Source organism: Aulonocara stuartgranti, assembly GCF_965226115.1.
Source record: "Aulonocara stuartgranti genome assembly, chromosome: 17".
Classification (NCBI taxonomy): Eukaryota; Metazoa; Chordata; class Actinopteri; order Cichliformes; family Cichlidae; genus Aulonocara; species Aulonocara stuartgranti.
This window is the reverse complement of record NC_138953.1, coordinates 20,042,869-20,114,957: the sequence shown is the minus strand read 5'-3', so window position 1 is coordinate 20,114,957 and position 72,089 is coordinate 20,042,869. Positions and strand designations below refer to the sequence as shown.

The 72,089-nt window shown below is 41.9% G+C and overlaps 2 protein-coding genes and 1 long non-coding RNA gene across 5 annotated transcripts; 2 read left to right on the top strand and 1 right to left on the bottom strand.

The window, feature by feature from the left end:
• Positions 1–2,403: 2,403 nt before the first annotated feature.
• LOC309692769 lies at positions 2,404–4,896 on the top strand. 2 transcript variants are annotated; one of them, XR_014272443.1, is made up of 3 exons: positions 2,464–2,698; positions 2,781–3,103; positions 4,227–4,896. It is a non-coding gene; the product is annotated as an uncharacterized lncRNA (long non-coding RNA). The 2 variants fall into 2 exon arrangements; XR_014272444.1 differs by lacking the exon at positions 4,227–4,896 and having other exon boundaries at positions 2,404–2,698; positions 2,781–2,986.
• A 31,317-nt stretch (positions 4,897–36,213) lies between these two features.
• LOC309692894 (uncharacterized protein) lies at positions 36,214–38,539 on the bottom strand. Of its 2 annotated transcripts, XM_082511750.1 has the most exons (4): positions 37,847–38,538; positions 37,420–37,702; positions 37,110–37,292; positions 36,214–36,859 (listed from the first exon to the last, which is right to left on the bottom strand). In XM_082511750.1, exons 1-4 carry the CDS (start codon positions 38,128–38,130, stop codon positions 36,767–36,769), a joined length of 843 nt encoding a protein of 280 aa, XP_082367876.1. In that variant the 5' UTR covers positions 38,131–38,538; the 3' UTR covers positions 36,214–36,766. The 2 variants fall into 2 exon arrangements, with proteins under 2 accessions (XP_082367876.1, XP_082367875.1); XM_082511749.1 differs by having other exon boundaries at positions 36,214–37,292; positions 37,847–38,539.
• Positions 38,540–38,700: 161 nt separating this feature from the next.
• On the top strand, positions 38,701–49,326 carry LOC309692896 (tetraspanin-8-like). The gene is made up of 9 exons (XM_082511756.1): positions 38,701–38,875; positions 40,228–40,284; positions 42,401–42,520; positions 42,658–42,732; positions 43,276–43,371; positions 44,010–44,129; positions 45,263–45,295; positions 45,394–45,477; positions 46,397–49,326. Exons 1-9 carry the CDS (start codon positions 38,816–38,818, stop codon positions 46,481–46,483), a joined length of 732 nt encoding a protein of 243 aa, XP_082367882.1. The 5' UTR covers positions 38,701–38,815; the 3' UTR covers positions 46,484–49,326.
• Positions 49,327–72,089: the final 22,763 nt, after the last annotated feature.

The window sequence follows — 72,089 nt, the reverse complement described above, 5'->3', positions numbered from 1 at the left end:
TGCCTCTGTTCGGTGGTGTCGAGCCAAACGGACTTTAACGTGTGTTTGAACGAGCTGACAGTTCACTCGTTAAGCTGAAAGAAAGATGCTTTAATCACAGGAGTCACACATGTGTCCACTGTACCAACTGGGAACTCTTCTTGTTTAGCACTCGTAATAACACAAACACTAAATCCTCCTATTTGTAGCAGTGTATACACCTGAGACTGTCACCTGTCTGTCTGTCCTGCACTCTCTCTGTTTCTTTCTCTCTGATTGTGTAATAAAAGTATGAACATGTGTTTATAAGTTACACTTGTGTTTGAATCCTGCAGCTTATCACACATTTGATTTCCATGTGTGACAACTGCAAGTGTCCAGAGTGAGGACAGACTGAGGGACCCACTGCTGCACATCATCTGTGAGGCTTTGCACCCCTGATGATCCACCAGGACAAACTCAGCAGTGTGTGAGTAAGAGGAGGAGGAAGAGCCAGCAGCAGCTGACAGATGGAGAGAATAGACAGACTGTTCCCTGTTTGTGAAAGACTGCTAGAAAAGTTTAACATAACTAATTGTCTGTCCTGAATCAGTCTTATTAGGTAATGTTCAAATAATGTTATCATCCCAGTGTTTTCAGTGTGGGAGAAAGTACTCAGGGCCTTCAAGTTACACACTATGAAAGGCAGCAACAAGTTTAATGTTCAGAAACCTAAAGTATGTATCAGCAGCAGAATGGAGCTAAAAATAAATGTTTGTTCCAGTTCTATGAAGCTTTGAGTATTTTGGATTAGTAGCACTGCTGTTTTTGTTGCATCATATTGCTGTAATTGTTTATATGCTTTATATATTCTGAGGTAAGTTGATCTATAGTGTTACATCATATTCTATAAGGATGTTATGTGTTTGTATACTTTCTGCCCAGTTTGACCCACTTAGCAGAAGCCAGCCTGTTTAAGGCTCTGATATCTATTCTGTATGACTTAAAGCAATTATGACATGGTCTGATTTTCTCACCCAATAAAGGAATATTTCATATATCAGTCTACTCTTCATTTTATCAGACACAGTTATCACAGCTCGTACATTTTCTTTTTACACATATATGTAAGCATTGAGCCAAATGTAATAATGCCAACAAATTAAACAAACAATATTTGTCTCTTATATATAATACATCTATAGATACACTGTCACAGATACTTGTCTTTAAGTGAAGATTTAGGGTGAAAGGAAATATAAATAACTGTAACTTGAATCTTTACTGAAGCTCAGTGTTTGGCACAGAGTTCATGTTCACTGCTGTAATAACTAATAATGATTAATATAATATTGGCCATATTATATTTACATTACCAAAGTGAGATGACTTTAGTCTCATGAAAAACATTAGCTAATTGTTATTTACTAGCTAATCTTAAATGACTGTTCAGTACAGAAATGAAGCCCAAAAATCATGTTTTACAGTCCTGTGGTCTCAGCCTCAGATACCTATCAAATCACACAAAGCTCATGTAGAAACAAATGTACAAAATATGTTCTCCTTCATTTCTGTCAAACAAAGCTGTATGAAACGTTTCCAGCTGTTAGTATCATGGTTGCTAGGCAACCTGGGCAGCGTGACAGAGGCTAGACCAGGGGTGGGCAATCTCCGTCCACGAGGGCCGGTGTCCTGCAGGTTTTAGATGTGTCCTCGAACCAACACAGCTGATTTAAATGGCTAAATTATCTCCTCAACATGTCTTGTAGTTCTCCAGAGGCCTGGTAACGAACTAATCATGTGATTCAGGTGTGTTGACCCAAGGTGAGATCTAAAACCTGCAGAGACGCCGGCCCTCGTGGACTGAGATTGCCCACCCCTGAGTTATACCCTGGAGATAAATTGTTAAAAACTTCAGTTAGCGAACTCAGATCAATACTCACACTGGATGAATCAAAAATTACAGAATAAAATACAGGCCTACAAGCCTCACACTTCCGGCCTCAGCGGTCTTTGAGTGCGGCCCTTGAGGACCGTTAAGGCTGCGTACTTTAAGGCTGCAGACCCTGAATTGGGATAGAGCCATACATACATGTTTTGGTTCGTGCAACAGGACTGTCCGGTTATTGTCTCCCCAGAAACATTTCCGTTGTCTTTTTTCCTATTTCCGTTGTGTTGTGTGTGCTTTTGCAGCGTTTTTCTTTTTGCAGCGTTTTTTTCTTTTTGCAGCGTTTTTTTCTATTTGCAAGTGTTTTCTGAAGTTGCAGTCCGTTTGGTCTCTCAGGGCCACCGTACCCATCCCAGTTTTAACAAAACTCTAGTTCTATACATTCACACCCATCCAGACCACTCACAGTTCACAACACACCAACACAACATAGCATTGTCAAAACAGAGTGGGAGGGGAGGGCACATCTCTCTACACCCCTTGTTCCCCAGCCCGTTCACACATCTTGTCAGGCGGTTTGTGGAGTGCTTTTGTCACGGTTGGACGGTCCTCCCCGGACAACCTGCTTGTTTATTTGTGATGTGTGTGCGCCTTCCTCTCTTTCTCTCTTCCTCCCTATTCTGTGGGTCAGGCTATGCCTAGGGGCGGCGTCTCCGAGAGAGCGAGAAAGGCCGACCTCTGACCCGGAAGAGTAACCTTCAGCTCCAGCTGCTGCTAATCATTCCTCACTACACGGAGGTATTTAACGGTGTGTCCAGACGGCAGTCGACGCTGGATTGTACTCGGAGCTCGGTAGATAAGTGTGCTCGTGATCTTATAACCCGCATAGCAAGGCAAGCCTTCTTATCCGCTGTTGTGTTTGCTCGTCTCTCAGGTGGAGAAGTACGGGACGGAGGAGTGGAGAAAAGGGATTCACTGGTGTTTTCGGGAGGAGGAATTCACACGGAAGGAGTGCACACCGACCTCACGGGGAAACTCGCCTTCACCACTTTTGGGATTTAGAGAAAGGACATTGTTGGATATCTCACTGTTTGAAGACTGTATTTCAAGCACTGTAAATAAACGCACTGTCGGCTTCAACCCAGAGCTCCGCGCCTGAATCCATACCGCTCATTAGCCCTGACAGCTTTGGCTTCATCCCAGTTTGCTGCTCGTTCATAGTGGCATCTGCTGACCAACACCGCAGAGGAGCAGGGGGTGAATGTGTGCACATGTGTCTTTGTCTTTCTATGTGTCACTAGTGGGTTGGTGAGAGTGAGTAACTGGATGGTGTCTGTGTGTGCATGTGTACACTACCAGTCAAAAGTTTGGACAAACCTCCTCATTTACTGTTTTTTCTTTATTTTTACTACTACTGCTACATTGTAGATACAAACTGAAGACATCGAATATATGAAGCAATATGTGGAATCATGTAGCAAAGAAAAAATTATAAGTAACTCTAAATATGTTTTGTATTTTAGATTCCTGAAAGTAGCCACCCTTTGCTTTGTTGACAGTGCTACAAACACTTTGCCTTCTCCCAATGAGTTTCATGATGATGTCACCTGAAATGGTTTTGACTTCACAGGTGTCCCTTGACAAGGTTCATTTGTGAAACTTCTTACCTTCTTAATGGAGTTGCGACCGTCAGTTGGGTTGTGCAAAAGTTGGGTTGGTACACAGCTGACAGCCCTATTTGAAACTGTTAGAATTCATATTATGGCAAGAACCAATCAAGTAAAGAGAAATGACAGTCCATCATTACTTTAAGAACTGAAGCACTACAACTGGCTCACGCGAGAATCGTCCCAGGAAAGGAAGACAAAGAGTAACCTCCGCTAGCTGAGGATAAATACATCTGAGTCATCAGACTCAGAAATAGGAAGTTAACAGCTTCTCAGATTAGACCAGATAAATGCCACACAGAGCTCCAGTAGCAGACACATCTCTACATCAACTGTTCAGAGGAGACTGCATGAATCTGGCCTTTATGGTCAAATAGCTGCTAAGAAACCAATACTAAGGAAAATGTCTCTTACAGATCCAGCAGTTGGTGATACATCGTGCATTCCTATTTGTTTCTGTTCCCCCATTCAACTCCTGATGAAGGCACTCATATGGCCTTTACTGCTTTGTATTAACAAAATTGGCCAGCAAATATTTACATATTTCTCTTTATTTTCCAGGTCAGATAGTAAACACAGCTGTTCTCGCATAATGGGGAGAGTCTTGAACTAATCCAGTATTTTACAGGAGTTTTATACTTTCATTGGGACACCTGTTGTTTTTACTTATTTAAACTGTACTCCTCATTTCAAGAATTTAATTCCTGTTTCAGGATCCACACAGCCCAATACCTACAATCGTACTCAGCAGCAGTGACGGCAAGCCCTTGAATGATTCAACTGAGGTCAATGTCCAGATGGATGGACAAAAAATGATTCTGGACAATGGACATTTCATTGGCGATGGGTATTGTCTTCTCCCTGTACCATGTCTACAATGTTGCCTATCCAAGTGAACTAAAAAAGACATTTTGCTTTTTGGAGGCATTTGTTCTCAACTTGGGAACTCTGACTACACCTGTACGAGTAGCTGTGCAAAGAGTGGCAAATGCATTAAATATCTCCTAGATTGCCAGCATAGTGCAGGTGAGAGACCGATATTGTCCCAATATGGACTAACAAAGGACCATGAGTCCCACATTAAACTTAACTTACATAACTTAAGGCTGCAGTTCATTGATAATTTAAATAAAAAGATTGTTCTTGAAATAGTTTTACTGAAAATGCAAACATGCTGATGAAAATGTGTTGTTTAATTGTCTGTTATGAAAGTATTGCTATTTCTAATGTAATAATTGTTGTTTTATCTATAGTATAATATTTATATGTATTTATTTATAGTATAGTAAAGATATTTAGTTATTACTGTTTAAATGACTTATATGCTATTATTAGTAGTGGTGTTGTGCTTAGCGTTAAAATGCCTTTTTGTCTTTTTCTGTAATACAAAGTGCCAATAAACCATTAATATATGTCTATATGCTTGTATTTATTTTACCCTATTCTAGTTAATTCGATTTAAGATGCATTTTATTTTGAAAGATTTAAAATGGTTCTTTAAAGAACCACTCAGAAAAGGGTTCTTTAAAATGGGTCTTTAAAGAACCACTTGAAAGACCTTTTTAAAAATAGTTCTTCAAAGAACCATTTTTTTAAAAAGGGGGCAAAAAAGCCACAGGTATATTACTACTTTCTATGTAGCTATTCTTGTAAAAGCAAAATATGTTAGGCACCACAGTGCATTCAGATCACAATTCTGCTTGCAAAGCTGCCAGACAGTACAAAAAACAAACAAAAGAAAAAAACAAACAAGCAAACAAAAATGCTTCACTGATATATATAACAATCATTTATTTTCGTTGAAAACCAGACAGAGACCTGAGGCAGAGCTAACCAAATCCAACTCCACCTGAGAATATTAAAAGGAAAGAAAGAAAGATAAACACAAACAAAACCCCAAACCCACTCTCAGAGGGTTGAATGGCAGTTTGAGGTGCGGACCCAAAAGCAGACTCAATAGATGAAAGACTTTATTAAGCTCACAAATCTTAATCAAACAAGATGGGGCGCGAGCATCACGGCAGTCCGACTTTTTCTTTCTTTTTCAGTGATCTGGAGGGAAATGGCGAGCAAGAGGGCAGCCCGATGACATGTCTGAGCTAATGTTATTTTCAGAATACAGAAGAGAGGCATCGGGCAGAGAATGCAGGAGGGTAAGTGTTTAGCTATTGCATTATTAGGGGAGCAGACCCGCGTCAGTAAAACCAAAAGAACAACAGGTTAGTTTGAATGCTGATCCCAAACAATGTAAATTGGAGACACAAGGAGACGTGAGGTTAACACAAGGAGTAACAACGTAAGAGCTAAACATGAAGTCAGCATGGGGTAGCAGACGATGGCAGCGGGTGGAAATCTGAGCTGTTAATAACTACTGATGGATCACAGGTGAGAGGAGACAGAAGTAGAAGCATAACTCTGCTCTGGAGGGCAGAACCTAGACACAGGAACTGCAGTGGAAAAATGACCCCAAACATGTGACATTCAAGCCAGGTCATGACACCCATGCAGATCTGCAAACTCATAACACGGTGCTCGTGGGTCAGACCATGAACATCTTCAAAACTGACCTTCATTTTGATCCAATCTACACACTCCACACACTATGTCTATACTCAGATTTGATAGAAGAATCCAAAAATACAGAATAACACCTGCTAGGGCTGGTTTTTGTTGTATTTTTCTTCCTGTTAGAGTTTGTTTTAGCACCATCCCTACGGTGGCTTCATGACACACACATAAAAATCACACACAGTCACAGCTGGTGGAAACTTAAAAACAACTGAACTGTTCAGGTTGCAAATTTTAAAAAACAAAGAGAAGAAAAACAGTACAGCACACTTCTGCAAGGCTTCAGTTGTGGACCTAAAGGCAGTTTTATGGTTTCTGCTGGCGAAACCTACTACTGTTAGGTAAATCATTTTACACACATTAAAACAACTTTGAAATAAAGTTTAAAAAAAAAAAATGGACCAGATGACATGATCCAACTGGATTATGATTAATGTTATACCTGTTCAGATAACATCGGTATTCTTAGTTCATGTACAGTTCTACACTTATTACACTTGACTGTTCAGTGCAGGCGTCTGTAATTCTGAGTCAGTTCTCCCATTAGTAAAACGAAACTACTTTTTCTCATAGAAGTGAGAAACAAATCTTGTCAGCGCCACTCTCTCTGTCTCACTCTTCCCTCCTCATGTATGCAGAGCTGCAGTAATGCAATCCTAATGACATGTCTGTGCAACCGCACCATTAACAGTGAGAATTATGGTGTGTGGGCAGGGAAACATGAATCATGTGCAAAATGAAATTACAGTGACTCCCACCCTCATTAAAGACAGCAGTTGCCGGTTCCTAACAGCTTTACAGGTTGTCTTTCTTGTATAAGTTGCTCTCTCTGCGTTTCAGACATAGAGATGTTCAGTTGCAAATATTTAAGTGAGATATGATTCTTATATACTTGCTTTACTTAATTCTTGCTTTACTTTATTCTATATTCAATGTGTTCATTAAAGTGTAAAATTAGCATTTTTCATTTCATTAGCCTCACTGTGGTCTGCTCCATGCTGTCTCTTTGTCATTGGAATATAATGGTTCCTACTGTAAGCGGTCGAGAACAAATATTCTTAAAACGTTATGCTCTTCATGCACAGACCTGCATATTTCTGGAAAAACAGGTTAAAGCTTCCAGTCAGCACAAAATAATTGTGTAACCCAACGGTCCTCAGTTGTGTGACCTTCTAGGCAGGTAATGAATGTGTTCAGAGTATTATTATAGTGATGTCACATGTAATCTCTTTAAGTTTTCTGATGTGCAGCACTGTCAGAATTTGACTCTATGTCCTTATGGCATTAGACAACAAGCTTGCAACATTATATAATTTTAAAAGGAAATATAAGCCATGAGAAACGTTTTCTCTAGTGTCACAAGATATCTGGGCAGGTAAAACTGCTAGCTATCTAACTTGGCCACGTGTGATCACTGCAGCTTTATGTAAGATATTACATTTCGTCATTGGACAGTTGTGGTTTCTCTGTATTATTGTAGGTATATAAAGCACCTTGAGGTGACTGTTGTTGCAATTTGGCACTATATAAATAAAACTGAATTGAATTGAAAGTTATGCTGCTATTGGTTGCTGAGGAAGTTATACAGTTATAACTACTTCAAAATTCACTTACCGTTAGTGCCGAGATTATTTACTTTCCTTTGGGTTAATGCTGCTATGCAGAGGTTTTGAAAGGCATTTCTTGTGTAAAGACAAAAAGCCCTGCATTCCTATTGTTCAGAAATGGTAAATGGTAAATGGCCTGTATTTATATAGCGCTTTTACTAGTCCCTAAGGACCCCAAAGCGCTTTACATATCCAGTCATCCACCCATTCACACACACATTCACACACTGGTGATGGCAAGCTACATTGTAGCCACAGCCACCCTGGGGCGCACTGACAGAGGCGAGGCTGCCGGACACTGGCGCCACCGGGCCCTCTGACCACCACCAGTAGGCAACGGGTGAAGTGTCTTGCCCAAGGACACAACGACCGAGACTGTCCGAGCCGGGGCTCGAACCGGCAACCTTCCGATTACAAGGCGAACTCCTAACTCTTGAGCCACGATCGCCCCAGAAATGAACATCAAAGCTGATTTTTTAAAACTGGAACATGATGCTTAAAAAAAATGTAGACAAATTATGTCATTCTTCACTTTTATTTATGCTGCGACATTCTGTCCGTTAAAGTTATGAATCCACTGCCCAACATGGACGAGTGTTTCTAAATTTGATGACCTCATTATTACATGCTTTTAATGGATGATGTGGTCCTTCTGGCTTTACTGACATCCTGCTCACACTGGGGAAGTTCTGAGTGTGAAGAAAGGGGATGAAAATGAATATTTCTGAGTCTAATGTGATGGTTCTTAACAAAAGGGGGGTGGAGTACTGACTCCCAGTTTGGAGTGGTTTCTATCCAAGGTGGATGAGTTCAAATATCTCTGGCTCATTCTGTGGCTTTGCTACTGGTCAGTTTGTCTTTTTGTGTGCTGATGCTGCTTAAGAGAAACACCCAAGAAACAAAGTCATTGCCATCGGCCAGTCAGGAAATTGTTACATAGCTAATTTTAAATACAAAAAACAACTATTTACATTTCAACTTTTAACTATTTAAATTTTCAGCTTTTTCCTTTTAAACAAATTTAAAGTGAAACAACACAAAACACTGCAAACCACAACACAATTAAATATAAATTAAAATATGCAAAACAAAAAGAAGATGCACATTCTCTGTGGTCCACTTTTTTGGTCTTAGTGAGGACTCGAGCAGCAGAGTTCTGAATGAGCTGTAGTTGTCTGACTGATTTTTTAGGTCGACCTGTAAAGATGCTGTTACAGTAATCAAGCCTACTAAAGATGAATGCATGGACTAGTTTTTCCAGGTCCTGTTGAGACATCAGATCTTTTATCGTTGATATATTCTTGAGGTGATAGTAAGCTGATTTTGTTATTGTCTTAATGTGTTTTTCTAAGTTTAGGTCTGCATCCATTACTACACCCAAATTTCTTGCCTGGTTTGTGGTTTTTAGGTGTATTGATTGAAGTTCTCTGGTGACCTGTAATCGTTTTCCTTTGGCACCAAAGACTATTACTCAGAGGTGGGAAGAGTACTCAAAATTTGTACTCAAGTGCAAGTACTGTTACACTGGTTAAATTGTACTCAATTACAAGTAAAAGTACTGGTGTTAAAAAATACTTGAGTAAAAGTACAAAGTACTCTTCTCAAAAACTACTCAGTGTTAATTACTTTTTTTTAATGCCGTCAATAGCAGGCATTCAACTCGATTCACCAGTATAAATATTTATGTTCAAAGCACATTTCTCAGATGAACATGGTATAGAAAGGTAACTTTTGTAAATAAATGTAGATATAAAAGGAGGAATTTTGTTTGTTAAAACAATGACAAAAATGTTTCTGAACATGCGTAGAACCGTTTAAACTTTTCCCCATACACTGAACAACAGGCAGGTAAGTGTCTTAAACTCTTAGCATTTCTGTCACACTTTACCTTCTGAACCTTTTGTTCAGTTTCAGCAAGAGCTGGTTTTCTAAATTAACAGAGGCAATCCGACTTTGTTTGGCTGTGAAGAGTAGACCAGCACAGCTAAAAAGTCGTTCACACGCAGCAGAAGCAGGCAGAGCTGTGTTCAGTTTAAGAGAGAGGTTTTTGATGGCTGAGAAGGAGTGCAGCAGCTCCATGGTGTCTGTGGCACAAGCAAGGTAACCATTAAGCTCAACTGCACTTTGCAGCCTTCTGGAGATTGGTCTGGAGAACAGGGCCGTGCAGAGAGGTTTAAAGGGGCGGGTGCTCAAAGTTAAAAAGGGGCACATTGAAACAGGGTGAATAACAACAACACACATTCACCAAGAATCTAATATGGGCAACAAGGCAAAGCAAACGTAGCTGATGTTTTACCTGATGGGTACAATGTTGCTGTTGAGGGGTTGCTGTGGATAGTGCTGGAGGGCAGGGCTGTGTTGATCTGAGACTGTAGACAGTAAAAAGTCCATAGGAGAGATGGTAGCTGATTAAACAAGTGTCATGAGATAATAACAAAATGCAAAGATTGGTGACAGCGCTTGGAACCATAAGGCAGCAAAAAACTGTGAGAAATAATTTAGGCTCTGCCTGTGAATCACTCTTTGCTTCTCTTCTTCCTTCCATCCCATCATTTCATATATCACTCTCCACTTGCTGTCTATGTGAGAACAAGGCACAACTTGCTATTGCAATAAACTATAATCTAATTATCCACACCTAACAACTCTTGCACTTAATCTATAATAAAATTATGACAGAAAAATGTTATAGCCCTGCCTTTAGTAGCCTCACACAGCTCCTGCTGTTTCCTCCTCATGTCCTTACCAGGCATGTCTGGACAATGTTATATCATGAGTAATAATTTAAAAAAATCCATTTACATAAAACAAACACATGCACGCACACACAGTGACATTTTAAGACCTTCTTCAGAATACTGTACTATGGGCATCCATGGTGCTGATCCAGAATCCTTACATCATTATCATTACTAGAGCTACAATAATAAAGCAATGAGGAGGGGGAAGTAATAAATATGAAGTAATGTCATTATGATGATTCCATTTGTTTCACTATCCACTCTGTGCAGGGGCAAAGCTTATTACATTTTTAAACTGTAGAGATGCAATCATTTTACTGCTGTAAAATCCAAATTTTGTCTTATTTAAAATATAAATCTAATATAATCTGCTTCTCGGGGCGATCGTGGCTCAAGAGTTGGAAGTTTGCCTTATAATCGGAAGGTTGCCGGTTCGAGCCCCGGCTCGGACAGTCTTGGTCGTTGTGTCCTTGGGCAAGACACTTCACCCGTTGCCTACTGGTGGTGGTCAGAGGGCCCGGTGGCGCCAGTGTCCGGCAGCCTTGCCTCTGTCAGTGCGCCCCAGGGCGGCTGTGGCTATAATGTAGCTGCTACCACCAGTGTATGAATGGGTGGATGACTGGATGTGTAAAGCGCTTTAGTAAAATACAAATACAGGCCATTTACCACTTAATGTATGTTCTTTAAAATACAGCGTGTGTTTTTTAAAATATTATAATTATAATAATGCATAATTATGTGGATATGCATATTAGATCGTTTTTTAGTGAAATATAATCCCTCCAGAAAGGCAGGAAAAGCTCTGTAACTTACTTTAAAACTAAATATGTTCCCTAAAACGGTGACAGAGCAACAGGCCCATGACAGCCTTACACAGGTAGCCAGCAGCTATGACCAGCACTACTTGTGCAGTTAATACAAGGACAGGTAATGTTTGTCGCGCTGTTGCACACACAGCACGCTCGTTTGTTTCAGTTCGTCAGTTGCAACAAGACAGCTTACCAACGTGTACGTAATAAGCTGATACTCCTGGGTGCTACACACTACAGTGTGCGCTGTACACCTACTTACTGGTTTTGTCGCATCAGTCTGTGTCTCTGAGTTAATTTGTGTTTCTCCTACAGCTCCGGACCGCTAAAAATGCACGTGCTCTTTGTGAGCTCGTTCCCAGCTCGTAACCAGCGCGTTCTGCCGTCAAGGGCGATCATTGGTTAAATGTGATCATGTGACTGATGCAAGCCAGATCCTTTTATTTAGCAAAACTGTGATTAATAGTTAAATATTATTGTTGAGGGGCACAGACAGGACTCCGCACGCACGCACACATTAAAAATAATAATAATAATTTTTTTTAAAAAGTTGCCTCAACAAAAGGGCACTTTGGGCTCCCATCAGGAAAGGGGCGGGTGCTCAAGCCCCTCTAGCCCCCCCCCTCTGCACATGCCTGCTGGAGAAGAATTCATCTTCATCAGATGACTCTCTTTGCTGATCCTCACTCTCATGCTCTGTCATTTCAAGATGTTGTTTGATGTATGTCAAGGCTGTAATTGCAAGTAGATAACACAATTTTGTTATTTAAATTTCAGTGATTATTCCTGAACACAAATTTAAAATCAAATTCTCAAAAAGGATTGTTTAGTATTCAGGACAGACCATCAATAACTTACAATGTATTAGGTGAAATACTCACTTAAGCATGTGTTCAAATGTAAAAATACACAAAAATGGGATCACATGAATCCTCACCAGCCTCTATTACATCTGCTCTGTCAGTCCAGGAAGTCTTGAACTTGGGTAAGAGGACTGCAGCTGCAGCCAACTCTGGATCCTCCATCATCGATCCAAAACGCTTTTGAAGGCCATTTTGCAGGGCTCTGATGAGTGGCATGCATGTCTTGCTTGATGTCTCCAGCCTGCTAAGTTTGGACAGTAGTTGTTGGATTACTGGCAGGAGCCATCCCATAAAGGAAGTGGACTCAGACTGAAGGATGTTTGAAGCTTTCACCAGTGGCTTCATGGTGGTACAGTACTCCCTAAGGAATGCAACTTCTGCAGGACTCAACCTGTAAGACACAACAACAAAACCCACCATGACTATAATAGGGATCTTCTGATTTAATATTAAGAGTCTGCTCATGTTTTTAACCATCCATTAAGGAAAATTCACAAAATTTGCAACCATATTGGTAGGTGTCCAATTTTACTCACATTTTCACCTTGAACTCCTCACAAATGCTCCTTATGGCATCTTCCCCCTTCTCATCAATGATGCGTATTTTCCTTTCAATGGCAAGGTAGGTTGAATTCCACCGTGTTGCATTCGGACGAATGATCTGTAGCTCACACTTGTCCTTTACCACTTCATTAGCCAAATGAGACCGGCCAGTTTTGTTCCAAATGGCCTGGCATTTTGCAGCGGGAGTTGATACTCCAAACCAGAGTCTTCATCAAGAATTGCACTTGCCTCATGGTAGTCAATATGGTCAGTCAGGTCAAGAGTTTCTGGGTCTGCTTCATCTTCAGCTTCATCTGCATCATTTTGTGCCCCAAACACGTGGAAGGCCTTGACAAAGTTGGATCCACTATCAGTTGTGGTTCTTACAACTTTGCCTCTAATCTTGTATTGACAATGGATATCATCAAGCGCACCAGCAAGCATGCCAAATGTGTGAGACCCTCTCAATCTTTTGCATGCTAGTGCTGCAGATCTTCTTTCCAGGGACTCTTCCTCTATCCAATGGCATGTGACTCCAAGGTAACTTTTCTGATGAGCTGACCAACAATCAGTAGTGGTAGCAACAAATTTGACTTTATCCAATTCTGCAACCAAAGTCATCTTCATGTGATCAGCAGCTTCACAGATTCTGGCACAGACAGTGGGTCTGGAGATGGTTTTGGCGTGAGGTTGTAATGTGGTAACCAATTCTTTGAAAGATGGCTGTTCTACCACTGCAAATGGCTGTAGACACTCACATATGAAATTGATGACAAGCTTGTCAACAGTTGCTTGTGGAACATGTTTGTTTGCAGCTCTCAACATCAGGTCTGGTAACTTGGCTTGTGTATTTGCTGAGAGCTTGTTTGGTGTGGCTGTGGTCTTTCGCTGACGACATGTTGATGCCACAGTGATATTGCTCAATCTTCGATGGATGTTTCCTCTGTAGAGATAAATATTATCATACATCAGGTTCATACATTACTTCATAACATCACTGTGATTAACACTAAAGGAAAACACATTTTTAAAACATCATTCAACTAGACTTGAGCTAATCTTTGATTGTTTAGCATAGTATAAAAGAGTGGTGAATTTGGTCAAATCTTGCCAATTTTGAATGATCATTGCAAAAACATGAATTTCTGTATACATTCCAAGTTCTGTAATCTGTATACTATCTGTAAAAAGAGTATCGACCAATGTATCAGTATCTAAATTTTTAACTCCTTTTTACCAGTATCACCCTAAAGTTTTCAGTATTAGTCAGGTCCTAAAAATACTAAGAGAGCAAAATATGTGTATATAGCAAATCTAATTTAGGAAAGGGGATCACATACACAAAAATGCTGCCCATACAGCTAACAAATAAAAACAATCCACATTATGTTCTTTAAAAAAATATATCATATTGGGAAACATATAACCCTACTGATTAAGAGCCATGTGACTATGATAGACCTATATCAAGCCAATGATCAACTGATCCATCAATCGGGCTCTGGTACATGTCAGCTGAGAGCTGGAAGATTAATTTGAGATGCAGCTCAGCACTATGTTCATGTTTGTTTGTTTTTTTAAATATAGGGCAGCTGATTGTAGGCCTGTGAGTTTTAAATGACTACAAATTTAATTTATTGTAATGACGGTGGTTATCCATATAATAAGCTAAAACATTCCTACGAATTGTAGCTCAATTATGCATGCACACACACGCACATTAGCTAGCTCCATCTTATTTTAACCCTTGTGTGGTGTTCATATTTTTGTTACTCAGCCAGTGTTCATGGGTCTGGTGGACCCGCTAGAGTTTTGGCTTTCCAAATTAACACTATCAAACAATTTTATGTTAAATTACTCAACAGATGTTTACTTCATCCCAATTACAAGCCATATGAACAGCAAACATGGTTATTTTTTTCCCTTTACCTTTGTTAGATCACATTTATGAATTAATGTGCTTCTCGTTTTTTTATTTTTTTTTTTTATTTTTATAAAATGTTATAAAAACATAAATCAGTTATAATCAAGTGGAGTGAGTGGAAAGACAACACATTTACACGTGAAGCAATATGTTTCACAACTAAATGGGATCAGCTGCTCATCAATGGTGACATTAGGCCCAGGGTTGTAAAACAGGGGTAGGTGGTGCACACACTTATCCCACACTGTCCTGATGGCAGCTAGCTTGTCTCTCTGCCGTCGAGCTGGTCTGTCGTCTCGGCTATCAAAACGGATAATCCTGGAAATTTTGTGGAAGTTTTCCAGAGACATTGATGCACGGAAAGGTTCTTGCCGGTTTCTGCATCCCACAGGATTCTGTGGATTCCCCTTTGGACCTGAAAACTCCTGCAAGGATAAGAACCCCAAAGTAGGCCTGCAGATCAATTTGGTCCATCTCCTTCCACCTCTCTCCAAAAACACACCTTCCTTCTAGATTACTGCAATCCAGAATAATTTTCTGGATGTAATCTGGGATGAAAAGCTCAAATGAAGACTTGATGTCCTGCACATGAGTAACTGTCAGCCGTGTTGGCCCTGGCTTATCACAGTAACAGCTCTGCAGGGTGGCTCATTTCTTGGGCAAGAAGACCATTCAATTTCACCAGTTATTGACATCCATATTCCTTCACTTGCTGTCTGGTGGGCTTGTTCTGGTCCTGGAGCTGGCTGCAGATGGGGTGCTCGTCTTCGTTTTGTTACTAAATGGTGCTCAACCTCATCCTCTTCTTCAAAGTCACTGTCAGACTCTAAATTTTCAGAAATGTGAAATATTCTGAAACCTCTTTGTCAACATCATCATCCGAAGCCACTCTCTCTTCCAAAATCAATTGGATGGCCCTCGCAGCAGATAATCTTTTGCCATCTTGATCAGTTGTGATAAAGAACCACACTGGCAAAGTCTTATTTATAGTATTATGCCCCTAATTTGCAGGTGGGACAGGGAATGAGAAAATTTGGATCCCTCAAGAAAGAGGGTAAAATGTGTGGGAATGTAAGAGCAGACGGTGTTGATAGTTGAATTTTCAACAATGTTGCAACTTTGTGCAGGAGCAGGAGGGGAAGAAAACACCATCAGCAGCACCAGAAAGGAGGAAGACAGAGTGTGGGAACACAGGACCTGCACTTTCAACACTTTTATTAGGCCTGGGTCCAGTGGACCCGAACACCTTGTATGTAATGTAAATGCGTGGGGGGAGGTACAGTATGAGGTCATTGAAAATTAGTTCGGATTCATGTTCTTCACAGAAAATAAGCCAAAGCCAATGAATTTCAGGTTGAAAAAATAATTAATTGTTTAATTTTTCTTTTGAGAAAAACTGAAAACGGGTCTCACAGACCCGAACACCATACAAGGGTTAATATCAGGCTAACCAATGGCAGTGACAATATCTTAGCCAAACTAATAACCTTAACACACATGAAAAATAAGAAGGCAATATTGTACACATAGTTGTAAAACTTCTTACCTCAATGTGTTTTTTAGATTAGACGCTGAAGTCTTGTAAGTTGAAACGACTGTAGAGGTCAAACAAAGTTTGCACTGCATCTGGACGCTGTCTCCATTTCTTCCTCTGTACATGAAAATTCCTCCAGCTACGCGTCCTCCGTCTTTTCTACGTCGTTTTCATGGCTGACAGTGTTGTCCTCTGTCTCCATTTTGGCTTCTTTGTCTCCAAATCTTCTGTCTATAAAGTAGTTTGCACTCCACCATTTAGCAGCTCTAGACACCTGTGCCTGCTGCTGCAGCGGAGTTTATTCTTTGCTTACGTTTTAAATTGGTGAGGTCGCGATTGCACGGCCTTATTGGCTGCAAAAATGCAGACGAAAGGTTTGAATATTAATTCAAATTGTGGGCGTACTCAGTAGCGACTTTTGATTTTATAAGTAGCGAAGTAGATTACATAGTGTAAGTTGTACTCGAGTATGAGTAAAATTACACACTTGAAAAATTACTCATAAAAGTATAAGTACCCAAAAAATCTACCTAATTACAGTAACGTGAGTATTTGTAATTCATTACTTCCACCCCTGCTATTACTTCAGTTTTGTTTTTGTTTAGCTGGAGAAAATTGTGGCACAACCAGTCATTAATTTCCTCAATGCATTTACCAAGAGCCTGTACAGGGCCTCTGTCTCCTGGTGACATTGTGATATATATTTGTGTGTCATCTGCATAGCTATGATAGTTTATTTTGTTGTTCTTTATAATGTGCGCCAGTGGGAGCATGTAAATGTTAAACAGAAGGGGTCCCAAGATGGAACCTTGGGGAACTCCACATTTGATACTTGTCTGCTCAGATGTGAAGTTACCTATTGATACAAAATATTTCCTGTTTTCTAAGTATGTTTTGAACCAGTTTAGTACAGTTCCTGAAACACCTGCCCAGTTCTCCAGTTGTTTGAGTAATATGTTGTGGTCAACTGTATCAAATGCTGCACTGAGATCCAGTAAAACTAAGACTGACATTTTTCCACTGTCTGTATTCAGACAAATGTCATTAAACACTTTGGTCAGAGCGGTTTCAGTGCTGTGGTTCTGTCTAAAACCTGACTGGAAGGCATCATAGTTATTCTGTTTTAAGAAGTAATTGAGCTGTTGAGAAACCACTTTTTCAATGATCTTACTTAAAAATTGGAGATTTGAGATCGGCCTGTAGTTGTTCATTTGTGTCTTGTCAAGATTGTCCTTTTTCAGTATAGGTTTTATTACAGCAGTTTTTAGTGGTTCTGGAAACACACCTGACATTAAAGAAAAGCTGACGATCTGTAACAGGTCTGACTCCAAAGTCTTTGAGACCTTTTTGAAAAAACTTGTTGGCAGGACATCTAAACAGCAAGAGGAGTTCAGTTGACCTAAGATGTCCTCCAGGTCTTTGCTGCAAATAGGGTGAAACTGTTTGATTGTGTTTAAACAGTTTTTCAGTGGACACAGTACATATCCTGGATCTGCTGTTGATGTACCAATTGTTTGTCTAATCTTTTGGATTTTTTCTGTGAAGAATTTGGCAAAGTCATTGCAGGCCATGGTTGAGTGAAGTTCAGCCGCCACTGACACAGGAGGGTTTGTTAGCCTGTCAACTGTAGAAAATAAGACCCGAGAATTATGACTGTTTTAGGTGATGATGTCAGAGAAGTAGGACCTCCTTGCACTCCTCACTTGTAAATTATAATTGTGAAGTTTCTCTTTATAGATGTCATAATGAACCTGGAGGTTTGTTTTTCTCCATCTGCGCTCAGCTTTCCTACACTCTCTTTTTTCTTTTTTCACCAGTGTGGAGTTTCTCCATGGAGACTTTTTCCTTCCAGAGATAACCTTCACCTTAATGGGAGCAATAGTGTCCATTACATTTAACATTTTAGCATTGAAGCTATTGACGAGCTTATTGACTGAACCTCTGGACAGGTCAGGTGTTAATGGGAAGACCTGGTTAAAGATCTCACTACTGTATTCAGTTATATACCGGTTTGTGATCACTGCTGTTGATATATTTGTGTGTGCTGAAATTTTACCTTCAAAGAAAACACAGTAATTATCAGACAGTCCCACATCCAGTAGCGGTTTTAGATACGGGCGACACGGGCGGTTGCCCGGGGCGGCATCATGGTGGGGGGCAGCATCACGGGTATCGGCAAAAAAAAAAAATGCTCCCACCCCCATTCTCTGCGGCCTGCTGGAGCGGGAGGGCTAGAAGGAGGAGTTGGCCGTCCGACTGCGGTCTGGGGTGTGGGGCCTCCCTGCTGCTGCGGAGTCGGGGTGGTCTGCCTCTCCCCACCGCAGGGAAAAGGGTAACACCACCTGGGTCTGGGTGCAATTCCCCCCTCCAGGGGCAAGGGTACCTAGACCCGGTTTGTAGAGTACGCTTGGGGAGTGTGATTGTGTGTACAGCGTCTCTTTATGTCTGTCTCCACGTTGGTTGAGTGTGGAGTGAGTGCATATGAGAGCATGAGGGTGGGAATGGATGTTTGTGTCTGTGTGTGCCTGTATGTCTGTGTCTATATGTCAGGTTGGGTATCAGACGCCACCTCTCTGGGGACACCTCAGGCCCTCCAAGGTTTGGAGGCCTATCTCCACCCACCACCACTTCCCCTGCCGGTGGCGGACTCCCTCAGGTGTCGGTGTGTTGGTGGTTCTTTGTGTCTGGGGGTGGGCGTCCGGGTACACACCGGCTCACTCCTTGGCGGCCGCTTGTCGGGGCCTGGAGCCTGGGGCTCGCTCGGGCCCCTTTGGAGGTGGGGTGCCCCCGGCCTCTCGGCCTGGGGCTCGGTCACTCAGGCACAGCTGGGGGCCGGCGGAGCTCACGGGCGCGTCACTGCAACTCCCCCTGACTTCTGCTCCGCGGCTGCTGGGCGAGCCCTAATCTGGGACTCTCCTCAGCTCTTACTGGAACAGTGGCGCGGCTGCCCCTCTGTTGGTCTTCCATGGTCTCTTGTGTTCTGGGGGCCTCTGGATGTCTGGAGTTTTGATCTCCTCCATACCTGCTTCACACCCTGGAGGACGGGGCTGTGGCCCCCCCACACTCCCTAGCAGATCATTACATGGAGAAACCTTTGGAATGCAAGCATGCTGATCCACACAGGTATGCACACATGGGTATTCACAGACGCGGACTAAAGCTTTCTTGGCTGCTGCCTCAAAGCACACTGTGCGCTGTCTATCTTGCGTGCTGCACAATATCGTTTATTATTTAGTAAATATTGATATCTATGACTAGCTAGTTTATTGTGATGGTGCTTTGTTTTCTCTATTATTATGTTGCTCTTTGTTGTTTGCTGTCTCCTCTGTTTGTTTTTTTTGTTTGTTTGTTTTTTTTTCTCCATACAGGTGACCCAGGAGTTCTTTTTTTTCTCTCTCTCTCTTCCCCCCCCTTCTCACCGTCTCTTCTCCCCTTTGGTTTTCTTTCTTTCTCTCCCCCTCTTTCTCTCATTCATTCCCCCTGTCCTATTTATTAAAAAAAAAAAAAAAAAAAAAAAATGACAAAGGATGAACTGAAGCTCTGCCATCATGTAATGTCGCATACTGCTGTTTCTGATGTCATTTAAAAAAAAAAAAAAAAAAAATGCTCGTAATCATGCTGCCCCGACGTCATGCCAGCGCATATTGGGAATGGCATAGGCACCGATCGGTTTTCTATCACCCATTTGCTGGGTGTAAGGGCGCCCTCCGTTTGCGAGGTGCGCCTGCTGCTTGCGGCACAGGCAGGAGAGGGCGGGGCGGCGGGAGATTCACTGACCGGCTGGAGCGGCATCTAAAAACCAACTCGCAAAATAAAACAAAATAAAAACAAACCAACAAACACAAAAACACCAGACATTATGATACAGACTTATAATTTGCACCGATGTTTTTTCTCTCCGCTACATACAGTCCATCATATAGAGAGACAAGACGACGAGGCTCCAGTTACAGCATACAATATATATAAGAAGAGTAAGAAAATAAATATACACTTTAGGACTAGGGGTAAAGGGATCAATAACAATTTATAATTTACAGTTTGCTTTAAAGTCTCACACACAACCCGTCGAAAGGTGAGGGGGGCGGCTGCTTCCAAATAGAGCACATTTCATTCATAATGATGTAAATCCAAACCCATCATGTATTCATGATTTGAATCCTGGGTTGTGTGAAATCTCAGAAATAAACCCTAGACAAAGTGAGTCTGTGAACTAAGGTGTAGGTGTATTAGATTATGTTGTGGTGATCCTTGGGTTGAGGGATGGGTGTTCATACTGGAGTGCAAATAAAACCAGTGGAAGATGGACTCTGGCCTCACTGATAAAACTGTAGTTAGGAGGGGTCGTCTCGATGAGAACAGCTCCACTGTTACTTTGTTCCAACCAAGTTTCAGGTAAAAACATAAAATCAAGGCTGTGCTCAGTGATTAAATCACTTAATAAAGCCAACTTAAGCGTTTTAGAGGTATTATTTGCCCCCTCGTGTTTGGGAGCAGCCTGTGGCACACAAGGTATGTTTACTATATTTAAAGATCTTTTAGAGTGCAGCTCTCTGTGTTTTGACAAGGCCACATGTCTCCTTCTGTCACCTAAAAGTAATTTTAAAAAAGAAATTTTAAAACCTTCTTGTAAACAGGGTCCCAGCTTCTCCTGGGAAAAGTCACCACTGCCATAATCCTCGCAGCCCGGACCCTCCACACATCACACATCAGACTGCGGAGACAGAGCATGAAGGTGGTAAGGAGGAGCTAAAGGGGGCGGGGCCGGGCAATGGAACTCCGATTGCTCTGTTGGGGGCGGGGCTCGATGGTGAACCTTTGGCTGCTCTAGTGGGATTGGGCCGGGGGGTAGATCTGAGCCCAGCATTGACCCGCTCCATCATCTCCTCAGTGAATTTCAGGTGTGGGGAGGAGGGAGAAAGGGAGGGGGAGAAGGGTGATGGCCTGTCTAGCGACTTTTAGGAAAACCAATAGCGATTTTCCTTACTGAGGAGATGGCAACACTAAGCACAAGGCTCGCGTGCGGAGTGAAGCGGAAAAAAAGTGCGAGAGAGAGGGTGAGAGAAAGAAAAAAAAAAAACACCACCGCTCCTGTTGTGTGGTGTTAGTTAAGCAGGCATTACACACACACGCAGGTAGGAACAGAGGATTACCGGCGATAACTCCTTTCTTTATTTTTATTTTTCTTCTTCAAAAACAACAACCAGAACAACATACTCACTAGCGCCCTCTAGCGCTTCTGGTAAATGCATCTACAGAACAAATGCAATAGTATGTGTGGACACAACATCTCCCCCTTTGAACAAGGATTTCTTATATGAACCTGACTTCATCATTCTGATGTATGTCACCTAATACACGTTTAACATATTTCACATTACTCAGTAACATTCACTTTCCCATGACAAAGTCTTGGGTCCAGCAAGGTGGGTTCCTCATCCTGGTGGGCCTAAGCCTACTATCGGACTCAGAGTTAGATGCTAGATCAGTTCCTGGTTTATGACAGTCCATTCTTGTGTCAGAATCAGTACCTGTGTTCAGCTCTGACAGAGCCGATAAGTGTGAGGCGTTCCAGGTCCGTCCATCATCCAGCAAATAAGTGTTTGGTCCTTTCCTTGTCATGACAGTCCTTGGTTTGGAAAACTTTAACTCGCCTTTCTTTACCTTCCACGGCTTCCTAACCCGTACCTTGTCACCAGGCTGAAAGTTGAATGGTTTGGCGTGTCTGCGAGCATCAGTGTATTCTTTCATGTTCATTTGCTTATTCTTAACTCTTTCGCACATGGTATGCCTCTCTGTCTGAGGAACAGGCATATCCATTACCTGTAACTTTGTTCTCATTCGTAGTCCATGGAGCAGTTCTGAAGGGGAAACTCCAGTTGTTGAATGAGGGGTTGCTCTGTAGTCCATCAGGTAAGTTCTCAGGAACGATTTCCAGGGTTGTCCTTGAATCGAGGCAGTCTATAGGCAGTCTTTAACGCATCTATTGAATCTCTCAACTTCCCCATTAGCTCTTGGGTAATACACTGAGGATCTCAGGTGTTGGATTCCCCTGCTTTTCAGGAAGTCAGCGAACTCAGCAGAGAGAAATTGAGAGCCATTGTCACTTATCAATGTCTTTGGATTCCCTTCACGAGAGAAAACTACAAAAAAAGGAACTGAATGATAGTAGCTGCATCAGCTCGGGAAGCAAAAGCTTCTTCAGGCCACTTACTAAAGTAGTCTACCAATGTGATGGCAAATCTACAGTCAGAAGGGGCTATTTCAAAAGGGATGTCCACAGACACCTTTTCCCAAGCAGCAGCTGGTAAGGGAATGGGTTGGAGTGGAGCATCATGGGTGACAGTGGACTTGTTATTCTGTCTGCACGTTGCACAGTTCTCTATCAGTGTCTCTATGTGACAATCCATTTTGGGCCACCAGTACAATTTCCTCAGGCGTTGTTTGGTACGTACAATGCCTTGGTGAGTTTCATGAGCTATATCAGTGAGTTTTTTCTGCAACGACTCAGGCACTAGCAATCGATGTGTACCTCTGACAATGCACTCGTTCAAGACCGCGAGTTCATGGCGGATTGGGAAGTACGGCTGTAAGTCAGGTTCCAGTGACGTCTTCCTTGTAGGCCAGCCTTTCTGTATCTGCACACAGAGCTTTGTGAATACTGGACAGGCTTTGCACTCTGACTGGAAGTCATCCTCAGACACAGCACTCAGATCAGTGAGGATGGCTGCAACTGACTCCACATCCTCTGCACATGCCATGTCTGTCTCGGAAAGTGGGAGCCTAGAAAGACAATCAGCAACATGGTTCAATGACCCAGTTCTATATTCCACTTCATAGTCAAACTCCAACAGGCGAGCTGACCATCTGGCTATGCGTAGACCAGCTCTGTTATTGCCCTTAGTAGTCAGCAGTGTTGTAAGTGCTTGGTGATCTGTTCGTAGGAGAAATTTTCTGCCCCAGAGCCATGTGCGCCATTTTTCAGCAGCCCAGACGCAAGCTAGAGCTTCCTTCTCAACGATTGAGTATTTCCTCTCTGCATCAGACAAGCTGCGAGATGCAAATGCAACAGTATGTTCTGCATCATTACCGTCAAGTTGAGTCAAAACAGCACCTACACCGTAGTCTGAGGCATCTGTCGAGACTATGGTTGGCTTACTGGGGTCGAACATCACCAGGGCAGAGCTGTGCACGATTAACTGCTTGACTTGATCAAACTTGAGCTGCTTCGTTCCAGTGGAATGAACAGTCCTTACGCAGAAGAGCTCTCATAGGTTCAACAACAGTCACGTAATTTGGCACAAACTTGCTGTACCATGCACTCAAGCCAAGAAATGAGCGCAGAGTTGCAGGATCAGTAGGGGGCGGAGCCTGCAGGATAGCAGTGACATGAGAGTCATCTGGCAGCAGACCTTCTGGACCGATCTTTTGACCCAAAAAGCTCAGAGTAGTTTGATGGAGTTGACATTTGTCAACATTAAGTTTCAGTCCTGCATTGTTGATTCTGTGTAACACAGCACGCAGGTTGGCCTCATGTTCAGCTTCTGAAGTTCCATATATGATGACATCATCAAGATAGCATTGCACCCCTTTCTGGCCACGTAGGAGTTGTGTCATCATCTTTTGGAAGACTGCAGGTGCTGAACTCAACCCATAGGGAACTCTGCAGTACTGGTACAGTCCTTCATGTGTAATGAAAGTGTAACCAATATGTCTACTCACCAAAGAATGAGTGAAGCAATATGGATAACAGCAGAGGACAATTTATTTAGGGTCTGATGGCAATTTACCATCGGTGTCCAGCACTTTAAAGGATTGGATGGACTGGAGCACATCTGTCCTTAACTTCTTCCTCCTAGCGTTTTTCCCGCTCGGTTGCAGGGTCCGCTTTTCTGCAAAGTCGTCTCCACTTGGGTCGGTCAAGGGCGTCGGTCAGATCGGCTTCGATCTTCTTCACGTCGTCCTTGATTCGGTCCATCCATCTCCGCTTTGGTCTGCCTCTAGGTCGACGTCCTTGGGGGCTGAGCCGCAGTGCTGTTCTCACCACTGAGTTCTCATCGCTCCGTACCACATGTCCGTACCACCGCAGCCTCGCTTCTTGCATCTTATCTGTGATTGGCGCGATTCCCATCCTCTTTCTAATGTCGGTGTTCATGACGTGGTCCCATTGTGTTAGGCCTAGGCACCATCGCAGCATCCGCATTTCCATCGTGTGAAGGGCTTGTTCGTGCTTTGCGGTGGCTGGCCAGCACTCGGATCCATAGAGGGCGACGGGGCGCACTACACTCTTGTAGATCTTTGACTTGAGGCGATTGGGCATTCTTCGGTCACACAGGATGCCAGTGACTTGGCGCCATTTCATCCACGCTGCGTTGATCCTGGCTCGTACATCTAGTAGGATATCGCCGTCATTGCTGATCATCGATCCGAGGTATTTGAAATGAGGTACTTTCGCCAGATCTTCTCCATCGACGCTGATCGTGCCGTCGGTCTGGGGGCCAGCCTCTAAGTATTCGGTCTTGTTGGTGTTGAGCCTCAGGCCGAAGTCAGCTAGGCGAGTCTTCCACTGCTGCGTTTGGTATTGCAGTTCTATTCGCGATTCATCGGCCAGGAAGACATCGTCGGCGTAGAGAAGTGTCCAGGGATGGGGTGACTGGAGATCCGCCGTCGCAGTGTCCATGCAAAGGATGAAGAGCAGCGGGGAGAGTGCCGAGCCTTGGTGGACGCCCACATTGATGTTAAAGGGCGGCGATGTTCCCACTGGGCTTCTGACCACACTGGTGACTTGTCGGTAGAGGAGCTTTGTCCAGTTGACGTAGGCTTCAGGAACTCCATGTGATCGCAGGGAGTGCCAGATGAGGTCGTGTGGGACACGGTCAAACGCCTTTTCCAAGTTGAGGAAGGCCATGTGGATGGTCTTGGACTTCTCTCGGTGCTTCTCCAAAAGCAGGCGGGCAGCATGGATGGCGTCCGTCGTGCCACGCCCCCTGATGAAGCCACATTGGTTGGGCGTTAAGTTGACGATTTCTCGCATCCTGGCGTCGATGATCCGTTCGAAAACCTTCATGGTATGGCTTAGGAGTCGGATCGGGCGGTAGTTGGAGCATTCAGCCACATCGCCTTTCCCTTTCCAGATGGGCACCGTTATGCTGGTTGACCAGGCTGCTGGGACGGTCCCGTCTCTGATGATGCTATTGAACAGGCTGGCGAGGACTAAGGCGCCTTGGCGCCTGAGCAGCTTCCAGACTTCGGCTGGTATGTCGTCTGGTCCGGTCGCTTTACCATTCTTCATATTTTTAACGACTGTTTCCACTTCCTTGATGGTGATTGGCGGGACAGGTCCTGGGACGGGCGGGGCACTGTGGATTGGCTGGTGAGGGAACTCCATGTTGCAGATATCGGAGAAATACTCGCTCCAGCGATTGAGGATGGCGGGCGGGTCGCGGAGGGTTTGATGGTTGGCATCCTTGATGTGTTTGACCTGGCCAATATCCTGTGTTGCTCGATGGCGGCTGCTGGCAAGGCGGTAGATTTTGTTCGCTCCTCCGGGCGTGTCCAACTCTTCATACAGTTGGTCATAGTGCGATGCCTTTGCCGCTGCTACCGCCTTCTTTGCGGCCGATCGTAGGGCCCTGTATTGCTGGTAGTCGCCATCGCTGCGGGATTGAAGCCACACTTTGAGTGCCGACTTCTTTTCCTTGATGGTTTGCTGTACGCTATCATTCCACCACCATACTTGCTTGTCGATGAAGTGCTTCCCTGGCTTCGTCGCCCCAAGGGTGTTGCCTGCTGCGTCACGTATTTGACTGGCGATGTTCTCCCAAGCCTTGTCCACTGGCTCATTGGAGTCCACGTCGAGGTGTTCAAGGGCGTCCATAAGCTGCTGTTTGCACTCAGGGAGGCGCCACCACTTGATCTTCTCCACTGTCGTGGTTGGTGTTCTTCGTCGTCGTTGGCCAAGGTTGAGTCGGAGATCCATCACAAGTAGCCGATGTTGAGGGCCAATATTGGTTGATGGTATGACTTTTACGTTCGTGACTAGGCTGAGATGGGGTCTTCGGACTAGCCAGTAGTCGATTTGGGTGTCTCTGCCGCCGCTGGAGTACGTGATGAGGTGTGCCGGCTTCTTTTTGAAGAAGGTGTTGGTCACGGCAAGATCGTGGGCCTCTGCGTAGTCCAGTACCCGGCAACCGTCGTCGTTTCTGGTCCCAAATCCTTGGCCGCCATGGAATCGGTGATATCCGTCTCTCCCCTTGCCTACATGTCCATTTAGGTCGCCGCCTACCGCCACGTGTTCCTCAGGGCTAATCGTTTGCAGGTGGTCGTCGAGGGCGCGCCAGAATTCTGTCTTCTCCTCGTCGGGGCAGTTGGTCTGTGGTGCATAGCAGGAGATAATCCGTAGGACGGTCGGGTCGGCGTCGATCTTCACTGACATGATGCGATCCGATATGCGGGTAACTTCGACCACGTTGTCCCGGAGCTTTTGACTCACCACTATGCCCACTCCATTCTGGGCCCGGTTGCCATTGTAGAAAAGCTTGAAGCCTTCTCCAATGTCCCGTGCCTTCGCTCCCTTCCACTTGGTTTCTTGAATGCACGCGATGTCGATGCGGCGGGTCTTGAGGGCGTCAGCCAATTCTCGACTTCTTCCGGTCATTGTTCCGATGTTCAGGGTTCCAAGGCGGATTTGGGCTTGCTTCTTCAGCCCACTCCCTCCATGAGCAGGTAGCCTTTGTCCACTTCTCACGTCGTTCAGGCGGGGACGACGCGCGTCGCCTGCGGGGGACGCCCTAGCTTTTTGAGACGTCATTGCATGGGATGTGACTGTGGAATACATCGACCGGCGCGTCACTCCACCTGACGTCGAGGACCCTCACCGTTAGCCAACTTCCCGAGGGTCGTTGTTTCCAGCTGGCACCGCGAGGAGGTGGTGATGGGATTTTGCCAGCCTATCTGTCCTTAACATACCCTCTTAAACATCAGCTTGACAATAATACATCAAAGGAAACTTAACAGACTCTAAGTGCAAATGTTTCAACCTGAACAACTTAAAACTTCTCTGGGATACAATGTGAACAAAGACAAGAAGAAGAAAAATATTTCCATCAATAGTCACTTCTCCTAACCAGGAGACAAGTGAATATATTATGTAAAGAGTCCTTTTTCTCAGTCCTGGGGTTGTAACACCACAACCTCCTCAGTCCATAATCAGAGAGTGTCTATTTGACAATAACCAAAATGTCTTTGGATAGTCTTTGTGAATGCAAAAAGAAAAAAAACAATGATGTTAGCTGGCCAGCAAAATAAAGAGACTGTATGGCACTGAGTGCGGGCGTGTGTGTGAGTACTTCGGTCCAAATAATCGAAGTCCGGATGGATGAATGGATGGCAGCCGCTTGTCCTTTAATGGCACCAGCGAGGCAGCACAGCAGTAAGGCAGCACAGCAGTAAGGCAGCACAGCAGTAAGGCGTCTGGCAGGAGAACGAACAATAGTCCTTTTTAAGGCTACTGCAGAAGGAGATATTCCCCGCTAGCTCACCCAAGCTTGCTCTCTGGCACAGCTACAAGCCACGTGAGCTCATAGCCCCTACAGTGACATACGAACTTGGCTACCAACGTCCGCTTAGCATGGCGGCTAATTGTCGAGCTTGCAAGCTTAGCCTCGATTAGCGATTAGCACCTTAATAACCATTACTACACATCACATCATAGCAAACACATGATAACACATGGAATAGTATAATATACATACGAAACAGATTTTTACCTGGCAGGAGAACGAACAATAGTCTTTTTTTAAGGCTACTGCAGAAGGAGATATTCCCCGCTCGCTCACCCAAGCTTGCTCTCTGGCACAGCTACAAGCCACGTGAGCTCATAGCCCCTCCCGCTAGGATGTACTACCACAGTCGACTGTCGTAAAGCAGCCGCAAACCAATAGCAATAAAAAAAAACAACTCAAAATCATTGAAGAACATTTTATAACACCCAATATAGATATATACATATATACTGAATATCACACAATATCAGATAACCAAATTAACACTGGGTTACATCAGCAGTGAGCCCTCTACTCTCTTCATGTAGTTTCAGCTGATGGTAGGCGGATTTAAGATCCAGGGTGGAGAACATGACAGCCCCACGCAGCTCAGACAGTATGTCCTCTATCTGTCATGGTCGCTGTGTGGCAGGCAGGATGAGGACCCAAAATGCAAACTCACGGACTCAGGGGATAAACTCAAAATGCAGCTTTATTGCTGACAGGTGACAAACGAAAGCAGTGATACCAAAGCAATACAAAACTAAACTACACTGGGAAAAGCTAATTGTAACATATACCAGAAGACACGGGGAGAACCACACACAGCATGAGGGAGAACGCGACGCCGAACAGAGGGAGACGCAGACAGAAATACACAGAGGGTTAACGAGGAAAGTGGGAACACACGGGGAACACAGCTGACACAGATAACCATAACGAGACAGGGCAGGGTGAACATAACACTGACGGGAGACGGGCAGAGTCAAACAGGAAGTACACAGACATAACAGGCTGGGGAAAACATGGAATAAAACACGAAAGGGGACAAGGGCTCATGAATACATAGAGAGGCACACAGGGGGTGAGAGTCACAAAGGGAAAGCACACAGGAAACCACATAACAGGGCAACTCAGGAAACAGAACCTAAACAGGGAACTGAATACAAAAATACAAGAGAACTAAGAATACTGGGCCAACACGGCCCAGGACCATGACACTATCAGTGGCAAGGGATGACTGTCAACGACCACCGCTTTGTTAGGTTCTCTCAAATCAAATCATGCATATGCCACCAGTCTTCCTTCTAGTGACTACAATCGGGGAGACCCATTCAGATGTATCGATTTTCTCTATGATGCCATGTTCCTCAAGGTTCTTGAGTTCTGCGGAAACAGCATCACGGACTGACAGGGGTAAGCGTCGAAGTTTCTGCTGTATTGGCTTCACTTTATGTACGAAGTCCTTTGCACATCCAAATGCAACTGGAGACACACATTCCTGTTTACATTGAGTGGGCAGAGCAGAGGTTTGCTGAAGTGTAGCACAGACCTTGGGACTGTCAAGAACTAATTGTCCCCCTTTTATGTGTAGCTGGAGGGCAGTCACCAAGTCCATTCCCAGTATGGGTGTTCCTGTTCTCACAATGTAGAGATCTGTGGAGGCACTCCTGCCATTGTAAGTAATATCAGCTCTAAGACACCCTAATACATCCAGTTTCTCTTTTGAATATAAGCTGAACAGCTGGATTACTTAACTTAACTGAGCCAAAATTTGTGCTGTAAATATGTTCAGGCAGTATGGAAACACCAGACCCTGTGTCTACTAGTAGCTTAACAGTACATGCCTGTGCAGTATTTGGTACAGTGACAGTAACAGTGCACATCAGTTTAGCCGGATCACCACTGACACAATTGTCAACAGTTAAAACACACATTTCAGGCACAGTCACTTCATTAACAGGCTTATGAGAAGATTTACACACTCTCGAAAAATGTCCGATTTTCCCACACGTATTACATTTGCAGTCTTTTGCAACAGGCTTTGTTTCACCAACAGCAATGGCCTTTGCATCAGCTATTGCAGCCTCTGTACGCCTAGCAATTTCCAAAGCTCGATCGAGCATCAAATCCTCCTTCATTAGCAGTCTTTCACGTATACGAGCATTATTTGTCTTCTCTACAAGTTGATCCCGCAACATTTCATTCTCCATATCCCCGAACTTACATTGTTTCACGAGCTAACGCAGTGCTGCAACGTAGTGATCTGTAGACTCACCGACAGCTTGGGCTTGTTGCCTGAAACGGTATCTCTCGGCGACAACATTGACTTTAGGATGAGATATAGGAGAGGTGGAGGAAGATCTCAGCCTGGGCGTCTATTGTCTTGTGTAGTCTGGAAGATGAGTGGATGACGGGGTGGGTGCAGTTTTCTCTGTGGTGGGGTCGGGTGGGCTGTCCCGGGCTCTGTGGGGCCAGGCGGCGCTGCCGAACTGGGTCCCGGTCCGGATGGGCCTGGGCCCCCCTTACCTGGCGGGTTGCAGAGTATGGGGGTGCCTACTGGGGTCATCGGGGGAGCTGGCGCCAGGGAGGGGTCACTTGCCCCTTCCTTCCTTCCTTCCCTCCCCATCTCCAGCTGCCTCCCTCTTCCCGCTCCACCACAATCACCCACACATGCAGGGCCTTGGGGTAAAGGTGTGTCACCAGGGTGCAGGGGAGGCTACCCCCCCTCTGTCCCCTTCTGGCTGCCTGTGCCTCAATTTTATCCCACAACTTAGACATTCACATTACTCACACTCTCATAACACATACATATAGGACCTTGGGGGTGGGCACGCTACATGGAATCCAAAAGACCATCAGGGTGTACACCCCACCCCTGGCATCGTTGCCCACCTCTCAATTTTAAATACACGTAGACATTGAGGGCTAGCAGGAGGGACCATGCGCTTACCTGCTGCTGTCTGGCAGGTAGCTCCAAGCCCTCCTGGGTTTTAAATGCACCTTAGAACACACATGCATCAACACTACATATGAGCGGGCGGAGGGAGGTTTGGAGTCTTCATACACTCCCGTTCTCTGCAGCCTGTTGGAGCAGGGGGTCTGGGAGGAGGAGTCGGCCATCCGATTGGGGTCTGGAATGTGGGGCCTCCCTGCTGCTGCCGAGTTGGGGCAGTCTGCTTCTCTCCACCCCAGGGAAAAGGGTAACACTACCTGGGTCTGGGTGCAGTTTCCCCCTCCAGGGGCAAGGGTACCTAGACCTAGGGTATAGAGTACGCTTGGGGAGTGTGATTGTGTGTACAGTGTCTCTTTGTGTCTGTCTCCACGTTGGGTGAGTGATGAGTAATTGCATATGAGAGCATGAGGGTGGGAATGGATGTCTGTATCTGTGTGTGCCTGTATGTCTGTGTCTATATGTCAGGTTGGGTATCAGACGCCACCTCTCTAGGGACATCTCAGGCCCTCCAAGGTATGGAGGCCTATCTCCCCCACCACTTCCCCTGCCAGTGGCAGACGCCCTCAGACATCGGTGCGTTGGTGGTTCTTTGTGTCCGGGGATGGACGTCCAGGTACACACCGGCTCACTCCTTGGCGGCCGCTTATCGGGGCCTGGAGCCTGGGGCTCACTCGGGCCACTTCGGGGGTGGGGTGCCCTCAGCCTCTCGGCCTGGGGCTCGGTCACTCTGGCACAGCTGGCTGCCGGCGGAGCTCACGGGCACGTCACTGCAACTCCCCCTGGCTTCTGCTCCGCGGCTGCTGAGTGAGCCCTCATCTGGGACTCTCCTCAGCTCTTTCTGGGACAGTGGCGCGGCTGCCCCTCTGTTGGTCTTCCTTGGTCTGTTGTGTTCTGGGGGCCTCTGGATGTCTGGAGTTTTGATCTCCTCCATACCTGCTTCATGCCCTGGAGGACGGGGCTGTGGCTCCCCCACCCTCTAGCAGATTATTACATGAAGGGACCTTTTAAATTAAAGCGCGCTCATGCTCACAGGTGTACACACGGGTGCTCACACACACAAACTACACCCTTTTTGGCTCCTACCTCAAAGCACACTGTGCACTGTCGATCTTACGTGCTGCACAATAATATTCAATATTTAGTATTTACTGTTATATTCACATAGATCATCACGATGATGTTTACTATGTTGCTCTTTTGTTTTCTTCTGCTTGTTTTCTCTTTTTTCTTTCTCAACAGGTGATCAAGGTGATTGATATATGTATTTTTTGTCTGCTTATTTTGTTGGTTTTTGTTTTTTGCCCTTTATCCCCATCCCTCTTCCCCGCTGTTTTTCTTTCCCTCTTTCTTTCTCCCCTTTCTTTTCCCTAGTCAAATCTGTCCCATATTTACCAAGTGAAAATAAAATAAAATAAACAATAAAAGGTGAATCAAATAGACCATTACGACAAGGCTGGGATGGTCCATTTGGTAAAGTAAATCCGTTGGGCATCTTTCTTCGCCTTTAGACAATAATTCTGATGGCAAAAGAGCCAAACAGGACAGGCAAAAAAACCCCCCAAAAAAACCACAGCTCCCAATAAGGAGCCGTCTCGCGTCGTTCACTTCAAAGAGTCGGCCATTTCGTTCGCGACCGACACATCACTACACTGCATTTTGTATTTCCCCAAGTCGTCTTTGCCTAATATTACATGTTGTTTGATCCAAAACATTTAATTATGACAAATATGCACATAAATAAAGACAGGGGCAAGTTCTGATTCACAACACTGCCTCTGGAAGGGGAGATTGGGTAAGCAGCCTGGCTCAGGCTCTGGGTAGGTCTGATGTTCCTCCATCCTGAAAGGATGTACTGTAATCTGCCTGCATACCTAGCCTGCCTCCTATATCCTGTGTGAGGTGCTTCAGGCATGCTCAGACAGGACAGGCATTGTGATTGTGTCTCTCAGTTGTTTAGGACTGTCTCTGGATCCACTTGGAATTGAGAAAGGGAAGTTTTTGCAGTTCCACTTATACAACTGCTGGACTGAGTAAGTGGGTGTTGTAGGCTAAGAAGCTATGGCTTATTTGAAATACCCTTAAGTACAAACAAGCTAGCTGGGTAATGCAGTCACTAGGATGGCTTTTCCAGTGGACTAATTTTTATGTTTACTGTCACTCATAGTTAATGAGTGAAAGCAAACAATATAATTTCTTTCTGTTACACATATGCTGTTACAGTGCTGCAAGCAAGGCCAATGTTTCAAATCAAGAGATCAGCTTAGGGTGTAAATGTGTACAGTTAGTTCCATAAATATTTGGACATAACTTTTTTCTAATTGTGGCTCTACACACTACGACAATGAATATTAAATTAAAACTAACTCAGATGCAGTTGAAATGTAGACTTACAGCTCAGTGGGCTGAACAAAAAGACTGGATAAAAGTGTAAGGAACTAAAGTGATTATTAACACAATCCCTTCATTTAATGGGCTCAAAAGTAATCAGATAAATTAAATAATTGAAACTAAAATGCTCATTACTAATACTTGCTTGAACACCCTTTGTTGACAATGACAGCATGAAGTCCTGAACTCATGGACATCACCAGATGCTGGGTTTCCTCCTTTTTAATGCTCTGCCAGGCTTTACTGCAGCAGCTTTCAGTTGCAGTTTATTTGTGGTTTATAAGTGATGTGGTACACTTTGGATAATGAGCTATTCCCCACCTTCTCCATACTTCTTTCTTGCCATCATTCTCATAGAGGTTGATCATCATTTTGTCTTTCCAAAGAATGTTTTTCCAGAACTGTGTTGGCTCTTTTGGATGGTTTTTTTTTTTTTTTTTTTTTTTTTTTTTTTTGTGCAAAGTCCAATCTAGCCTTTCTGTCTTTGAGGCTTATGAATGACTTGCCTCTTGCAGTGAATCCTCTGTATTTACTTTAATCCAGTCTTGTTTTTATGGTAGACTTGGATATAGATACATCTTCCACCTGGAGAGTGTTGTGAAGAGGTTTCTGTTTATCATGGAAATGATTCTGCGATTATCCAAAACTGCTGTCTGTTAGGATGCCTGGGTCGTTGACCCATGGTTTTTGAGTTTATTATATTATTTATATTTCTAGTCTTTGGTTTCTTTGAGTTCTGTCTGATGGTTTATGTCTCTGTCTTTTCTAGTTGCTCTGTCTCCCCTGTCAGCTGTATTCCCTTGTCTAGTTCGCGTCTCTGTGTATCCTTAGTTGCTATATCCCCGTGTCCAGTCAGTATCTGTGTCTGCCCTAGTCCCACGTCTCTTTTCCCTCTGTTGCAGTGCGTGCGAATCTGTGTCTTTAGTTCAGTCTGTGTCATGTTTCCTGTTTTATTTTGAAAGTCCATGTCTGATGTTAATGTATCTGGTTTCGCTTCCCCTTGTCTTGTTAGGCCTGATTTGCCCCAGCTGTGTTTCCCTCCTGTTACCCATTCCCTGATTGCTCCCTCTGTGTATTTAAGCCCTGTGTTTCTCTGTGTCTGGGTTTTGAGTTTACGACTGTCTCTGGAGTCTGCACCTTGGGTCCTATTCCTGTCTACACACAGCCGTCACTTAACAGAAGATCGCGACCAGAACATGGACCCCGCAGACTCTTTTTCCTCGGAGTACAACACTGAGATGGAGCGGCTGGTGAGCCTGCAAGGAAGCGACGCCACCGTCACTCCTCTCCTCGGTCATCCGTCCAGCAACCTGCCTCCGCTGGAGGGTCCGAGGGACTGCTTCAGCCGTCTGTTCCCGCTGGAGGGTCCGAGGAACCGCTCCAGCCGTCTCCTGTCTCCGCTGGAGGGTCCAAGGGGCCCGTTCAGCCTCCCGCCCGGCAGGCCCCCTGAACTCTTTTCTGGGCTCTTGGGCCGTCAGCCTCCGGGCCGCCCCTTTGAACTGTTTTTCCTGGCCCCCTGCGCCTGTCGTGAGCCTGTGTTTTGTTATGTTGCTTTCCGGGCTCCGGTGTTTGCACTTTTTTTTGTTTCTGGCTCCTTGTTTGGTTTGTCTGGGTCGTGATCTACCGTTTACCTAGCTGTGTGTTCTGTCAGTCCTCCGGTTTAAGTTTATTTTGATTTTTTTCCAGTTATGTTATATTTTGAGTATTACATTAAAGCTGTTTTGAGTTCACGACTGTCTCTGGAGTCTGCACCTTGGGTTCTATTCCTGTCTACACACAGCCGTCACTTAACACTGTCTTCCATGGATGTCCAGGTGTTTTCAGGTTGCTGAGTTCACCAGTGCTTTCTTACTTTCTCAAGGTGTATCAAATGTAGATTTTGCTTCTCCTGATATTGTAGCAATTTCTCGGATGGGTTTTTTCTGTTTTTGCAGCGTAAGAAGAGCTGGTATCTCTTCTGAGTTCTAAATTAAGCACATACCAATAACCTTTTTGTCTTTGTTTTAATGTAAATGGGAGCAGGATTTGCAAAATGAGCATCGTGCTTTAGTCATTGCTGCTTGGGGTAAGGACAAGCTCACATATACCCTTATACATCAATATTTTCCCCTTTTGGTATACCAACATGGAAATAATAATCTGGACTAAGTGCTAAAATGCAACCTAACCTTGTTTAATGATTGGCTGGGTATGTGGTGGATGTCATGAGGCTAAAAGCCACTAAGTCCATGCCAGTGTTTCCTGAGAACATGTTATTTTTTTTAATCATATACTTGTTTTTGAAACCACGTGTTTCTGAAAGCAGAATCAGAGGTATAAGGCACATCTCTATCAGTTTTCAGACTACAAGCCAACACCTGTTTCTGTAAATGTAGCAAGTAGATGCCATGACTAAGACTTTCTGTGTACTACTCAATATTTTTGTTTGACAAAAGGTAACAAAAATCTCAGTTATTTCAGACTACATCTGTTGATATTGAGATTGGCTCTCATAACATCTGGTTTTCTGGTTTCCATATGATTTCCTTAATTATAACCACAACTGTTTAACTTTTACAATTTTTTTTAACCAAATCTAACAACCTTTATTGGAAGGAAAAGAATAACAAACAAACAAACAAACAAAAAGATTCATTCACTATTTTCAAACTTCTGCTGAGCATAGTCAACCAAGAAATGCAATATTTCTTTCATATATTTGCAAGAAACAACACTGACCATATATTTAAGAAAACTGCTGTGTTCTTAAAAAAACTAAATTGTGCAAGCAGATTCACTTCCTCTGCAGGAACATTGCTGTGCTTATCAGTAGTGTTATATTTTGATAAAATTCCTGTTCATATCTGCCAGGGTGTCTCCAAACATCGTCATGTTAAATGATCTGGGTAGAACTTGAGTCTGCACAGACAAGTAAAATGTAATCAGGATATTCACTTTTCGCTGCAGACAGTTTTTCTATTTGCATTTTCAATTGCATTTTGATGCCAGGTCTCTCTTGGAAATGAGATTTTTAATCTCAATGAGATTTCTTTTACCTGGATAAATAAAGGATTAATAAATTGTGTGTATCCTGGTAAATTAATCTTTTAGCTATTTAACTTTTATTCAATGAGAAGTTAATTAAGTTGATTTTTTATGTCACTGTAAAAACAAAAATCACTGGCAACCTTTCGGCATGTTGTCCTTACAGGTGCACCACAAATGACAGAGGCGATGGGCTAAGCTTGGGGCTGCTGATTACAGTTTTTCTCGATTGCTAAAACACATTTCTTGAAACTACGCCTCATATCCTCACAACAGTAAACACAAATCCATAACATCTCACTCAATTTCCCAAACATCCTATTTCCAGGTCAAAATGAAGCTCTACACCCAAAACTATTCACTCCTGCTGAAAAACCAAACTTTGCCCTCAGACATCAAACACAAGCCCTCAAAAACACACACACTACAACAGAGTTTTGCACACTGGTACAATTAATTCAAAACAATAGTTCCAAAACAAATAGGTTGCTTATGGTTCTCCCCTTCAAAACCCTTGTCACATGATAAACACAAAAGACGCAACCAATGTATGTACAGTGGCACATTGTCATTCATGTACTATACAGTACAACACACACCAGAAACATTATCCCACCTCAGCATCTTGTCTTTGGTCTGGGTCAGGCCAGAGAATCTCATCCACATCACAGGCTATATTGGCCCCAGCCAGGCAGCGGGGGTAAAATCCTCTTGCATGCCTGATCCACCCCTGGCATGCATCTACTGATATGTCTAGGCAGGCCTCTTCCATGGCCTGAAGGAGGTGAACACGGACATAAGGTTCTCGGTCATACACTTTCCACCGCCATGCCGAAAATAACTCCTCTATCGGGTTTAGAAAGGGAGAGTATGTAGGCAGAAAGATATTAGAAAACCTTGGGTTATTGGTAAACCAGTCACGAACCAGAGCAGCGCGATGGAAGCTGACGTTATCCCACACAACAACGTAGTGAGGCTGCTCTGGCTGTGCTGGTTCCCTGTAGTCCAGCTGGAACATATGTTGTCTTAAACCATCAAGAAAAGCAAGGAGAAGCATAGTGTTATAGGGTCCTAGTACGCCATGGCGGTGGAGTACCCCTCGTTGGCTGATGGCTGCGCACATAGTGACATTCCCCCCACGCTGACCAGGGACATTTACAATAGCCCGATGGCCAATTATGTTCCACCCCCTTTTCCTTCTTTTGGTCAGGTTAAAACCTGCCTCATCCACAAAGATTATTTCATGGGGAACAGGCCGTCCTTCAATCTCAAAGATTCTCTGCAAAACACATAACACAGTAGAGTCAATCGGTACCCTGAACCACAGTTCAAGAGTGCTGAAATGGCAGCATAAACTGCCATGCTGTGATGGTACACAATACTTTATACAGTATCAAAACTCATACCTGAACATATTCCACACGTTGGTTCTTCACTCTGTCAGAGTTTCGTTCGAAAGGGGCTCGGTATGCCTGTTTCATCCGGAATTGATTCTTTCGGAGGATGCGGCCAATTGTGGAGAGGCTGATGGCATTTATGCCTCGAAAAAGATGATCATCCTCAATCACTCTCCTTTGAATCTCTTGCAGGCGGATTACATTATTTGCAATTACCATGTTTACAAGTTCCCTCTCTTGCTCCTCCGACAAAAGCCTTAACCTGCCTCCACCAGGTGGTCGTCTCTGTGTCCTACAAAAATAGAAGCACTCATTACTGTAACTGTCACACATTCATTTTACAGGCAAATAATGGAAACATACTGAAACTCAAGACACATAAGTTCAGTAACTTAAACGTTACTGTACAAAGCAGTCTTACTGCAAGTACACCTACCTGTTTTCCTCCCTGAAGGTTCTGATGATGGAGGCAACAGTGAAGCGACTCAAATTTGGTTGTACTCGTTGCCCAGCCTCCCTCATAGTCATCCCATGGACAAGGACATGGTCAACTAAAGTGGCTCGAATTTCATCCGAGACTGACTGTCTTCTTGCCCTTGCTCTTCCCCTTCCTTGTCGCCGTCGTTCTCCACCTCCACCTCCTTCACCGCGTCCTCCTCCTCTTCCACCACGTCCTCCTCCTTCACCACGTCCTCTTCCTTTGCATCTCTTTGGATCCATTGTTTCAAACCTGAATGAGCTGACTTTGGCCCTTTTATCTATCCATCGCAGGTTCTGATTGGTGTGTGCTAAATTTTGACTCCTAGTGTTTCCACCTGGTTAATTGTGTGCTAATTGAGCTCAAGCTATGCTGACTTAAGTTAACATTATTGCATGCTAGTGCTTTCTAAATGACTACATGGTGTAAGCACTGTAAAATGTAGGGATTTGTGTGTAGAGTTTTGCAGTAACAGTTCACCAAATTTGAGTCATGTGTCAAAGCAGGGAATAGTGTTTATAGTTCAGGGAAATGGGTGAGCTTTTTGAACAGTAGCGTTACGGTTTTGAAATTTTAGTTTAGAGGCCTGGTTATAGTGTTTAAGCAATCGAGAAAAACTGTAAAACCAAATAACAGAACTTTAATCTTTTGCTTTATGCTTACTGCAGTTTTATAATCAGCCTTTTTTCTGCTTTGTTTCCAGTTTTCAAGCTCCAGTTTAAAGTTGAGTTTTTTCTATTAGTGCATGTCTGAGGAGGCTGTCCCGTACACACAAGGGCTTGGCTACAGGGCAGCTCTTTGTGTGTTACTTCCCCTTACATTCTCTGTCTGCGGAGTTTATCAGAGCACGCAAACCTGTACATCATTACATTCTGAGCTACAACCTCACTGCTTCACCTCCTGTGAGACACTCTCTAAAAAGTGAAAATGGGGAAAATTAATGGATGCATCAAGTGCATTTTTATTTTCTTCAATGTGCTGTTTATGGTAAGTCAAAACGTTCTTTCTAATTTAATTTTAAACTTTAAAAAATATTTTTGTGTTTTGTTCAGTTTTCCAGGACGATTTTACGTACGTTATGTTATAGAGTAGAACAGAATAGAGTTTATTTCAAATATGTAAATATAACTAAAATAACAAGAAAAAACTTTGTAAAAAACAAAAACAAACAAAGTAAAGCCATGAAGTTGCTGTGAATAGCTCCTACTCCTACATGCTAAAAAAAAGGATGAACTAGGAAAAAATACCTTCAGCTTTAACTAAAATTGTTGTACTATACTAAAAAAAACAAAAACAAAATATGATCATCAAATTTGATCATATTAATGAAGACATGCTTCAATGTTCAAAATATTTTTCCAAAACAGCAATCAAATACAAATGTGGTTAACTGCTCAGCTCAGTAATTTCCAGTAAAAAGCCCCCCCCCCCCCACACACAAAGCAGAAGAAAACAGGGTCATATTTCACTCCACCAGCCAACCACCGAGCAGCTTCTCCTCTCCTTTGTTAATTATTTTTTTAGCTTACCCTAATGGAAAAAAGGCAGGGTGGGGGAAAACAAGGTGGAGTTTGAAGAAGCTGTTTTTGCTTTGATTAGCCTTTTAACGTCTTTGTAGTAAGAGAACTAAAAATGATTTTAAAAAATACAAAAAAACAATGAGCTTGTGCAGTCAAACAGAATAAAATGAGAAATGTGGTTTAAAAGATAATTAATTTTCAATTTTTAACACAGAGGTTTTTCTTTTTATTCATACTTATTGATTTTATTTCCATCCATTTACACAAAACATGCAAACAAACAAACATTTACTTGTAATAATGTTTTGAAAAAAACAGTTTTTAAAATCAAATTACATAAAACAAAAATCTTATATTAAATTACTTTTAGAATAATAATAGCCTGGGTCTGGAACAGTTTCAGATCCATGTTTCTTGGGTGTTTTCACCAGCCAGGAAACATGCCTAGGCCTGAGGAAGTCTCTGATCAGGTTTTTAGCTTTGTCGCCCTCAGGTTGTGCAGTGTAGAAGTGACAAAAGCTCTTAACGGTTGCATGCAGGATTACACATCTCAGGAAGAGAGATTGTGTAACCTAAAATGGCTGACATGCTTTAAAGGTGTAAAATGGCTGAAGCGCTGAAATGTGGCAGGTTTTCCCTGGCTGAACCATGCAAGTTTCAGTTTTAAAATAAGATAATCACTTTTTATTATTAATTATGTCTTAGTGCACTGTTTTCAAAGCCTTTATTGTAAATGTTTTTTTAGCACACTTAGTCCACCATACTTGGAGCTTTAATTTTGTTAAACACAAACTGAACACTGTGATTCGGTTTCCACAGATCCTGGGATGTGTGCTGATTTACTTGGCAGTAAGGGCGACTGCCATGGCTGTGCAGGTAAACATCAACTACATCTCTGTTGACACAGAATAAAAGAAAGGCGAATGATATTTTTTAGCCAAAAATACCTTCAGTGGAATTGGGATTTCCACAGTGATGCTTTGATTATTCAACGTGTTGATTTTATTAGGCTCATACATACGGAGCTTAGAAAGAAAGCCAAGCGGAAATATCATGATTATATGTCACCCTTCAACAAAGAACTAAAATCACAAGGACCACACTATTTAAATTTCTTTAGTCTGCCTACAGACACTTTTGGACTAATCAGTATCATAAGTCTGTTTTCACTGATATTAGTTCATGTGTCCAGCTTTGATACCACTCTCAACTCCCTGCCGTTGACTGTCATAACGTAGCATAGGTAATAGAGAACAGCTACTCCTCTTGTGGTTAACCTATGAAAGCCCAACCATAAAAACAACTCTCCCACTCCAGATGTTTTTTCTTCTGTTCTTACATAAACCATGTGGCCGTCTTCCTGTCAAAGTCTGGAATAATAAATCAGGTCTGGCTTTAAGCCAGAATAATTCCCCCCTTGCTTAGTATCTATTTTCGGTAAACACTCACTGCAAGTTGTGTTTTTAATTTGCCTTCATCAGGTGATACAATAATCAAGTGTTTATCTGTGTTGACTTAATCATGAACCACTCTTAAAGTCATGACAGGTTATGGTTGGATCTTTGTTCTGTACTGATAAGAAAGAGTTCTATAAAAACAGAGTTCAGTAATGCTTTGAAACAAACACTCAAAAGACAAAAGCAGCTGGTTTGCATTGAGCCCCGAACCAGATTTAGTCAGGACATGATGTGTATACAATAATTCTCTAAAAGCACGCACGTGAAATGGAAAACACTCATTTTGAAATGTTTAGATTCAGCCGACGTGAAGGACTCGGCGTGTTTATATAGAATCAGGCAGCTGTCCAGATGTAGTGGAGGCTCTCATTTCTGCTCTTAACACAGAACAGATGCTGCCTGGGGGAAGTTAACGCTCTCACAACTCATTTTCTCTGTAACAGTAATTACAGCTTGGCTCTGACAAAATTGTCAAACCAGAAACACAGAGCTTTTAATGGAGTACATGTTTTGGCTCATTGTTGTCACTAAATGAAATAGTGTTTTTTTGTTTGTTTATCTACAGTTTTTTTCTCTTTTTTCTCCAGTTCATTTCCAGGTTTTACAGTCATATCCTGTAGCCTGTGAGTCTGGCAGTCATCTGGGGGATAACAGTCTCCACGATGTTCATTGTTAATGAGTTGAAATTTGATATCCATATATATGCTCCAGTATGAACCAGTTTGTGTTTTTGCCCTACACAATGTATTTCAACTTTCTGTTATTGTGTAACAAAAGAGTAGTTTTAATATCAATAACCATTTTTAAGTTATATATTTTACATAAACAGTTTTCTATAAACTGCCATGTGCAGAATGAAATCACATTGCTGCTGGAAGGACTGGAGCAGCAGAAAAGTGCTCAGTGCATTATGGAAAGCAGCATAACTGAGAGATGGCTCACGGTCACCTCATGCACCATAATTATAATCTTAATCAGAAAGGAAAGTTTGAGGCTTTAAAGCAGAGAGGATGTCTCCACTGATGTCTTTGCCTGCTGATCTGCTTTTGGTGTGTTCCACAGCGCTCCCAGTGGACAACCCTCACATTTTACGTCATTTTAAAAATGACTAATCCACACACTGCTGTCTTTGCTTCACAGAACGAAGACTGTGACTACAACTTTACAGTTTTATAAATGTCTGTTAACACTGTCTGATTCGACCTGTTCTTTACTAAAACTTCAGTAAATTTGATGTTGTGCTAGTTAAGCCTAACAACTGCAAATTTATTCTAACCCGAGAAGGTACTACAGTGGATGGCCTCTTCACTGAATGTGACTTACTGGATGGTCCTGGCATGGCCTGGTTTAGGTTTTGAAATGCTTGCCTTATGATCTATGGTAGCATGGCTAGATGGCACAGATATTAGACTCAATCTGATGTGAACCAGAGATTCATGTCTAGCATGTTACTGATAACTGTGTTTGCTTTTGCTTATTCCAAGAAGTAAGGATCAATGCAATGTTTGTGTTGTTTCCTGTTCTTTCTCGAGCAGTTGTCAGCATTTGGTATGCCAGGCTTGGGCTGGTCATGGGTTTTTGCCATTGGTGTCCTTGGTGTCTCCTCCCTGGGAATCTACGCTGCCTGCTCTGAGAAAGCCCTCGTCCTCAAAATAGTAAGTACAGGACCCCTGCATCAAACAAGATAATGATGTGATACCTGTTTATTTTTTGTTGCTTTTAATTTCACAATGAACAAAACAAAAACAAAGTGATGATTCTTTTAATGTTCTTAACATTCCTTCATGTACAGTTTGCAGGATTTATGGGCATTGGAATGATCATCATGATGATTTTTGGCATCGTTGTAGCGGTCCAAAGAAACCAGGTGATCTCTTCTCCTCTCTGCCTGTCCAATAATTTTTCTTGATGCAAGTTTTTTTCATCACATTTTCTCTCTTTCTTTGTATTACTTTACATCTGTGTTTCTGTTACAGTTACTACTGTTATCTAGTGGCCTTCCTTTTCTGTCTGTGTCTGAAATAAAAATAAAAAAACCCTTGCCTTTCTCTCAGCAACATAGTTTTAATTATTTATTCCTTTTTTTCTTTCCACCTTAATAACACTATCACACACATTAACAATTGCCTGTATTAATGAATTGTCCTAATTGGACATGACCATAGGACCTAATGGATAGTATGGAAAATATTAGTAATGTTTCTTGTGGGAAATTCATCAGTGAATTAAAAGAAGCCAGTAAATAATTTTAGAAATAGAATTTGTTTTCTTTTCTACTTTAATTATTCTTGTTTTTGGGTATTCATTCATTGCATATTTGAGATTTTTGTCCTTCTCTGTCTGTCTTGTTGATAATATAGCTTCTCATCTGTTTACCGTGATACTAAATATATTCTTTTTTTCTTTGCAGACAAAGACTATCTTCTACAGTACCTCTAGTGAACTAGCAGAGCCCTACATGAAAGAACCATCCTTGAGAGATATGCTTGAAGCCTTACAGCAATCTGTAATGTTCTTTGTACTATTAACCTGATGACAGTAGAATCAAATAGAACAGAATAGCCAATATAGCCAATATAGCCAGAATAGCGAGGATACAGAGGGTCATGTCCAATGTCTGCTCAAGTGTGGTGAAATCCCAAATTTACTTGTACAAGTAGTCAATACAGGACTTGCAGGTAGTGATCTGAATAGCAGTGGTACTGGAAGGGCTCAGAAGTGATCAAGGACCAACCCTGATAGGGGAGATCAACCAAATTTGTTTAATTTGAGACTAAAAGAAAACTAAATGAATGAGATGTAAAATTTGTGGGGGTAGGGCCAAATAAGTGTATACTTCTGTCTATTCCTTTTCAAACAAAAGAATGGAATGATATGACAAAATGATGGCAAATATACACGTTTGAAATAAAAATGAACTGGACTGAACTGAAATTTTAGTCAGATAATATTTTTTTCTTTTTATGCTTGGTGTCAAGTAACTTTTTGACTCCACCTTACACAGAAAACCTTTTATTAATTATTTTTCGACTGAATTGTTTTTTAATAATTACATTATAGTTACTTTATTGACACATTTACATTAGTGCAGAACTTCATTAAGTATTTTCAATTATTTGAAGTCATTCTCTTATGTGTTAACAGATGAAATGCTGTGGAATAGTGAGCGCTAACGACTGGGGTGAGGAAATTCCCAATTCCTGTGAATGCAGTCCTTCAAATCTGGGATATGGAGGATATTCCTCATGCAAAACCAGACCTCAGGTTAGTTTTGTAAAATAAAACTGGATTTTAAGAAAAAAACAAAGAATATCAGGAAATGACTAATTCTGCTATCTACACTAATGGTGAAACAACTAGTAGCTTAGTTTTCCAACATCCAGAAGAAGAAACTACCATCACAACTAGAGATTGACAAGGTACACTGCAAATGCTACGGCAAGGGGAAGCCAGAAAATTAGGTCAGGGGGGAGATATCATCATCTCCACCCTCTGGATTGGGTACCAAGCAAGAAGAACAACTGCTACATTGAAGGCGAGAACAGCTCACCGGGTCGATTACCAAGGCTATGTGAAATACCCTCTGAACAACAAAATATGTGAATACAGCACTGTGGGCAATCCCTACTGTGACCATAACCAAAACCAATCGATCTACTCTCTGGCAGCAGTGATCACTGAGCTCCCTGGCTACAAGATGAACAGCCACAAGGAGCAGTACCCTCCATCGAGAAGGAGACAAGAGGCCAAGATCAAGGTAGCATAGAAGGGAGTTAGCAAAATATCTGAGCTGCAGAAAGCTGTGATGAAGAAGGTGCCTAACAAGTACTGTCCATACCTGATGCCTAGAAAACTGACAAACAAAGACTCACAGCCTTGGCCAGCCACTTGAGGAGGTATACAAGAGAGATGCAAGGCAGGAGAATTAACCAGCTGTTCTCCACAGAACCATCTAAGGCGTGTGGCAGGGGAACAATGTGAGAACAGCACCACCAAGGCTAGAAACAGAGCAATACTGGAAGAGCATATGGAAGAAGGAGACAACACATTACAACAATGCTCAGTGGCTAGTGGGACTAAGAGCAGACCACAGCAACCTCCCTGAACAGGATCCAGTAACTATCACCGTGGCAGACACCCAAAGTCTTGAGCAATTAAGAGTTGTGCCTGGCTCTGACATAATATACACCTCCTGGCTAAAGAAGCTTTTTGCGTGAAATTAGTGTCAGATTGTCACTTTGAAATTACAAGTTGAGTAATTTTGCAGCCATCCATTCCACATTGACAAATGTAACTGTGTTTTGCCCTACAGTAATTTATATTTTATAACATGTATCTGAAAGTTAATAATGAACTGTTTCTATTTGAATACACAATATCCTCTTGTTTTCTTACAGGGAACCAGAGGCCCACAGCAAGTCTTTGCACAGGTATTTAATCCCCCAACCCCTATCAGCTAATCCAAACACTACAGTCTGCCATTCTGATAGATTTCCATGTAATAACTATCTTCCATTCTCTTCTGCAGTCCTGCGGTGACGTCATGTTTTCGGTGGTAGACATTTTCTTCAAGATCGCTTTGGGCTTCTTCTTTGGATTTGCAGTGACAGCAGTAAGCTTCACTGTTGTTTTCATTTATTGTCACAGGTTATCACTGTATATCACTGTGACTCCATTGTTCTTTAAGATCTTATTTTATTTTAAAAAAATCTTGGAAATTAAAACTCTTAGTAGCATTTCTAAGATGCTTTTTCAGACATTTGCTAGAATCTTAGCTTATTTGCATACATGATTACATTTTTGTTGCTAAATACTGTTTAATGTTATTAGTGTTCATTCCTTAGTAATGTTGTTACTGTACCTTCAAGGCTTAGCTTCACTCTATCAAAGAAATGTGAAAAAATAAAAATAAAAACTGAAAAGGGAAAGCCCAAGAAAAACAGACAGTTCAACTGCCAAAACCTTCGGTCATGACTGCATTTCCAGTGGATATTTGCTGGTAATAATTCTTTATGATTAACACAACTATGGGCGCAATAGTATACGTGAGTTATTTGCATGTTGACCCACAAAACTACATTCCAAGTTCCCATGTTAATTTGCTTTTTAAATTTGATTTTCAGATGTGATAAACCCATGTTTTATTTACAATAAAAAACAAAACATTTAAAATATTTAAACTGAGAGGAATGATATTTTCTTTATCCTTTTGCTTTTAAAGGTCTGTTTTTTTGTTGAGCCACACCACTGTCAAGCACTGAGACATGAATCCTTCTCAAGTGTGTCGACTATACATCATTGTGTAGCACATAAATACAGGTAGCACGTTGACCGCTTTATTAGCAACAAAGCTGGTAATTCCTCTTCAGCTTCTGAGTAAAAGCTAGTAATTGCCGTGTTGGAGCTGCAGCATTTACATCATTGTCATCCTCAGCGGGCTTCACCACCAGTGCTGTTGAACTGTAGTTTTTTAATATTATCGCCTACCTTTTTTGTGAACTAACCCCCTGTTCATCTACCTGTCTTTATAGCTACTGGGCCTGCTTATTACCATCTTCATGATCCATCAGGTCCAACGTAATGACACTGGAGGAGGCATTGCCATGAAAGGCTACTGAAGAGAACCACCATGCAGCTATGTCCTCTGATCATCAACCATTGCATTAGGTGACCACAAGAGAACTCTCTGGTCAGGACATCACCTCTTTTTTTTTTACTTTGATTTATGAAAAAAAACTAATGTTTGCCTTGAGAGAGAGCAAACAAATGGCAATGTGGCATGCTGCAGGATTTTATTCAGGACAGAAACTGCTGCCTTTCTGTCCAGCTTTCCAATGTACAAAGCATAGCTTAGAAAGCAAAACATTTTTTAAAGCCTTATGTCTCTTATGTGTTATGTGATGGTATGCAGTATTCTACACATCTTATGTAGAGACCTTTTAATGAAAAGAAGTTGAACCTCTAAATCTGACTTTGATAAACCGTGGAGGCTGAAGTTGTTGAGAATAGGAAATTTTTTCTGGTTGCATTAAAAACAATGAAAACTCCAACTAAACTTCACTAGATCAAAACAAAAATCAAAAACAAACATCCAACTGTGTAGTTGAAATTGTTTGGATTGTTTGGCTGTTTTGTCCTTATGTATGACATTCACTGAAGAGGTTAAAGAGTTGTTTAGCTTGAACTGATTTTTTTTGGATTACATTTAAACATGCACTGATTTGTCCCCTGGTTAAGAACAAATAAGTAAATATGAGAAGTGAAAGACTGATTCCTTCTGTTTCTGAGATAGGGTCAATAATCTAAATTATTATTACATTCAAATTGAAGTCAAAACCTCTTTGGGTTAAAATGACCAAGTCAGAATGGCACTTAAGCTGTCACCTGCCTGTGTTTGTAAAGTAAATGATAAAATAGTAAATGGCCTGTATTTGTATAGCGTTTTACTTAGTCCCTAAGGACCCCAAAGTGCTTTACACTACATTCAGTCATCCACCCACTGGTGATGGCAAGCTACATTGTAGCCACAGCTGCCCTGGGGCGCACTGACAGAGGCGAGGCTGCCGGGCACCACCGCGCCCTCTGACCACCACCAGGAGGCAACGGGTGAAATGTCTTGCCCAAGGACAATACGACTGAGACTGTCGGAGCTGGGGCTCAAACCAGCAACCTTACGATTACAAGACGAACTGCCAACTCTTCAGCCACGATCACCCCATAAGAAATATAAAACAATGAATTCATATAAATTTTAAAACTGTGTTGTTGTTGTTTTGTATGTGGGAAGCACTTGAGTCATCATAGTTTAACCCTTTAAGACCTACCATAGAACCAAGTTCGCCAGAGCTTATATTATATTTTTACATGCTGTGGAGCCATTTTTGGGAGCATTTCAAGTTGCTATACATCAATACAACCATTATAGCCCAAACTTTAATAATATGTCTGCATTAGGTGCATAGTAATTACATAAATTGCAAAAAAGTGCAATAAACTAAAAAAAAAATTGAAAATCGTTTTTGTTTTTTTAACATATATTTCTAGTTAGAGAAATTTAAGAGGCTTATCCCTCAAAACTGTAAATACAAAAAAGTTACACAAACTAGTTTCCCACCACAGGAAATTTATTTTGAGTGTCTTCATAGTTTTATTTTTGAAATACACCAATTTTTATATACTGCAGGAAAAACGAAAATAAATATTATAGTGCAAATTTGCAAAATAACAGCATATGCATCAAAATAAACTATTTCCAGCAGTGCAATATGAGTCTTAAGCATCCCAGAAATGACACAGAAAGTCATAAAGTCAAACATAACTTTTTAAAACACATAACAAGTAAAACACAAGCTCATAAGGCCCCTATCGTAAAAAACTACATTTCCGCAAAATGACGTCACTTCCGGTTTCGGGCAGGTCATGCGGTCATGTGATAGTTCGCGCTGATGGACGTAGGAAGTGTTACAAACAGCTGATGGATCGGCGAAGCGTGTTTCTGGAATATCATGTTTTTGTTGCTGCAAGTGATTTTTATGCAGTTTTTGCAAAGCTATATGTGGAAGGAAACTGTGACCTAGGACAAGCTGATGGCATAAGATGTAAGTACAACTCCTCCAGTTTCATATGCAAAAAAAATTATTGCGCTAGCTTACTTGGTTGCAGAGCTACCGGGATTTAAAAATAGTTACGCAAAACAGAGCGTGCCCGCTCCGATCGGCTGTAAAGGGTTAAGGTGAAAACTGTCTTTCTGTGGTTGTTCTACGGTTGAATTGTAAAATCAGATTTGTCCATTTAAGGTACACTTGTGTAACTGGAGCGTATGTGTACTAGAAAATGACTAAAAAATTACTTATCATAATGTCATGTATGGTGATAAAAGCTAAGTGACAAACAGAAAAATAGATCATCCACTGACAGAAAACTCATCTGTCATTAAAATGGAAAAAAGAAAATGTATTGGCAGCACTTTCTAACAGACAGTTTTGCATTTTGCAGCTCTGTTTCCTGCTCATTATACAGAAACTGCCCCAGAGGTAATTGAGTGGTAATAATTTAGAAATTACCACATTATTCCAGTCCTGTTTTGTCTTTGTTATCCTGCTATTACCATTTTATTACAGAGCTGCATTTCCATATTATTACCCCCCCCCCCGTTTTGGGGCTCTTATTATTCTATTACATAAATTTCAGGGTAATATTACTCAACTGTAACTACTGTTGCTGCCATGATATTACTTGTATATTACTTATATTACTTTGGTAATTGCATGGTAGCAACTAAAAAATTACCACATTATTATACTCTTGTTTCTCCCTTGTTACCCTTCTGTCACCACTTTATTACAGAGCTGTAATAGAAAGTGCTACCAATGTATTAAAGTTAAAGATATATTGTTACAGGATTGCTATATGTTCTGCTTTAATATCATTAATAAATAAACTAGAGACTGAAAACACACAATGCCTCACTCTCTTCTTTTATAATGTATTTCCTCACCTCTGGCAGTAATCATATCACCCTGGAAATGTTTCAGACAGGAAGTAAATAACACTGAGCAATATACCATCTCTCTCTGGCTTATGGTTTACTATTGTATGCTTGTTGTTTTGATGAGTTTGTAGCCTAAGGAAATACAAGGTTGGCTCTGTAAATTGAATATGGTGTTTGGTTAACATGGATAAATAGTGCAAGCCTAAGAATTTCAGTGAGCTTTAGGTTTAGGCACTGCTGGTGACTCGTCAATAGAGGGCACTAGGGCACGGCCTTCATGAAAAAAAAAATCCATAACAAGCAATTAATAGCAGAAATATGACATAAATTACGAATAAGCATAGTATATAATATAGTATAGTATAGTAAAGTATAAGTATATTCACAGAGAGTTGAGGAATGACTGCAATCACAGCATACCCTTAGGCTCCCTTCTTGTTTCAGAGATGTTTTTCCCTTTTCACACAAATGACCTCCTTGACTCTCTGCTCAAATCAGCTTTCCTCCCAGTCCAGGCTGTGTACATCCTCATCATTGAAAGAGTGTCCATTGACTGGCCTGTAGGTGTAAATAGACTGCAGAGTCCTGGACTGACAAGTTACCTATTTTGTGTTGTGCCTGCTGCTTAGCCAGAGGTTGTTTGCTTTCCCCGATCTAGAAATCATGGCAATATTCATGACACCGATTGATTTCTGATTCAAGGCAAAAATTCCCTTTTGCTTCACAGGCTGACAAAAGCATATGTGAGCAGGAAGAGTTGTAACAGGACTTTACAAAACAAACAGCTTTTGGAACTAGTGAAAGAGCATGTTAGCAAAGCAGTGGAAAAGACAAAGAACAAAATAAAAAGGACAACAACAAATGCTGACTTCAAAGTCAGTGACAGGGTTTTAAGAGCCAATATAAGTAATCAGCAGAGGAAAGGAGGAAAGCTGGAAGCCAATTATTTAGGCTCATGCGTTATAACAGCTATCCAGGACCAAAGCACCAACCTTCAAGGTTCCAAGGGGGTTATAATTTCAAAAGTAAACATCGGCCATGTAAAGCTACACTGGTGTTTAAAAAAAAACGTCTGGTGCACTATCATCTTCATTTATGTCACCTCAACCTGAAGGCCCATAACCAGCCACAGCCCTCCCGCAGTTAGTTCCTACAGCCACTTCTGGTCCATCATCACTTGATGCCACCCTCTCTGCCACTACTGCTTCACTATTACTTGATTAAATCATTTAGCCAAGACAAATTCTTGGCATGTGGAAAGATACATTTTGAAGGGAATATTTCTTTATCACTTTTTCTTCTTCACAAAAGTTTATTTTTGGTCATATACCAAAAAGAAAAGGTATGGGTTTTTTTTTTTTTACAGCTTAAAATATTATTAAATATTAAAGGCTTATAGAATATGTTCTCCCCTGCAATTTCACTCTATAAAGAGCTAATATATCCAAAATTTCACCAGTAATAAGTCATTATAAGAAGTGCTTGGAACTAAAAATCAGGAACGAGGGATACTGTTTGTAACTGCAGGCCCACCACCCGCAGGAGGCATTGTAGGGGTTGGGTGCATTGTGAGCCAGGCGGCAGCCAGGAGCAGAGGCCCTGGCGGACTGATCCCTGGCTACTGAGACTGGCAATTGGTACATGGAATGTCACCTCTCTGGTGGGTAAGGAGCACGAGTTAGTGCGTGAGGTTGAGAGGTACCGGCTTGGGCTCTGGAACCAGTCTCCTGTAGAGGGGCTGGACTCTGTCTCAGTCTGGAGTTGCCCCTGGTGAGAGGCGGAGGGCTGGGGTGGGTATCCTAGTATCCTCTCGGCTTATTGCCTGTATGTTGGGATTTCTCCCAGTGGACAAGTGGGTTTGTTCCCTGCACCTTTGGGTCGGGGAACGGGTCCTGACTGTCATCTGCACTTATGCGCTGAGTGGTGGTTCAGAGTACTTAGCCTTCTTGGAGTCCCTGGGTGGGTACCTGGAAGTTGCTCCATATGGGCAGAACTTTGTGCCATCAAAAACTGAATTTGAATAAGTTAAATTAAAATTTGAAGTGCTCAGATTGAATCTGAATTGTAACTTGAATAAATGCTTTTTAAAACTGAATTCGAATTATCCCAAATTATCCTAATTTGAAATTTAATGTGTTGGTTTGAAAATGAATCGTCACCTAATTGAAATTGAATTTTATATTCTGAAACTGAATTCATTTGCTTTGAAACTTTATTTTATCCTTTAAAAATGCAGCTCTCGAATAATTGCATTTTCTTTTTTTCTCTTTTTTTTGTTTGTTTCCCGTTTGGATCTTTAGCCATCAGAATTGTTGTCTTAAGGCCAAGAAAGATGCCAAGCGGATTTATTTTACCACGTGGATCATCATGGCCTTGCCATATTGGTCCATTTGATTGACCTTTATTATAATTATGTATTTATTTTATTTTCGGTTGCAACGGGACAGACATGACTGGGGGATAGGACAGGGAGAAAGAATGAAAGAAAGAGAGGGAGAGAAAGAAAACCAGAGGGAAGAAGAGACGGTGAGAAAGTGGGGAAGAAAGAAAGAGAAACAAACAAAACACCTGGGTCACCTGTATGGAGAAAAAAAAAACAGAAGAGAAAGCAAACAGAAAAAGAGCAACATAATAAATACAGCACCATCACAATAAACTAACTATCAGTAGATACTGAATATTAAACGATATTGTGCAGCACGCAAGATAGACAGCGCACAATGTGCTTTGAGGCAGCAGCCAAGAAAGGTGTAGTCCGCGTCTGTGAACACCCGTGTGTACACCTGTGTGTAGGGCTGCACGATTTTGCATAAAATGAGAATCACGATTTTTTGGCTTAGAATTGAGATCACGATTTTCTTTTCCAGTATAAATATTTATTGCACTTATTAACTGCACATCAACTTCGTAACAGTTGAGACTGAACATAAAAACAATAAATAAACATAAAAAACAAGAAATGTCTCACGTTTTTCTGTTGCCGCAAAATGTTGCACTGCTTGAAATTCTGTCTCCACCGTTGCTCGACGCTGCGTGTATAGAGCAGGTAGTGCCACAATAGAAAAATAGTTGCTGGACGGCACTGTGTAGCGTTTGTCTAGGGTATTGATCATTTTCCTAAATCCCTCGTTTTGCACAGTGTTGATGGGAGCCATATCTTTGGTCAGGAAATAAGTGATAGCCTCCGTAATTTCTTTGTGCCTGCGGGAGTTCGACGGGTCTAGGGAAGCGCTGTATAAGGTTCCCGTTATTGATGTTTGGGTGGTTGACCGGAACGGATTTTCTCCTGTGACTTTCTCGTCATCCCTGATGTGCTCTCCGTTGTTTTTTCCCTGCTACTTTTAGCATCACATGGCACAGCACAGCTTCTGTATCACGTGGTATAAAGCTCCGCCCTTGTTATTTGTTGAGCAGGAAGAGTGAGCGCTTGTTTTCATGCAGAGTACGTCCCGGATCAAAATGCGGTACAATCGTCGTCGTCTTTTTTTTTTTTTTTTTTTAATCGTCATTTGGAAATGAGATCGCACATAAGTATGAATCAAGATCGTGATTTTCTAACGATTAATCGTGCAGCCCTACCTGTGTGCATACCTGTGTGGATCAGCATGCTTGTATTCCAAAGGTTTCTCCATGTAACGATCTGCTAGGGAGTGTGAGGAGCCATAGCCCCGTCCCCCAGGGCATGAAGCAGGTATGGAGGAGATCCAGGCCCCCGACATCCAGAGGCCCCAGAGTACGAGGACCCGAGGAGGACCACCAAAAGGGGGGGAACCGTGTCACCCTCCTGGGAAGAGCTGAGTAGAGCCCCAAACGAGAGGTCACCCAGCAGCTACGGAGAAGAGGCCAGAGGGGGTTGCAGTGGCGTGCCCGTGGGCTCTGCCGGTCCACAGGCGCCAGGCCCCGCCAATCGTCCACCAGGAGTGAGCCGGTACATACATGAGCGCCCAGCCCCAGTCGACAAGGACCACCAACACACCAACGTCTGAGGGCATCAGCCACCGGCAGGGAGTGTGGTGAGGGGAGATAGGCCTCCGTACTTTGGAGGGCCTGAGATGTACCCAGAGAGGTTGAGTCTAAGACCCAACCTGACATATAGACACAGACGAACAGGCGCACGCGGACACAAACGTGCATTCCCACCCCATATGCACAACCAAATACTCGGCACTCACCCAACGTGTAGACAGACACAAATAGACACTGCGCAGACAGTCACACTCCCCAAACATACTCTTTATCCCAGGTCCAGGTACCCCCGCCCCCAGAGGGGCAAGCCGCACCTAGACCCAGGAGATGTAACCCTTCTCTCTGGGGTGGAGGCAAGCGGACCACCTCCTTATCTGCAGTAGCAGGGAGGCCCCGCATCCCAGACCCCAATCTGACGGCTAACAGAACCGGGGTGAGTGAAGACCCCAAACCTCCCTACGCCCACTCATATGTAGTGTTGCTGTGTGCTGTTCTAAAGTGCATTTAAAACACAGCAGAGCATGGTTCCTGCTTCCTCTCAGAGAGCAGCCCGGCTCCTCCCGAAAACCCTTAGTGTCTATATGCATTTAAAATTGAGGGTAGGGCACCGGCGCCAGAGGTGGGTTGGAATACACCGACCATCCTCTGGATGCTGTAAACGTGCCCACCCCCAAGGCCCTATATGTATGTGTTATGTGAGAGTGTGAGTAATGTGGATGTCTAGGGTTGCAGAATAAAATTGAGGCACAGGCGGCCAGAAGGGGACAGAGGGGGAGTGCCTCCCCTGCACCCTGGTGACATACCTGCACCCCAAGCCCTGCGTGTGTGGGTGGGTGTGGTAGAGCGGGAATAGGGAGGCAGCTGAGGATGGGGAGGGAAGAAAGGGAGGGGCAAGCGGCCCCTCCCTGGGGCCAGCTCCCCCGCTGACCGCAGAAGGCACCCCCACTCTCTGGAACCCGCCAGGGCAAGGGGGCCCACGCCCCTCCGGACCGGGGCCCGCAGCAGCAGCACCGCCCAGCCCAACAGAGTCCGGGGCAGCCCACCCGACTCCACCCCAGAGAAAACTGCACCCATCCCATCATCCATTCATCTCCCAAACTACACAAGACAATACACACCCAGGTTGAGTTCATTCTCCACCTCTCCTATATCTCTCCCCCACCTGCAGAGTGAGCTCCTGTAGAGAGGAGACCACCTGCAAAGATATAATTGCATTTTCACTTCTCACCATTCAGTTTCTGTTCTACAATTTAGTTTCAGTTCCAATATTCAGTTTTTTGGGACTTACATCCTGTTTCGGTTCCAGAGTAATCGAGCGCAGATTAATAGAACTATGTTTGGTAACTTGACTGCATGCGGAGGTGACAATTCAGCTGCCATACAGAATATTTGGTTGGACTGCAAGAAGACTCTGAAGTTTCTCTTTTCTTCTGGCAGGACAGGAACATGGCCTTGTCCTGTGAGCCACCGTAAGGATGTACTTGGAGTGGAACTGGAGTGTAACTGGACTGTCACCGGCCTCAGGCTCTTTCACCTTTTCAAAGACAAAGCAGTCATTTAGATAGATTATTAGATATTGTTTACCTACTATAACTGCACAAAGAGAATTTAGAATTATTGACAAGAGTGAACAAGCACTGACAGTGTAATCTACAGCTGTGGCCAAATGTTTCAGAGAATGAGAAGTGTTGGGGTTTTTTTAACAGTTTTTTTTTCTTTACAAAGTTTGCTGCTTCAGTGATAGTTGTATATCATATTATATCACTTCACGTGGCCCTCAGCCGGAAAAGGGAGGAGTGCCTGCTCCGGGTCAGGGATGAGTTCCTGTCCCAAGTGAAGGAATTTAAGTACCTAGGGGTCTTGTTCACAAGTGACGGTAGAAGCGAGCGGGAGATCAACAATGTCAGGGGCTTGATCTGTGACCCAATGTTTCGAGATTATTTTGTATTTTTGATTTTCTTATATTAAGTTGATGATACTAACTTGTGTTATTGTGTTATTATTAGTTAGGATTTAGTTGAGTTTTATTCTGGTTTTTGTTTCATCTATGTCCCCTTGGTTATGTGTCATGTTTCCTGTCCAGTCTGTCATGTGTTTCATGTCTGTGTTATGTCCACGTTGTCAAGCTTGGGAGTCATGTCTACATCTCTCCATGTTTTCTGTTTTATTTTTTAGAGTCTAGTGTTTCCATGTTCAATGTATTTTCTTCTACTTACCCCGTCATGTTCATTTGTGTCAACTGTGTCTCCCCAGGTATTTCCACTTCCCTCATCCCTCAAACTGAGTTCTATGTGCGTGGGTTTTAGATTTTATGTGCAAGTAATCCTCTTGGGCCTGTGAAATTGAATTATCTTTATGTCATGGCACGCAACATAAAACACAATTTAAGCAAATAATTCCATAAGGGGAAAAAGACAGGCAGCACAAGAGGATCTGGTGACAAATACATTTTTAGAGGAGAAAAATAAATAATTATAGTGTACATGTCTTTAAGGGTTTTTTTTGTAAATACATAATTTCAAATAAAATGAACTGAAATTCCATTAAATCACAGGGGAGTTACCCCCTTAGTCATGGGCTGTATAATAAAGTGGTACCCCAAGTCTATTACTACTACTACTGCATTTAGCATCTTTTTCATTTGTATTGTAGCTCAAAAGCAGGTGATGCTGTTTAACTCTGTTCTCTTTTGTGATCCTGAAATTAAAAATTAAAAACTAATTCTACTATCAGGTGAACTGAACTTCAGTTAAGAAGTTATCACCTGCATTCTCTCTGGGTCAGATATAAACCAAGTTTAGGTGTAGTTTATTTTTGTTGTTCTGACTTTTTACAGTCAGTTAAAATAACTTGTACTGCGTACTAGCTAGCATGACGGAATTTTAGGGGTGGGTTTTGATTATCGATTTATCGACCAAAATCGATTCTAGAATCTGCAGGTTTTATCTCTCTCCAAACAATATTGACTGAACCAGCAGCAAATGAAGATCCATACTTTTTGCTTCACATAAACATCGTCATGAATTCCCTCTGACTTTTGCTGTTTTGCTTCCACCACGGTAAAATCATGCTTCATGTACAGCTCTCTCTCTCTCAGTGTACTTCATAAACAGTTTCCCATCCAAAAATCTCGGTTTAGTCTACCGTTGTTTACAGCGCTGTCGGCTGCCTTTTTTTTTTTTTTACTTGCTTCCGACTTGAAAGCCTCATTTCTATTATTCAATACTGAACAAATGTAAATTTTTATAAATATGCAAAATTGCAAAACGCTTAGCGGTGTCTCTAATAAAACCTCTGTAATTTTACTCTGCTTCACTTCAGCAGCAGCAACTAATGTTCATACTGTATGGTTTTCTTTCTTTTTTGTTCTACTGCACAATATTTTTAAGCTCATGTGCTATAAAAAGCCAGACCAGGAAAATCTTCTTCATCTTTTTCTGTGTTTTATGTTCAGTTACTTTGACACAAAGCCATCTGCTGTGATGCTTACACCTTACACCAGCTGACACCTCACAAGTGTCAGCTGTTTTTTCATAGATATAAAAATATGGAAATGTACTGATAAGTGTTTAGAATTGTAATATTTCTGACTGTCTGAGGCCAAATTTCCTCGATTCAACTTGAATCGAATTGGAATCTAACCGATTCTGGAAATCAGTGACGATACCTAGCCCTAGTTTCTATACAGCTGGGTGGGTGCTATGACCCTACTGATAGTGAACCTTATTTTATTCATAAGGTTAGTTAGTAGAGTTGCCACCTCTATTGAATACACTGCACTACAGCTCCCTGGATCTACCCCCATCATCATATGTACTGTTTATCGGCCACCTAAGCCAAACAAGGAGTTTTTAAATGAATTTTCTGCTCTTCTCACTCATTTTTCTGTACTTTCTCCAAATCTGATCATTGCTGGTGACTTCAATATTCATATGGACAATAATAAAATCTGTCTTTCCAGAGATTTTACCTCCTGCCTGGAAAGTTTTGGGCTTCTACAGTACATAAAATTTCCTACCCATTCCAAAAGTCATATCCTGGATTTGGTCTGTTGTTCTGGCATTACCCCCACCCATTGTAAAGCCACATTGTTTCCCCAGTCTGATCATATGTTTATTTCTTTTGATGCAAACATAACCGCTTCCAAAACCTGTATCTCTCGTAATATCACTTTTAGGAAAATTAGTAATATCAACCCAGCTGTTTTTTCATCTGCCGCCCATGACCTTCCATCTATCCACTGCTCCTCAACCCCTCATGAACTCGTTTGTCATTATAATGTCAACCTTCATAGCCTTCTTAACATATTTGCTCCCCTTAAACATCGAACTGTCTCATTTTCCCGTTCAGCTCCATGGTTTACCTCCGACCTGCGTCACCTTAAAGCTACAGTTTTTTTTAATTGGTTTGGTACTATTTTCATAACTAAAGTGTACATTTTCAAATCTCTCAGTACAAAACTCACATTTGATCACATTTGTAACACCACTAGTCATTCTTTCAAATCTGATGTCATGATTTCATTGTATTTGCACATATTTTCATTCCACTTAATCATTGTTGCAGAACATATGATCATTGTGATATATTCTGAGAACATTTGCTTTAATCACCCAAACAGTAAGATCTTTTTTCAACTTAGTACTTTTACCAATCATTTCATTCAGGAGCAAATAATACAAGGTAAGCGTTTCAAATTGTCCTTGGTGATGAATGAGTGTAACTGAACTGTAAAACTTTACACAGCAAATATTACACTTATGTTCAGGCATAACAAAAAAAATAAAAAATAAAAAAAAAATAAAATTGAAAGCTGACATTGTCCCACATAACAACATAGACGATGTCTTCTCCCTGACAGGCCTGCTCCAGTTCATTTAAAAAAAAAAACAAAAAAACAAACAAAAAAAAAAAAAACTATCAGGTGTTCAGTGTTGTATGACCCTAGAACTGGTCTACAGCCTACTACACCATCTTCAGATATAGCTGCACACATTGAGATGTCTCCCCCACGTTGTCCAGGGACTTTGATGGTAGCCCTTTGTCCAATAAGGTTATGTCCTCTGCGTCTAGTTTTTGCCAGATTGAAACCGGCCTCATCAACAAAAATATACTTGTGATGATTCACAGCAGCGTCCAGCTCCATCACCCTCTAAAATGATAATTTATTATTATTTTTTTTTTTACAACTAATAGTTGTCAGTACTGTTAGAGTAATTGCATGCCAGTTTAGTGTTGTACCTGAATATATTCTGAACGCAGTTGTTTCACCCGGACATTGTTCCTCTCAAAAGGAACCAAGTAAATGTGTTTCATGGAAACCTGGTGCTTCTTCAAAAGCCGGGCAATCGTTGGAAGGCTAATTGATGGCATATTGGCAAAGGTGTCATTGCTGTTCTCAATAGCCTGTTTGATTTCAGACAGCTGTATGTCATTCCTTGCCCTGACCATTTCCACCACAGCCAACACCTGCTGGTCAGTCAAAACACGTGGGTGACCACCACCAGGTTGTCTCCTGTTAATTCTGAGGACAATCATATACTGTGAATATTGAAGTATTACAAATTACATTACTGTAAACTGACAATTACATGTTGTTCATCTATACAATAGAGTACTATATTTTAGAAGTGAAGTTGCTATAGCAGACATACCGGTTTTCTTGGCGAAAAGTTCTGATGATAGAGCTGACAGTTGACCTTTGTAAATTAGGCTGTACCAACATGGCAGCCTCAGCCATGGTAAAGCCTCTGTTAACCACATGGTCAACAATGATGGCCCGGACTTCATTAGAGATGATGGTGCGTTGTCTTCTGCCTACATTTCTCTGAAGACCACCTCTCTGTCGAGGAGCACCACCACCTCTTCGATGAAGGTTTCCTCTCCCTACGAGTCTATCCTGCTCCATATTTGAACAGAGCAAAGTCTCAAACACAGTTCTACTTATATGGTAACTAATTGTGATCATCAGGGGGAAACAATTAGCAATTAGTATTTCTAGATTGAAAGCTCTTGCAGCAATGTGTAACTTACAAATGACCAGACAACAATCAGTCAAGTTGAAAATCCGTGGACATAATGAAGGATTCATTGATTAAACATTAAGATCAGTTGAATTAAATGATAGACAAATGTATTAAACTGAATAATAAGAGATGCAAATCAAAAATTTGAGTGATAACATTATGAAAGGCAGTAACTGTGAACAAAACATTTATTTAGATGAAACACTTATTTTGTGTAGTGAAAAGGATATTTTGTCATAATGTGTATTGTACTGACACAATTGAAAATATGCTGAAATGTTTGAAAAAGGTGCACTTTTGATGATCTGTTGTGATATAAGTACTAAGAGTTTTGAAAATGTACCAATTGCTTGTGAAAACTGCGCCAAACCAATAAAAAAAAAAAAAAACTGTAATAGTGGTTGAATGTTATTGATAATTAAAGAGTCGGACTGATATTTAACCAATGTTGTATGAAGCAGAAAGATGTCCCAAAAATCACTTTGGTAGATGTTCAAGTCATTCACTAGAATGCTACTCAAGTAAAATGTAAAAGTACTGTAGTTAATGGCCAGTAATCCAATTAAATAAAATACTAATAGTCTAAAATTAAATGTTGCCTACTGAAAGTAGAAGCATCAGATGTCTTCAAACATTTACCCATCATCATGAAGATAAAGTCCTGTAGGTAAGTGCAATTTAGCTGTTGCTGCTTACCTCCAGTTCTTGTTGTAGAATTGACAGACCGTACTGCCGTTTTCCTAGCCATTTCCTTGTCCATACACGCAGTCGCTTTTTATTTTTAGATCTTTCTGCACACAGAATGGCACACATTGCTAAGGCAGCGCGTTTCTCTTTGGTGAGCATTTTCAAATTTCCCGGATTACAATCTCCCCAGTTCCAGATTCTTCTTCTTCTTATTGTTTATTGGCGGTTGACTTCCGGGTTCTTCTTCCAGAAACAACAACACGCCGTGTTGTGCATGTACGTACAGTGTGAGCACTCAGGTCGCATCAGAGCATCGGGCCGTATAGTGTGAGACCCTGCATCGTGACCTATGAACTTCTAACCCCTGCGAGTCAATCGTACAGTTTGAGCAGGAGCTGAATCGCGCGACTGAAAAAAAACGCACAGTGTCTGACCAGCATTAGTGTGTTGTGTTGTGTAGTTGTTCTGTTGTGAAGCCGTTTTGTTTTGTGTGTCAGTGAGGGCACTAATGAATGTCACAAAGGCACATTTGCAATGTAAACACTGTTACTAAGTAGAAAACCAGCGGAGTGATACACCTGTTGTCAGGCCTGCAGGTTTATCCCTGTGCTGTTCTCCTCTGTCTTTTGGTGGACAAACTTTTTTTTACTGGCACATATCTTTTGTGGGGCATCTTAGTGCGACACCTGATTGTTCTCTCACTTTGGTTTTAGTAATATTTTTAAATGGTCATACAAAATGAAAAAAACGGCAGGTGTATTGGCTGCATTTTTAGATAAATAGTTGTGTTTACAAAATGTACATTTTATATTTGCATTTCAAGTTATAAAAATTTACTCAACATGTCTTTTTTTTTAGATTAAAAAAATACTACTAGGATTTTAAGCTCTTTGTGTGATTTCAGATCAGTAATAGTACTGTTAATAGTAATCGTAGTACTAATGCAGTATGTCATTGAAAAAAACCCCAACTAAATTTAGTTGAGCTGAAAAGACACCAAACAAGGCAAGGGGAAAAAATGAAATGAAACAATTTGAGGGTGAAATACAAATGTAAACTCAAAAGGAGTCAAAAAAATTTCAGACCTCAGTGGGTTAATCCAAGAAATCATGAAAAATTAGGTTTAGATTTTTGTTCATGACAGTGCAGATTTCTGACATTTTGTGTAATTTAAGCTGTAACAATGTGATTGTTTTCTAACAAAAAACAGTGTGACACTTAAGTTAGACTTGCGTTTGTAAATGAACCGCCCAAGTTGTGTAGCTTTCTGGACTTTATACTTATTGGGCTACATATTTATTTATTATACAGTACATAACATAAAAACTCACATGTTTTATGTAACTAAAGTGTGTAATTATGTGGGCTCCAGACAATAATTAAGTGTTAGACTTTATTTATATGAAAAACATGTATACTTAGTGCATTTGAATTAGTTTAACCACATATAACCACCTGCATATGTGTTTGAAAAAAAGGCTTTGATTTTGCCACCCCATTTGATTTCTTTGCCACCCTCATGCCACCCTAAGAAAATTTATCTAGATCCACCCCTGAGAGGAGGTCGCAGCATGTGTTTTCAATTTTAAGTGGTATTGTGTAAAAGATGACAACAGTGTTAGTTGTGTTTAACTTCTGTAGCCTGTGTGCATCATTCTGGGTACGAGTGCACCACACTGGCAAATGAGTTTTGCGGTTGAGAATGTGTTTAGAGTTTTGGTAAATGAGTGATTCAGATTCGCAAATTGTGTCCCAACAAGATGAATAGTGTAGTACGTAGCAATTCAGCTTTTTTTTTTTTTTTTTTTTTACCAGGAACATTAATGACTGTGTATCATAATTTAGCTGCTGATTCTTTTACAAGCAAAAGAGCACAAGACTAAAGAAACATTTGGTCAGGCACTTGTTTCCCTAACAAAAGAGGAATATGTATGGTTTCAACGCTTTGTGTACTGCTGCAGATAACCTGGTGAATCATCACAATTAATTTTTGCCAACACCAATAGAGGGCCTTATTCTAAGATGCTGACATTATTTCAAAATGCATGGAGGAAGTTTGGCATCCCAGGAAAACCAGCTTCTCTCTGATTAGGAAAATGTGAAAAGGAGGACCTAACAGCAAGCAAGCATCACTGACACAGACAGCAGCAAAGATGAAAGTAACAATGAAGTTACTTTATTGACCTGACAGTAGGAAGCACATCTGGAAAACACTCACATATGAAGACTGGCCGGGGAAAAGCGGAAGCGAGGGCAGAAGAAGACACAACAGGTGATGAAGATACACCAGGGATGGGGACTACAGAGAGTAGTGAAGAGGAAGATTGTGACGATAATTGTGAACACATTGGCCTTACAGCAGAAGGTATATTGGGATCCACTAAAGACAAAGAAAATGCTGCAGAAAAAGGAAAAGCCATGGAGAAAGAAGACACAAAGGACACAGAACACTTGTCCTACTGAACTTCTTAAAAAGTATAAATGTTGGAATTCTCCTAAAATTAAAAAATATACAAACAGTCACTACAGATAATGAAGAAGACAAAAATGAAAATGGTCCCCTGGTGAACACAACAGACAAAGAAGGTTCTAGTCACCTGCAGAAAGAAACTACATACAAAATCAAAGCTCTGAGCACAGAGAACAGACAAACATGGATCACAGACAGAGGCTACAACCAAGGAAAAAGACCATTTCAAAGCAGAAGATACAAGAGAGGAAGGAATGAGAGCACAGAGAGAGACCAAAGAAAAAGACCAAGGATTGAGCACAAAAGACTTAGCTGAAGATGTAAAAAGGCATCATAAAGGCAACAAATAAAGACAAGGCACTGGGCACAGAGGATGCAGCCAAAAATGAACCAGAACCACAGATAGAAACCCCAGCTAAAGAAAAAAAACTATTTGAGAGCAGAAGATAAAACAGAGGATGAAAAGAGAGCAGACAGCGATTACAGATAAAGACGAAGCATTAAGGGCATATGGCATAGCTAATGAAGGACATGGGCAACACAGAGAGACTAGAGAACCAGACAACGCTTTGAACGCACAGGACACAGGCAAAGATGAGCATGAACAAAACAGAGACTGCAGATAAAAATAAAGACAGTTTGAGAGCAGAAGGAACGGCTTGTGGAGCCACAAGTTTGCCTCTCTTTCGTCCACTTTTGTCTCTACGCAATGTTACTCGGCCTCGCCACTCTCCTTCACTGAACACATCTCCTCCCCCTCCCCCATTTCTTCACCTGCAGGCAACGACAAGATGGACACAGCAAATCTCTGTTAACGAGTTGCTGCGCATTGCCCCGTGCGTGGGGCTGGACGGGGGGCTTGATGATTGTGAACCGATTTTATGTGGTACACGGCGCTCAGCAATCTGTCAAAAAATGTTTTAGTACAACTTTGGTAAGCTACGGAGCTGCACCACTTGATTAATTGTCGAAGCATTACGGCTACAGAGGAGCCTCGCAGAGTGATACATACTGTGCCTCAACGTAATATTACCGTACTGTGTTTGCATAAGGACCATAAATGGCACCTGTTCAGCGACGTGGTTACAAAGAGGATTTCAAACTCCAGGCTGTCAGTCACATAGTAGAACTTGGAAACAGAGCAGCTGTGAAATCTGTCTGTCTTTGTTATTATGGTCACCGTATTTTAGTTTACATTTTGACTGCACGATTGTGAGCTTTTTGTTATGCACAAAAACAACATTTTTTCTTTTATTTATGGAGCATTATTATTTAATAAATGCTCATAATTTATTTTTGAGTAAGTTTTTCATGTATATCTCTATGCTGTATGTTAATAAAAGTGCTTGTGTGACATCTGGGACAAAGCTTTGACTAGGAACTCTCTTTTTGTTCTCACCTTATGGCTTAAAAAAATAATAATAATTGAGATATATATCGTATATCACCATCCAGCTAAAAATATCGAGATATGAATTTTGGGTCATATCGCCCAGCCCTACTACCACACACTCCAGTTGTTGGTACTTCCTGGCTTGTGTAGCCACTAGGTACCAAAAGCTCAACACTTTGCCTAGCATCCTGGAGCACTTCTGTTGTGTTTTGTACGCGCTTCGGAGTTTTTAATGTGTTGTGGAGTTTTTACGTGTTTTGGAGTTTGTACGTGCGCCGGGGTTTTTACATGTTTCGGAATTTGTACGTGCTTTGTCTCAAGGGGCCACTGTAAATTAGTGATGGGATTTCTGGCTCTTTTTAGAGAACCGGCTCTTTTGGTTCGGCTCACTAAAAAGAGCCGGCTCTTCAGGTTGTTTTGTCACTTTAAATTTATTTAATTATTTAATTTAATATAAAATTATGCACAAAAGGAATTACAAATGTTTAAAAAAGTGGTTGTATTTATATATGTTTATATACAAACATATGCGGTGGCCCCTAGAGACAAAACACGTACAAACTCCAAAAAGCACATACAAACAAAACACATTTCTAGCATGAACTGAACTTCCAAAACAGAGCTACCTAGATCACTTAAATTACACAATTGAAAGCATATGTGTATTTTGTTTGTGCATTTATACACAAGCATTCATATATAGTCAAATAATAAAAAATTTTTTTTTAAAAAGTTCATTTCCCTGTTATTACCACACACCAAATCCGGTCGTTGCTACTTGCTGGCTTGTGTAGCCACTAGGTAACAAAAGTTCAACACTGCCCCTAGCATCCTGGAGCACTTCTGTTGTCTTTTGTTTGTGTTTTGAGTTTTTATGTGCTTCTGAGTTTTTACGTGTTTTGGAGTTTGTACGTGCTTCGGAGTTTGCGCGCGTTTTGGAGTTTTTACGTGTTTTGGAGTGTGTACGTGCTTCGGTGTTTGCGCGCGTTTTGGAGTTTTTACGTGTTTTGGAGTGTGTACGTGCTTCGGAGTTTGTGCGCGTTTTGGAGTTTTTACGTGTTTTGGAGTGTGTACGTGCTTCGGAGTTTGTGCGCGTTTTGGAGTTTTTACGTGTTTTGGAGTTTGTACGTGCTTTGTCTGTAGGGGCCACCGTAAATATACTTTTATTTATTCACTCCACATAAAATGTAATAAATAAATCATAATACAAAAATCAACTATTCACATTTCAACTTTTAACTATTTAAATTTTCAGCTTTTTCCTTTTACAAATTTGAAGTGAAACAACACAAAACACTGCAAACCACAACACAATTAAATATAAATTATGAAAACAAAAAGAAGATGCATATTCTCTGTCACAAGGGCGTAGATTTGGCATAGACGGAAGGGACATGTCCCCACCAATAATTTGATCTCTTCGAGTAAAGAAAAACAAAACTGATAGAAAGAAAAAAAAAACGATCGGTAAGCATCTCATTCACCTAGTGGTGCAGAAAGAGTTAAATAGTGGGGATAGTTACAAAGCTTTCTTCGTTATGAATTAGCATACATGTTTTTATTGAACATTTGAAGAACTAGCAAAAAAAAAAAAAAAAAAAAAAAAAAAAAAACACTCTTGTAGAGGACATAAAGTCAGAGATAGAAATGACAAGGAGCAGGTGCATCTAGTACAGGTAGAGCTGCTGCAAAAATCCACAGAGCTCAGCAGCCAGCGCAACAGATTTTGGATCCTTTGCTTTTAGTTAGCATTAGCAGCACATCCTGCGTCCGATGTGAAAGGACCTTTATGCTGCGCACTGTGACTCACAGCAGTGGTCCCGGGTCATAATGGTATTTCTAGCCACTGATATACCACAACTTTGTCCTTTCAACATCTGCTGAAAGTTAGGGGACCTAGCTTCTATCGGATATTTATATAGAGATCCTCCAGCTTCAAACTGTATTACCCTTCAAGGACCTGCAGTTCAAAAAAAGAGCCCCTCCGACAGCCAAACCCATCTGTTCTCTGATTGGATAGAGAAAAATAGGGTCAAAATTCGTACTTGTAACTTGCAGAGTTTCACACGTATTTTTTACACACACACAAATTTTTACACATACAAATCCTGATTTACAAGTACAAAATATTTATGACCACAATTTGAGCTCATATGCGCTGCGAGGATCTGCAAGGAGGAGAGGAGGATGGCAGCAAAAAGGAAGAACCTGGATATAAGAAAGTATTTTTTGAAAAAACCTGTAAGTCACTAAAAGTCAAATTCACTCATAAAATGTGTCCGTCATAATAGCGTTACTGTCATGATCTGCGGAGGCAGACCGTGCAGAAATGTGTGTGGTGGACCCAGGTGCGAACACAAGCGAAGATACAGGAGTGGATTAAACAAAAGTGAGCCTTTTATTATGGCTGATGAAAAGGAACAAACCAGAGTGAGGGCAGCATAAGAGTATAACTCAACAGAAACCTAAACTGGACATAAACTATGGAAAGGCTATGGCTGGAGATACGGAACACAGAGGGGGTGGGAACACAGACGACGCGACACAGACTACATGAAACACAGAGACTAAATACACATGAGGGATGATCAGGGGAAGTGGTCACACATGGGAGCACAGCTGACACACATGAACCATAACGACAGGACAGGTGAAACTGAATACACTGACATTGAATACAGACTTTCAAAGTAAAACAGGAAACATGGAGATTAGACATGAACTAAACATAACCACGCAGACGTGACACATGAACCAGGGAGACTTAGTACAGGGGAAGATGACATAAACAACTAAGGAACAAGACTAAACAGCAATCTAGAAATTAACTAGGTGCACTAAGCTAAGGCACAACAGAAGTACAAAAGATACATAAACTCAAACACTGGGTCGCTTGACCCAGGACCATGACAGTTACAGGCAATACCAGGCCATTCATGTGAACCGTCCCGCTTTTTCCGTGAGAATCCCGAATTTCAGTGCCCCTCCCGAAAATTTCCCGGAGCCACCATTCTCCGGAATTTCTCCCGTTTCTCCACCCAGACAACAAAATTGAAAAACCATATCCCAGATTGGCCCAGCCAATTCCAGTTTCCAACAATGGCTACTACTACTGCTGCTACTTAGATTTAGTATTACTCTTCTTACTCTTTCTGGGTTGCAAAATAAACTTTTAACATATTTTCAGGCGAGAATGTAGCTGTGTCAACTTCAAATATCTGAGCTGACGAGAAAAGCAAACTCACGGCGCATCGTTTTAGGCTTTGGCCACATCAGTCTAAAATTTTATGTACAGTAACCATGAATAACGTGTTGCCATGTCCACCAGGAGAGACTGGACAATATAGATGTAAAACAAATATGCCAGCAGTTCATCTCAGTTAACAAGAGGGGAAGGCATGTGTATGGCTCCTTCACATAGTGGACATTGGTTGTTGTGTGGGGCACCAGTAGTCCATGTGTGTTGCTGTAACAGTAGTTCACAGCATTCGTACACCTTTTTCAGGAAAAAATTCAAGCACTTTTTAAGCACTTTCAAGGTCCATGTTCAAGTTTTTCCAGCACTGTCATAATTTACATATTTATACAAAAACGCACATACTCATAATGATTTCACTTTTTTGTAAAAATGAGAAATAATAGAATTTGTCTTTCAGGTAGGCATTGTATTAAAGTATTGTGGAAATCTATGGGCTCAAAATGTGGTCATAACTATTTTGTACTTGTAAAAAAGATTTGTATATGTAAAAAAGATTTGTACTTGTAAAAAAGATTTGTGTGTGCGTAAAAAAGATTTGTGTGTGTAAAAAGAATTTGTGTGTGCGTAAAGAAGATTTGTATGTGTAAAAAAGATTTGTGTGTGCGTAAAAAAGATTTGTATGTGTAAAAAAGATTTGTGTGTGCGTAAAAAAGATTTGTATGTGTAAAAAAGATTCGTGTGTGGACTTAGAAAAAAAAACCCTGCAAGTTACAAGTACGGATTTTGACCCTATTTTTCTTCCTTTCATCTGATTGGTCAATGTCATGTCAATCACAAATGTAACAATCCAATCAGAGAACAGATGGGTTTGGCTGTCAGAGGGGCGCTTTTTTGAACTGCAGGTCTTTGAAGGGAATAAATGCCCTTTTACATGCCAACCCAGCATTTTCCTTCATCACCAAGAAGGAAAACAGTCTGTGGTCGTCCGAGTTTGGTGATTTTTGTGTCACAGGTCTACGTGTTTAATACAGGGACTTCCACAGCCTTTTCAACAGCGCTGCGGACCGCGGGGTGGGGGCAGGCAGTGTTTTGGAAATGACAGTCTTCATTACAAAGCTTTCTTCGTTATGAATTAGCATACATGTTTTTATTGAACATTTGAAGAACCAGCAAAAAAACCAAACTCTTGTAGAGGACATAAAGTCAGAGATAGAAAAGACAAGGAGCAGGTGCATCTAATACAGGTAGAGCTGCTGCAAAAACCCACAGAGCCCAGCAGCCACCGTAACAAATTCTGGATCCTTTGCTTTTAGTTAGCAGTTAGCATTAGCAGCACATCCTGCGTCCGATGTGAAAGGACTTTTATGCTGCGCACTGTGACTCACAGCAATGGTCCTGGGTCAGCTCTGACTTTGTGTTAAACTAATCCTAAAGTAATAATGGTATTTCTAACCACTGATATACCACAACTTTTTCCTTTCAACAGCTACTGAAAGTTAGGGGACCTAGCTGCTATCGGATATTTATATAGCGATCCCCCAGCTTCAAACTGTATCACCCTTCAAGGACCTGCAGTTCAAAAAAGCGCCCCTCTGACAGCCAAACCCATCTGTTCTCTGATTGGATTGTTACATTTGTGATTGACATGACATTGACCAATCAGATGAAAGGAAGAAATATAGGGTCAAAATCCGAACTTGTAACTTGCAGGGGGTCCACACACAAATCTTTTTTACGCACACACAAATCTTTTTTACGCACACACAAATCTTTTTTACACATACAAATCTTTTTTACGCACACACAAATTCTTTTTACACATACAAATCTTTTTTACAAGTACAAAATATTTATGACCACATTTTGAGCCCATAGAAATCATACAAAGAGTTAATGCAAAAACAATTCGAAATAGTGCAAAAATACATGGTGGAACTCTGGTAGGGGGGAAAACTGCATTTTAAGGGCCTATTTAGTAAGTAAGTAAAACTTTATTTATATAGCACCTTTCAAGATAGAAATCACAAATTGCTTCACAGAAGCTAAAACCTAAAAATAAAAATCAACTAAAATAAGTTTAAAAAGATGGGTTTTTAGTTGTTTTTTAAAAGCGACCACTGAGTTCACAGATCTCAGGCTCCACAATCTGGGAGGCCACAGTTCCAAAAGCTTTGTCGCCTTTTGTTTTCAGCCTCGTGTGCTGGACAGCAAACAAGCCCTGGCCACATGACCTCAGGGACCTGCTGGGAATGTATGGATGCAAAAGTTCACTTATATATGTTGGTGCTTGTCCATGCAGGGCCCTGAAAGTAAAGGTCAAAACCTTAAACTGGATCCTGAATTTAACGGGGAGCCAGTGCAGCTGAATCAGCAGGGGTGTGACATGGGAAAACTTGGAGGACTTGGTCAGAAGCTTTGCAGCAGCGTTCTGAACAACTTGCAGACGCTCCAAAGAGGCTTTACATAAACAAGTAAACAAAGAATTACAGTAGTCCAGACGAGATGAAACAAATGCATGAATGACAATTTCTAATTCGGAGCGCGATACAATGGGACTCAGCTTAGCAATGTTTCTCAAATGATAAAAACAGGAGTGAACCAAAGATTTTACATGGGCATCCAAAGTCAGAGCTGAGTCATTAAGGAGTGTCTTTCAGTTCCTTGAGTTTGTCAGTTAGCTGTTTCTCCAAAACCTCCAGAGTTTTAACCTTTTCTTTTGCAGCTCTTCGAAGCCCATTGGACTTTGAGATACAGCACAATTTTCCTTCCGACTCAGCTTTTTCTGCATTCAGATCAGCAGACTTTAGGAGAACCTGCATATCCTCCTCCATTCTTTTCTTTTATCTCTGTTATCTCCTCCATGAGTCCTTTGTGTAGCCTACATTGTGCAAACCTCCAACATGGTCAATAATGACCCGCTGAGCAATCAGTGAATGCTGTTTAAGGTTCTCAACCATCACCTCCTTGTTAACGGAAAAACCTCTCTCAATAGAGGCTTGACCATGTGAGAGAACCAAGACAAGTTTTACTACCTTCCACAGGTGGTGAAAGTCTGGTTTGTTGGATAAATGTTCATTGTAAAATTCATCTACCTTCCACTTAGTGGGTTGAAGTTCCTGAAAGAATCTGATGCTAAATCATGCTGTGGTCATAAAAATGGCCAAACTCCCTCAGAATTTTATTTTATTTAAACTTTCTGAATCCTTTATCATCTGCAACTGAAAATAGCTGTGGATTATTAACTACTGTGGAAATATCGTGATAAAATATGGGTAAAACATGCATGTGCAGTGCCTTTGTTTTCATGCGCACATGGCCAAAAAAGCATGGGTAACGGAGAATGAGAAGGGAGAAAGTGGATCATTGAGTGAAACTGATGAACCAGAATTGGTTTGTAAAAATGGTGCAACTTCAGTGATGTGGAACTGGTTTGGTGTTTGTCCGTCAGATACCCACCAAAGCACTTTTTTTTTAGAACAGGCAAGCGGGCTGTCGTTATTGCCGTATTTGTCGGACTAAGGTGCTCGTAAATCTGGGAGTAATCTGGGTCCTAAACTCTGTCTCTTCAGGTCCCAAAGTCAAACGAACACTGCAGCATCACTGAGAGTTAAAAACTGTCTAAATTCTTTCATCTTTAATAAAACGATCAGCATTGCTGCTTTACCAGGTGTAACTATGAAGTTTAACATCTAGGCATCCATGAAAACAGAATTTATTACATTTAACGAAGTTAGAAGGAAGTTAGCTCGCTAGTTTCGCTAGTTACCTGAGCATGATATAGCATGTTCTGACTGAGAGATTTCTTAAAAAATTCAAACGTACAGCCCTGCTATCATTTCCAACATAAATGAAGACAGGAAACTAAACAGATGTGACGTTTGTAGGGTTACAGAAGTTGGGCTAGCTGGTATATAATGATGTGCTACGTAGCACATCATTATATACATCATATAATAGCCATATCGCGCCATCGGCCCCTCTGGCCAACACCAGTAGGCAAGTAGGGTAAAGTGTCTTGCCCAGGGACACAACGACCAGGACAGAGAGCCCAGGGATCAAACCGGCGACCTTCCGGTTACAGATGCGATTCCCAACCCCCTGAGCCGGGTCGCCTACATCATTATATACCAGCTAGTGACACAGCTATGTTAGCATAACATAAACAGTGAAGCTGGAGGATGAATGCTAACTTTTTTTTCCACTCGATAAAAGTTAACGTGAAGGTTCCTGATGGTTAGAGACAAATGCAATCGCATGGCAGGATGCTGTTGTTGAGGGTGTGGCTTTGTGTCCTTTTTCATCTGTTCATGATAGAGTGATTCAGCTTTACCCACAAACACGCTTTTGTGCGTCAAAGCGAGTTCTTATGCCAGGACAGCTGCCTCCTGCAAAGTGGCAACTTTTTGTTCATTCAGGTACAGCACTGTACGGTCAGGAACACAGTTTTTTTTTTTATTCCTCCAACAATACCAGTTCACGCAGTGCGTTAAACTCTGAAACTTTGCTTGCTTGACACCACCTATCAAATAGTATCCCTTTTTTCCTTGCAAACTCAAGGAATGTTTGAGCAGTGGATTTCCTCAGGGTCCTGAAAAACTGCCTGTAAGCTTCAGGCCCCAACTCATAGGCTCTGAGTATAGCGCTTTTGACATTGTCATACACAAGACTGTCCTCGATTGTGAGAGCTGCACATACTTCCTGTGCTTTACCAATTAATTTGCACTGAAGCAAAAGGGACCAAACCTCCTTGGGCCAATGTAAAGCCATAGCAATGCGCTCAAACGCATTAAAATAGGCCTCCACCTCAGTCTCCCTGAATGGTGGAACTAGGGCAATGTTTTTGCCTACATCAGGTGCAGGAGCAGGGGGAGAATTATCTGAAGGATTACTATTGTTATCTTCATCCTTCACTGAAGGTGGAGCAGAAGGCTCAGGAGACAATTTGTTAGCTTGCAACTCCAGTTGACGCAACCTAATAGATGTCTCAGCTTC

Excerpts from the sequence above, each read along its gene's own strand:
- LOC309692894 (XM_082511749.1), bottom strand. The coding sequence starts at position 38,130 with ATGGATCCAAAGAGATGCAAAGGAAGAGGACGTGGTGAAGGAGGAGGA. Across the intron at positions 37,703-37,846 it reads ACCTTCAGGGAGGAAAACAG|GACACAGAGACGACCACCTG; the intron begins GTAGGTGTACTT and ends CTATTTTTGTAG. Across the intron at positions 37,293-37,419 it reads AACGTGTGGAATATGTTCAG|AGAATCTTTGAGATTGAAGG; the intron begins GTATGAGTTTTG and ends TGTGTTTTGCAG.
- LOC309692896 (XM_082511756.1), top strand. The coding sequence starts at position 38,816 with ATGGGGAAAATTAATGGATGCATCAAGTGCATTTTTATTTTCTTCAAT. Across the intron at positions 42,733-43,275 it reads TAGCGGTCCAAAGAAACCAG|ACAAAGACTATCTTCTACAG; the intron begins GTGATCTCTTCT and ends TTTTCTTTGCAG. Across the intron at positions 45,478-46,396 it reads TTGGATTTGCAGTGACAGCA|CTACTGGGCCTGCTTATTAC; the intron begins GTAAGCTTCACT and ends CTGTCTTTATAG.